Source organism: Gorilla gorilla, chromosome 1 (genome assembly GCF_029281585.2).
Source record: "Gorilla gorilla gorilla isolate KB3781 chromosome 1, NHGRI_mGorGor1-v2.1_pri, whole genome shotgun sequence".
Classification (NCBI taxonomy): domain Eukaryota; kingdom Metazoa; phylum Chordata; class Mammalia; order Primates; family Hominidae; genus Gorilla; species Gorilla gorilla.
In genome coordinates, this window is record NC_073224.2 from 138,616,841 (window position 1) to 138,688,929 (window position 72,089).

Consider the following 72,089-nt stretch of genomic DNA (forward strand, 5'->3'; position numbering starts at 1 on the left):
GCCCAGGCTGGTCTCAAACTTCTGGGTTCAGGCGATCCTCCTGCCTCAGTCTCTCAGCCCAGCCTAGATAGTATTTCTGACATTAGGATCATAAGACTTTAAGAATTGATTTGCATCTCCACTGCTCCTGTAGACAGGATCTCTGACATTAGAATCATAAGGCTTTTGTTTAGGAACTGTTTAAGATGTTTTTCAGATCCCAAATTCCAGCAAAATAGCTGATGCTAACCAGTTTGAAGACCCCCACTGAGGAGGAATGGAATTGGCATGAAAATACAGCTTCTTCATCTCTTTGCCCTGACTTCACCCTCCACTCTTTGACCAATCAATGATCTCCAAATTTCAGCCTACTCCCAAACCTCTACAACCCCTAGCCACAAATTCCTTTAGGAGGTGGATTTGAGGTTCCTTCCAATGTCCTCATTTGGTGGTCCTGTTATTAAACCTCGTTCTCTGCTGCAACCCCATGTCTCCATCTATTGACTTGCTGCACATGAGGGGCAACAGGTGGCAAGGCACAGACCTCCGATGGCTGCAATTTCTCTATCTATCTACAATGTTCTTCCCCATGGTTTTCCTTTTTTCTTTTTCTTTTTTTTCTTTTTTTTTTTTCTGGCAATCTTTCTCATTCCTGAAGGCTCAGGTCAAATGTCACCTCCCCCTTCCATCAGGAAGCTTATACCAGGCCTCTCTCCTCTAACGTCCCATGGCACACAGAGCCTCTACTACTTTGTTGGTGCTTATTTTCTGCTCTGTATTGTTAGTTGTCTTTTGTCTGTCTCAGCTCTTTGTAAGTTCCTGAGGAGAGCAGAGAAGTCGGCTACTTCTTTGTGTGTGCAATGGTTTCCAGTACAGTGTCCTACTCATGCTTGTATTTCTTCTGACTCAACAACTCTGCCAGCATCTCCTCCACGTGGGCTAAAGGGAGGCAGGATGATTTAGAAAAAGCTTTTTATAACATAGGACTAAAGGAATACAAGTCTATGAAAAATTAAAACTAAGCTAACAATTCCACTGTCTCCTAAAAGTACTAAGAGGATATATCATAGGGTACAGGATAAGCTCTAGAGTCAGACAGCCTGAGTACATAGCTTTGCTCCACCCTTAACAAGCTGTCTCACCCTGAGTAAGCCAACTTACTTGAGAAAATATTAATAGCACCTAGTTAAAAGGGATTTTTATTTGTTTGTTTTTTACTGTGGTAAGAGTACTTACCATGAGATCTGCCCTCTCGACAAATTTATAAGTGCACAATACATTAATGTTGCACAGCAGATCTCTAAAACTTATTCATCTTGCATAACGGAAACTGTACACTCACTAGAACAGGAAGGTTTTTTTAAGAAATTCTACTTTGAAATAACTTTAGACTTACAGTAAAGTTGCAAAAATTGTAGTTTCTATATACACTTCACCCAGTTTATTGAAATATTAGTATCTTACATGAATGTAATGCAATTATCAAAACCAGGAAATTGACATTGATACAACAATATTAACCAAATCTACAGACCTTGTTTGAATTTCACCAGTTTTCCCACAGATTTCTCTTTTTTGATCCAATCCAGGATCTCATATTGCATTTAGCTATTATATCTTCTTCATCTTCTTCAATCAGTGATAGTTTTGGAAAATCCAGGCCAGTTATTTTCAAAATGTCCCCCAGGTTTTCTCATGAATAGATTGAAGTTATGCATTTTCGGCAAGAATAGCACAAATAGGATATTGTGCCCTTCTCAGTGCATCATATCTGGAGGTACATGATCTTGGTATGTCCTATTATTGATGAGGTTATTCTTGACCACTTGGTTAAAGTGATGTATGTTGGGTTTCTCCACTGTTAAGCTTACTATTTTTTCCCTTTGTAATTAGTAAATATCTTTTAGGGAGATACTTTGAGACTATACAAATATTCTATTTCTCATACTTTCACTAACTAATTGTAGTATCCATCCATGGGGCTTGCCTACAGCAATTACTACTATGGCATTTGCCAAATATTAATCTTCTATTTTTCTGATTCCTTCTACATGTATCAGCTGAAATTCTACTGTAAGGAAGAGCTATTTCTTCTTCCCTATTTGTTTATTTGGAGGCATTTTATGAGGATTAAATGAAGTAGGACATTTACATGGTGTCTGGCACACAGTGAAGGCTCAGTAGGTGTGAGTCATCTTTAATATTATTATTACTGAGACAGTATGGAAGTTATGTAACTAATTGTTATGTGACTAATATTTTCTAGTTAGAAATGAGTATTTCTAACATGTTTAAAGGTGTTCCAAAATGGTCTACTATATTAGTTTGCTAGGGCTGCCATAACAAAAGATGACAGATTGAGTGGTTTAAACAACAGAAATTTATTTCTTGCAGCTCTGGAAGCTGGAAGTCCAAGATCAAGGTGTCAGCGGGTTTGGTTTCTCCTCTCTCCTTGGCTTGGAGACGGCCACCTCCTTGCTGTGTCTTCACGTGGCCTTTCCTCTGTTATGTTGGCACCCCTGCTGTCTATCTGTGTGTTCTCATTTCCTCGTCTTCTAAGGACTGGTCAGATTGAATTAGGGCCACGCTAAGGGCCTCATTTTAGCTTGTTCAAGTCTTTAAAGGCCCTGTGTCCCAATACAGTCACATTCTGAAGTACTGGGGCTTAGAGTTTCAACACATGAATTTGGGAAGGGGGAGACGTCATTCCACCCATATCTACCTATTTGCTTTGAAAAACTATTGTGAGCAAATCATTCAACATGTGAAAGCACTTTCAGAACTGGAAAGCACCGTACAAACATAAGGCAATAGTATAACAATACGACAAATCTTGGTAACCGTTCATGCACTTTACATTTCAGGTACTGAAACATTCCTTTACAATGTTGTTGCCATTATTCATTTAACTTTCCTTTCACGGCTGCCACGGAACTCTGGAAGGCCCACTTCAACCCGGGCACTGTCTGTGTTATCGCACATCCTCAGCGAGTATCAACCACATCAGTGTGTTTTGCTTGCTTTTTGTCTTTCTGAAGCGTGGGCTTTCAGCAGCTCATTTCAGGCTATCCCAGCTACCTCTTCAGAGGCCCGAGGCACCTCCTTCCTCACAGGGAAAGCTGCCTGCGAGGCGGCCGGCAACCGCCTGATTTCCCCGTCTACCAGCTGCGTAGCCTTGGGCAAGGCCCCTCCGTGCAGCACTTCGTCCCAATTCCACGGCTGAAAAAGAAGGATAACAATCCTCACAAGGAGGCTGAGGATTAATGAGTTAATCTTTATAGAGCATTTGGAGAGCACACAATGGACAAACCCCTGTTTATCTCTTTGTAGAACTAGCCTACAAACTAAACTCCCACTAGGAAACTAGGACCGTTTTATATAATGTTTACTTGAAGGAGGCAATTTGCAGATTCTAATAAATCTTAGCTTCCCAGAAGTGGGAAAAAGCACACATTTCACTATATCTGAGTAAGTAAAAAAGTAGAACAATTTCTCCCCACCGAAGGTTTTGCTTATCAGAGGCTAACAGAGGCCAGGGAGAAACTGTGACCTGTGGTCTGCCTTGCCTGTCATGGATAAGGAAGAACCAGAGGCTCTCCCCAGGGCTGTCAAATGTTTTTAGAGCTGACATCCTTGCGGTCCACAGCCTCCAAACTCAGAGTGTGTGGGAGGAGGGGATGGATACAATTTAATTGCCTCCTGCAACTTGCCAAGCCCACCACCATTTTCCCAGGCTAGCAGTAGCCATTCCTTGCTTAATAGTAGTGCTTTCAAGCCCTTCAGAGACAGGAGTACTTCAGCAGCCAAAGTGAGAAGTCCTTCTTCCAAGTCTTCCAAGGCCTTTGGCCACTGCCAAAGCACCCCAGAAAAGTTTGTCTGTAGGAACTGTCTCTGTTTACCATGTTGCATTACCTTTTTGCTCAGAATCAATCACTCCATCTGTGATTGATTGCCAGGGGCCACCAATACTGCTTTAGGGGGAAGCTTTTCTCCACACCACATCCTTATTTTCCTTGCCTCACTCCCAGGCAATTTTCACCACAGGTCTGGCAACAGCCTTCTAAATGATCTCCATAATTCTGCTCCCTAATCCCTACTGCATGGTCTTCCCTGCTCCTCTCCACCTATCCAACTTCTAAATTTGAAACAATAAAATCTTACAAATCCCACCTCTATTCTCATATCCCTTGGAAGTTCTTGTTTAAAGGATCAGTAGAGATTAGCCAGGCCAAGAGAATGCCGGTGTGTGAGACGGGGTGAGGAGGGAGAGAAGAGGGCCAGAGAGCAACAGGGACTGCAGAACAGCACATGCAAAGTCGTGATGTGAGAACGTGGCTCATGTATGCAACTACTTGGGACTCAGCAAAACTGGAACCTAGAAGGAAATAAAGCTGGTGAGGATCAGGAAAGCCAGGCCCCCTGTGAAGGAGTTTGGACTTTATCTAGGAGAAAGTGGGGGCCATTGAAGGGTTTTAAGTATGCAAGTGTCACAAGTTTGCATTTAAGAAAGATTTCTCTGGCAACGAAGCGGAGAATACATTAGAGGAGAAATACTGGAAGCAGAGAGACCATCTGAGAGGCTGGTACAATTATCCACAGTTGATGACAGCAAGGGGTAAGAAGGAGAGGGGATGTTAACTTCAGCAGCGTTACTCAAAAGTGTTGTCCTTGGGCAAATGCCAACTTCTGGACCAATGTCTGTCCTCCAACTGTTTTTCCTGATCTGTTATGAGATAAAGAACTTGTGCCAGAATGTAAAGTCAAGGCAGGCACTTATTGCTTCATCATAAAAAGTCTTGCTTTAGGGGGAAAAAAAGTCAGTCATACTACACAGTGTGCTTAGTGAAGTATTTGATTTACATTCTGGCCCAAGTCCCTTATCTTTGTGAACCTGTAACAGTCTGCAGACCAGCACTGTAAGTGGCACTGACTCCAAGGACTTTCTGGATTGTTGATGATTTGGATACAAATGAGAAGTTTATAATCATGATGGGTTCAGTAAATGAGGGAGACAATACATGCTTATAAGAAAAACAACCCAACTGTGGACAGGGTGATAACCTGAATGAGTGATGCATTATCTCACTCATTCTTTGAGGACTCCAACTGAGAAGCTGGATCCCTGAATGGAATGACCGTAGGTTTTTGCATAAGTCAGAACTGAGTTCAAATCCTAACTTCATGACTTACTGTGTAAACTTATGTTAGTTAGCTGACTTCTCTGAACCTTATTTCCCTGCATATAAAATGGGAGAAATAATACCTGCCTCACAGCGATGTGAGCTCATGACCTAGCACATGGGAGGTGTTTGTTCACTGTTCCCCAGATGTGGCACATGGTGTGAATTCTTTGAAAAAAAATGTGCTGAATATCATTTTTAAAATAAACAGAAAAGTAATGAGAAGACAGTTTTTAAAAAGTGATACAAAGAGTTGGGAGTGTATAATCAGCTCTTCTGGAATATCAAACTGTAAAAAGATAGTAAAACCGTGCAGCTAAGATCTGTCTGCAGCCGAGTTGTAAAATCTACTTTTCTTACCCCATCTTCCTCTCACAGACACTTCTTCCTACCTCCAGCCTCAGCCTCACATTCTGGGGCCCAGCTTTGAGTCATCTTGACTAAGGATCCATCCTCAGCCTTGGGTCTTGGTCTGGTAACAGGGCTCTGCCTTGGTGCCTGTTTTGGTCCTGTTCATGCTGTTACAGGTATTGTCCCAATACTCCAGGTCCCTCTGCTAGAACACCTGGGCTGCTCTTGCCAATCCTCTCCCAAAGAGATTCCTAAGTTGTCAGGCCTATGGCTGTTGCCCTGGTGCCTACTTGCAGACAACTGTGCTTTGAGAACATACCAGAAGCCCACTGCCAGCTTGTATGGATCTCTTTACAATTTGCCTGCTGGATTCTGATGCAATATGCTGTCCACTCAGGCCCCAAACTTTGCAGTCAGATGGAAACTTTCCCAGAGCTTGAGGAGTCCAGGGGTCCCCCATCCCTCAGTGCCTGCCTTAGCCCTAGTATCAAATTCAGTTCTATAGCCAAGCTTTTTGCTACATGTACCTGAGACAAGAAAACAAGACAAACGGAATGTATTTTATGTCTATATAGCAGTTTATAATTTACAAAATTCTTTCACATTATCTCATTTGACCCTCACACCAAACTCACGATACAAAAAATAAGAAATTTCCGTATTTTATAGATAAGTGCAAGTGACTAACTGGGGCGATCAACTGTCCCAGTTTGTCCAGGATTGAGGGAGTTCCCAGACTGCAGGACTTTCAGTGCTAAAACCAGGACAGTCCTGGGCAAACTGGGATGGTCAGTCACCCTAGGTCACATAGCTAGTAAATGACTGAGCTAGGATTTGAACCTAAGGCACCTAGCCTGTACTTATTATACTTTTTGAGTTACTGAACTCAATAGTTATTATTGCTAATATTATTTAACAGTTATTGAGTTATTGAGCTCAATAACTGTTAAATGAATGACAGACACCTGTTCTGTCTCCTTTCCACTGTGCCATGTGCTTCTCCTAAACAGCAGTCTCTTCAGGCTAATACATAAAGGTGTTGCTTGCCTTCTTTCTTCTTGAAATGCCAATCAGTGGAAAGGAGAAGGGAAACACTGCTTTGCAAGAGAAAAGCATCCTTGCATTAACTCCATGTCAGAATAATCACTGACAGTAATAATTTCAACAAAGGGATTAATTACAGAGTCTGTAATTATCTTAGCAAGAGCTTGAAATCAAAAATGATTGTGATGGGCCACTAATCCAATCAATATATGCACTCTGCCCTGGGATAATCTAAGACTGACTGCGTATATGAATATTCAGTACATGTAAATTTTAAATCCTACCATCAGATAAAAACAAAGAGTTGTAAGAGATTTAGTGGTCAGTATATATCCTTCCATTCAACCTTGCCTTCACTGAAACCATCTCAGAAAAGATAACAATTGGTGCTCCTTTTAAAGATGTCCCTCTGAGGCAAGCCCAAGAGCTTCTTCAGGTGCCACTTTCAGCCACCACTGAATGATGAGTACAGCTTAACCTAAGCTTAACCTTTACTTAGCTTAAGCTAGTAAAGGAGTGCTGGATATCAGAGCCTGTTTACTTTCCCTCTACCAGACTCTCTGTGCAGGACACAACCTCCAGTTTCCTATCCCCTCAAACCCCTGCCAACTCAAGCTCTCCTCTGTCACCCAGGATGCCACTATCCCCCAGGACTGTGTCTAGCCTTTCTTTTGACATATTTCCTTAGTTAACTTATATAATCTTCTGGGATAATTTTTTTAAGAGATAGAGTCTTCTCTGTTGCACAGGCTAGAGTGCAGTAGCACAATCATAGTTCATTGCAGCCTCAAACTCTTGGGCTCAAGTAATCCTTCCTCTTTCAGCCCCCCGAGTATCTGGGATTACAGGTGCATGCCACCAAGCCCAGCTAATTGTTTTATTGTTTGTAAAGACAAGGTCTAGCTGTTGCCCAAGCTGGTCTGGAAGTCCTGGCCTCAAGCAATCCTCCTACCACAGCTTCCTAAAGCACTGGGATTACAGGTGTGAGCCAACACACCCACATCTTTCGGGATAGTTAATTCCAGAGATTTGTATGCACCCAACATTTAACTTTTTTTTCTTTCTGGATATCCATCATTCATTCAGCAAACATTTAGGAAATGACTATAATGTGTCAGGCACTGTGCTAGGTACTGAGGTTAGTCGCAGAAAAGTTACAGGAGTTCCTAAGGCAGTTAAGGGAACACAGAATAGAAAAGTCATTCCTGGAAAAGAGGACAGCATCACATATACAAGACAATATGCTCAGACAACTACAAAATAAGTTCAAAAAAGCAGGAGGCAGGAAGTCTCTAGGAGTTGGCACCCATGGCCAACTGGATAATTCGGTACTTTTCCAGGAAGTCTTCTCTGGCTAATCTCCAGAGAACCAATAGCTTCTGCCCCTCACCTTGAATAAACATAAGGCATTCAAGACCTCCTGAGGCCATCCTCTCTTATTTTCCAGTTTCCAGTTGTTTTCCACTGTGAAAATATCTTAGCTCTTATTTGCATTTTCTTTTCCATCACTCTCTGTATATACCCTATATACTAATCGACATCAATGTTTTCTGCCAGCAACCACTGGGAAGGGTGGAGTAGCCGTCGCTTCCTGAGACCCAGGAAGAAGAGAAAACCATGAGGTTATCATCTCTGTGCTATGATTAAGCCACTGTGTGTTTCCTTCAAAGTCTGGTTAACCTATCTTAACACAACCTCAAATACCTGTCTCTGTGAAGCATGCTCTATCAACTGAAGGAACAGAATCCCTTACCCTCCCAAAGATGCTTTCCAGTGGCAGAAAGGGAGCTAAGCAGAGGACTGGCTTAATTCAGGCTGTATTAAAAGCAATACCAAGAAAGGGAAGGGAACTGAAAGAAGGCTAGGAAAAGCAAGGGAGGAGGAAAAAGTGGCTCTCTAGAAAATGTTCCTGGTTTTCAACACTATTACGGGCATGACAATCATGTGCCTGCTCCACACACAGGCTTAGCTAGAAGTTATTCCCCAAATCCTACCTGCCAAGCCTAAGCTGATTGGAAAAGTGGTAGGATCTGATCCAAGCTCTGTCACCCCACGGGCTGGACAATGGCCTGTGAAGCAGCCTCAGCATGATGATACTGATGGCTGTAATAATAGCAGCTATGATGCATTAGCTACGATGTGCATGGTAGATAATTTATCTCATTTAATCCTCGCAACAACTCTATGGGGTAGATACTATTATTATCTCCCTTTCACAGATGACAATACATGTTTCAAGAGGTTTCACAAGTCTGCCAATCTTAGAGGACTGAGTCAAACTCTGGTCTGTCTGATTTCAGAACCAAACCCTTCCTCACCTTTCAGTATTGCCTTTCATTCATGTATTTATTTATTTTAAAAAAATTTCTTCTGTACCCGCTATTAACCAAGCACTGTGGCAAGTGCTGGGGATACAATGGAGGCCAAGACTTAAAAAGACCCTGCCCCCTGGGGCTTATACTGCACAGAGGAGATAGATACACAGTAAGCAAATAACACAAATAAGTACAGGCTGCATTCAGTAGTATGAAGAAGACGAAGAGTTTGTTATGATAGGTATAGGGGAGGCCGGGTGTGGTGGCTCATGCCTGTAATCCCAACACTTTGGGAGGCTAAGGTGGGCAGGTCACTTGAGTTCAAGAGTTTGAGACCAGCCTAAGCAACATAGCAAAACCCCGTCTCTACAAAAAATAAAAAAATAGCTGGGCGTGGTGTTGCTTGCGTGTCATCCCTGCTACTCAGGCGGCTAAGGCTCAAGGATCACTTAAGCCCAGGAGGTGGAGGTTGCAGTGAGCCGAGATCGTGCCACTGCACTCCAGCCTGGGTGACAGAGCGAGACTCCGTCTCAAAAGAAAAAAAGAGAAAGAAAGGAGAGGTGTAAGGAGACTTACTTAGATAGGTGGTTAGGGAAGCCCCCTCAAGGAAGGGACATTACACTGAGATCTGAAGGATGTGACAGAGCCAGTTATAAGGTGACCTGAGAAAAAGGCAAGGGAAGAAGATGCAGAACAGGCAAGTCAAAGAAGAGACAGAGGTCAGTGAGGCTGGGTGTCTAGAGAGCTTGGCAGAGGCTGGATGTCACGGGGCCTTAAAGACCACCAGAGGAGTTAGAACTGGCTTCCAAGTGCAATGGCAAGCTACGGGATAGAGTAAAGCAGTGGAGAGTGGAGATGGCTGGTTTACTTTTTATTAAAAAGAGAAAGGGCATAATGCAGTAGTTAAGAAGATAGACTCTGGACCGATAATGCCTGCACTCAAATCCCTGACTTGCTGCTTACCAACTCTGTAACTGTGACAACCTCTTCTGTGCCTCAGTTTCCTTATCTTGGAAATACAGACACTAACCAAACCTGCCTCAGAGGGCTGTTGGAATGATTAAATTAATTACTATTTGAAGCCACGTAGAATACTGCTTGGTATCTAGTAATAAACATGCTTACAAAATACATTAATAAACATAATTAATAGATGTCTTTACAAATATAACCACATAAATTTGTTTTGCAGACGTACAGAAACGTAATATCAAAAGCATGCTTTTCTTTCAGTGAAGACTTTCTGCATGGTTCTTTCTCTTTCTTCCTCTTTCTCCCGCTCCACTACATCAGCAACTGCTCCCCCCTTAAGGTAATTTATGTCAGGAACGCCATATGCTTCCGACCACAGAATTCTAAACAGGCAGACATAAGATTTATGTGCATACACATATGTGGCATTCTTTTATCTTTGTTTTGCAAAAATTAAATTATTATGTACAATTGACCCTTGAACAACTCAGCATCTAGGGACGCCGACCCTCTGCACAGTCAAAAATCCGTGTATATCACCACCACCAGAAAAAAGAAAAAGATATTTTGTATGTTATATGGATTATATATGTATTCTTACAATAAAGAAATAAAGAAAAGAAAATGTTATTAAGAAAGTCATAATGAAGAAAAATATATTCTATTCTATTCATTAAGTAGAAGTCAACCATCATAAAGGTCTTCATCCCTCATTGTCTTCATAAGTAGGCTGAGGAGGAGAGGAAGATGAGGGGTTGGCCTTGCTGTCTCAGAGGTAGCAGAGGTGGAGAAGGTGGAGGAGGTGGAAGGGGAGGCAGGAGAGGAAGGCACTTCCTTGGTGTAACTTCTATTGAAAAAAAATAAAACATATAAGTGGACCCACACAGTTCAAACCTGTGTTGCTCTAGTGTCAACTGTATATCTTTTTCTCACTCAAACCAGTATAACTCCATTTCATCATTTAAATGAGTGTATTCCGGTCCATGGAGGCAGATGTACCATAATTTATTCAGCTGTTCCTCAACCGATGGACATTCACTTGTCCCCACTTCTTTTGCTGTTACTAACACTGTCTCAGTAAACATTATTGTTTAAATGACCTTGCAGTCTAGTGGTTTCACCTCTATGAAGTAGATTTCTAGGAGTGAGTAGATTTTTAGGAGATTGCTAGACTAGATGACATAATTATTATTTTCTAAATAGATATAGATGAAAGATCGCTTGTTTAAAAGACTAATACTGTTTTCATTTCCTGCAGGAAGATATGTGAATGCTCATTTGCCTACATCCTTGCCACAGCAGGTCATTTTTGGATGGGTGCAAACTTATGTTACTTTTTTTTTTTTTTTTTTTTTTTTTTTTTTTTGAGACGGAGTCTTGCTTTGTCGCCCAGGCTGGAGTGCAGTGGCGCGATCTCGGCTCACTGCAAGCTCCACCTCCCGGGTTCACGCCATTCTCCTGCCTCAGCCTCCCGAGTAGCTGGGACTACAGGCGCCCACTACCACGCCCGGCTAATTTTTTTTGTATTTTTAGTACAGACGGGGTTTCACCGTGTTAGCCAGGGTGGTCTCGATCTCCTGACCTCGTGATCCGCCCGCCTCGGCCTCCCAAAGTGCTGGGATTACAGGCGTGAGCCACCACGCCCGGCCTTATGTTACTTTTTTTATAAAAATGTTTGTATTCAGTGAAAATGTACATGTAGTAAAAATACACAGATTATAAGTATACAGTTTGAGGAGTTTTGACACGTGTTTATACCACGTTATACCATGTCACCAATACCACAATCAAGATATAGATATTTCCAGCACCCCAGATAATCTCCCTTGCAGCCAAACCCCACCCTCTGTAGGCAACTACTGTTTTGATTTCTATCAACGTAGATCAGTTTTGTGTGTAATTAAACCTCCTATAAATAAAGTCATGTAATGTTCTTTTTGGCGTCTGGCTTCTTTTGCTCAATGTAATATTTTTGAGATACATCTATGTTGTTGCACGTATCAATAAGTAAACAGTAGATAATCAGGGCTGGGCATGGTGGCTTGCACCTATAATCTCAGCTACTCGAGAGGATCACTTGAGCCCAGGAGTTCGAGGTCAAAATTTAAATAGAACAAAATGTACTATTCCATATGTTCCATTGAGTTTTGACAATTGTATACACCCATTTAACCACCATGCCAAACATTTCCATAATCTCAGGCTCTCCTGGCGCTTCGTGGTTAATTTCCATGCCGCCTTACTCCATCCAGAGTCTGTTCTAGAGCTTTATACAAATGGAATCATAGAGTATGTACTCTTTATATCTGGTTTCTGTCACTAAACATAATGCTCTTTTAAATTCATTTGTGTTGTTTCAGTTAATGGTAGTTCATTCCTTTTTATTACTGATTAGTATTTCATATAGCACAATTTGTTTCTCCATTTTCCTGTTGCTGGACATTGGTGTTGATTCTCATTTTTTAGATTTTCTGTATAAGACTGCCATAAACTTTCTTGTGCAAGTCTTTTTGTTGACATGTATTTTTTATTTCTTTTGTATAAATACCTGGGATTATAATTGTTAGATTACAGTCTGATGTATAAATTTGTAAGAAAATGACAAGCAGATTTCCAAATGTAACATTTTGCACTCCTACCACAAATGTATGAGTTTCAGTTGCTCTATATCTTCCTCAACATCTGGTGAGTTATAGGATCTTTTTATATATTCGAGAAATAAGTCCTCATATTCATATATATATATTCATATTCATATACATGTACATATAGAGAAAGAGAAAGAGAGAGAATTATGAGTATTTTCTCCTGGTCAGGGCTTGCTCTTCCATTTTCTTATTCATGTCTTTTAACGAAGAGAGGTTTTTCCTTTTATGTAGTGCTTTTTTCCTAAATATTTGTCTGCCCCAAGTTCACAAAGATATGCTTATTTCTATGCTTGCTATGTTTACTTGTAGAAGTGTTCTACTTTTAGTTCTACATTTAGGTTTTTTATTCATCCTGAATTAATGTTTGTGTATGGTATAAGGTAGGAATCAAAGGTAATTTTCTCCACATTTATAGAGTTTTTGCAAAATGATTTGGTGGAAACTTTTCTTTCCCAGTTAAAACTGCTGCAATGTCTTTTATTAAAATTGAATTGAACATATATGCATGCGAATATTTCTGGATTCTCTAGTGTATTGATCCTGTTTGCCTATCCTTATGCCAGCACAATGCCACATTTATTACTGTAGCTGTGTAGTCAGTCTTAAAATCAGATAGTGTATTTGTTTTTTTTATTCTAATGAAGATTTGTTTTGGTTATCCAATATGCATCATGCATTTCCATGTAAATTTTAAAGTAAACATGTCAATTTCTACAAATAAAATCTGTTTTCATTTTGACTGGAATGACATTGAATCTATTAATTCAATCTAGGTAGACTTGACATCTTGACAATATTTAGTATTCTGACCCAGTTATTTAAGTCACCTTTAATAGCTCTCAGAAATATGTAGTTTTACTGCAGAGGTTTGGCATATCTTTTGTTAAATTTATTCTCTAGTATTTTATGCTTTTTGGTACTATTGAAAATCTTTCATTTAGCAGGGTAGAAAATTAAAAAAGAAATAAAAATGAATTTGAGTTGTTCTCTTCTGTATGCTTTCCAATTGTTTGCCACAAGTATATAGAAATAAAGACAACATTCAAATTGTCCCTGTTTGCAGATGACATGATTGTATATCTAGAAAACCCCATCGTCTCAGCCCAAAATCTCCTTAAGCTGATAAGCAACTTCAGCAAAGTCTCAGGATACAAAATCAATGTGCAAAAATCACAAGCATTCTTATACATCAATAATAGACAAACAGAGAGCCAAATCACGAGTGAACTCTCATTCACAATTGCTTCAAAGAGAATAAAATACCTAGGAATCCAACTTACAAGGGATGTGAAGGACCTCTTCAAGGAGAACTACAAACCACTGCTCAATGAAATAAAAGAGGACACAAACAAATGGAAGAACATTCCATGCTTATGGGTAGGAAGAATCAATTTTGTGAAAATGGCCATACTGCCCAAGGTAATTTATAGATTCAATGCCATCCCCACCAAGCTACCAATGACTTTCTTCACAGAATTGGAAAAAACCACTTTAAAATTCATATGGAACCAAAAAAGAGCCCGCATCGCCAAGTCAATCCTAAGCCAAAAGAACAAAGCTGGAGGCATCATGCTACCTGACTTCAAACTATACTACAAGGCTACAGTAACCAAAACAGCATGGTACTGGTACCAAAACAGAGATATAGACCAATGGAACAGAACAGAGCCCTCAGAAATAATACCACACATCTACAACCATCTGATCTTTGACAAACCTGACAAAAACCAGAAATGGGGAAAGGGTTCCCTATTTAATAAATGGTGCTGGGAAAACTGGCTAGCTATATGTAGAAAGCTGAAACTGGATCCTTTCCTTACACCTTATATAAAAATTAATTCAAGATGGATTAAAGACTTAAATGTTAGACCTAAAACCATAAACCCCTTAGAAGAAAACCTAGGCAATACCATTCAGGACATAGGCATGAGCAAGGACTTCATGTCTAAAACACCAAAAGCAATGGCAACAAAAGCCAAAATTGACAAATGGGATCTAATTAAACTAAAGAGCTTCTGCAAAGCAAAAGAAACTACCATCAGAGTGAACAGGCAACCTACAGAATGGGACAAAATTTTTGCAATCTATTCATCTGACAAAGGGCTAATATGTAGAATCTACAAAGAACTCCAACAAATTTACAAGAAAAAAACAAACAACCCCATCAACAAGTGGGTGAAGGATATGAACAGACACTTCTCAAAAGAAGACATTTATGCAGCCAACAGACACATGAAAAAATGCTCATCATCACTGGCCATCAGAGAAATGCAAATCAAAACCACAATGAGACACCATCTCACACCAGTTAGAATGGTGATCATTAAAAAGTCAGGAAACAACAGGTGCTGGAGAGGATGTGGAGAAATAGGAACACTTTACACTGTTGGTGGGACTGTAAACTAGTTCAACCATTGTGGAAGACAGTGTGGCAATTCCTCAGCGATCTAGAACTAGAAATACCATTTGACCCAGCAATCCCATTACTGGGTATATACCCAAAGGATTATAAATCATGCTGCTGTAAAGACACATGCACACATATGTTTATTGCAGCACTATTCACAATAGCAAAGGCTTGGAACCAACCTAAATGTTCAGCAATGATAGACTGGATTAAGAAAATGTGGCACATATACACCATGGAATACTACGCAGCCATAAAAAATGATGAGTTCATGTCCTTTGTAGGGACATGGATGAAGCTGGAAACCATCATTCTCAGCAAACTATCGCAAGGACAAAAAACCAAACACCGCATGTTCTCACTCACAGGTGGGAATTGAACAATGAGAACACTTGGACACATGAAGGGAAACATCACACACCGGGGCCTTTTGTGGGGTAGGGGGAGGGGGGAGGGATAGCATTAGGAGATATACCTAATGTAAATGATGAATTAATGGGTGCAGGACACCAACATGGCACATGTATACATATGTAACAAACCTGCACGTTGTGCACATGTACCCTAGAACTTAAAGTACAATATATATATATATATATATATATATATATATATATATATATATATATATATCTAAAATTTCAAAAAAAGAAATAGGGTTAATTTGTGTATTTTGACCTTGTATCCTACAATCTAACTATTCACGTAGACTTTGTAGGTTTTTATAAACAAGTTTTTTTTAATGTAACAAATCATGTTGTCTCCAAGTAAATACAGTTTCATTTCTCCCTTTGCAATCACATGTATTTTATTTCTTTTTCTTGCCACATGGTATTGGCTAGTGTCTCCAGTGCAGTGTAAAATAATAAGTAATAAACGCAAACTTTCTTGCATTGTTTCAAGACTTACAGTGAAAGAATTTAATATTTCTTTATTATTATTATTTCTTGAGACAGGATCTTGCTCTGTTGCCCAGGCTGGAGTGTAGTGGCACAGTCATATCTCATTGTAACATCAAACTCCTAGGCTCAAGTGATCCTCCTGCCTCAGCCTCCTGAGTAGCTTGGACTACAGGCATATGTCACCACAGTTGGCTAATTTTTGCCTTTTTTTGTAGAGATAGGAGTCTCCGCATGTTGCCCAGGCTGGTCTTGAATCCCTGGCCTTAAGGGATCCTCCTGTGTTGGCCTCCCAAAGTGTTGAGTTTACAAGTATTAGCCACTGTGCCCAGTTTACATTCAATATTTCATCAATAAGTATAATGTTAGCTTTGCAGACACCACCACCACCGGGAGCCCAGTACTACCCACCATGGTCAATTCCACTGTGTTCTTTGACATCGCCATCAACAGCCAGTCCTTGGGCCTCATCTTTTTCAAGCTGTTTGCAGACAAATTTCCAAAAACAACGAAAACTTTCATGCTCTGAGCACTGTAGAGAAAGGATTTGGTTATAAGGGTTCCTGCTTTCACAGAATTATTTCAGAGTTTATGTGTCAGGGTGGTGACTTCCCATGCCATAATGGCACTGATGGCAAGTTCATCTATGGGGAGAAATTTGATGATGAGAACTTCATTCTGAAGCATACAGGTCCTGGCATCTTGTCCATAGCAAACGCTGGACCCAACTCAAACGGTTCTCTGTTTTTCATCTGCACTGCCAAGACAGAGTGGTTGGATGGCAAGCATGTGGTCTTTGGCAAGGTGAAAGAAGGCATGAATATTGTGGAGGCCATGGACCGCTCTGGGTCCAGGAATGGCAAGACCAACAAGAAGATTATCATTGCTGACTGTGGACAACTCTAATAAGCTTGACTTGTGTTTTAACTTAACCACCAGACCAATCCTTCTGTAGCTCGGGAGAGCACCCTTCCACCCCATATGCTTCAGTATCCTATAATCTTTGTACTTTGTACTCTCACTGCAGTTCCCTTTGTGTTCTCTCTTTTCCTTATTCCCTTTCTATGCCTAGCTGGATTGCAGAGTTAAGTTTATAACTATGAAATAAAACCTACATAACGATAAAGAGCATAACGTTATCTGTAAGTTTCTCATAGATGCCCTTTATGAAATTAAAGCATTTTCTTTCTATTCTATTCTTCCTTTAGTGAAGGTTTCTAATCATGAATTGATGTTTTATTTTGTCAAATGCTTTTTCTGCATATATTGAATATAACTATCATAGTTTTCTCTTTTTCTCTTTGATGTGTGAGTTACATTGATTGGTTTGAAGAAGACCTTGAACTAAGCTTGCATTCCTAAGATAAGCTCTACTTGGTAATAATATATTATCCGTTTTAGGCATTGCTCAATTTGATGTACTAATATTTTGTACAGAATTTTTGCATCTGTGTTCATGAGGAATACTCATCTGTAATTTTTTATTTCTTTGTTTTATTATCTGTTTTTAAAATTTATTTGACAGGCTTTCATGTCAATATAATTCTGGCCTTGTGAAGGAAATTTGGGGCAGTTCCCTTCTCATATATTTTTTAAGAAGTTTGCAGGCTGGGCATGGTGGCTCATGCCTGTAATCCCAGTCTGAGGGAGTCTGAGGCAGGAGGATTACTTGAGTCCAGGAGCTTGAGACCAGCCTGGTCAACACAGGCAGACTGTCCCTATAAAAAAATTTGAAAATTAGCCAGACATGGTGGCATGCACCTGTAGTCCCAGCTACTCAAGAGGCTGAGGTGGAAGGATTCCTTGAGCCCAGGAGTTTGAGGGTGCAGTGAGCTATGATTGTGCCACTGCACTCCAGCCTGGGCAACAAAGCAATAACCTGTCTCAAAAGAAAGAAAAAAAGTTTGTGTTAGATTTGTATTATTTCAGCTGGGCATGGTGGCTCACACCTATAATACCAGCACTTTGGGAGGCTGAGGTGGGAGGATCACTTGAGGTCATGAGTTTGAGACCAGCCTGAGGAACATAGTGAGACCCTGTCTATACAAAATATTTTTTAAGGCTGGGTGTGGTGGCTTACACCTGTAATCCCAGCACTTTGGGAGGCCAAGGCAGGTGATCACTTGAGGCCAGGAGTTCAAGACCAGCCTGGCCAACATGGCAAAACCCCATATCTACAAATACAAAAATACACACAAAAAAATTAGTGAGGCACGGTGGTGCACATGTGTAATCTCAACTACTTGGGAGGCTGAGGCATGAGAATTGCTTGAACCCGGTAGGCGGGGTTGAAGTGAACCGAGATCTCACCACTGCATCCCAACCTGGGCGACAGAGCAAGACTCTGTCTCCAAAATAATAATAATAATAATTTTTAAAAAGTTAGCATGGTGTGGTAGCATACGTCCATAGTACCAGGTACTTAGGAGGCTGAGACGGGGGATCCCTTAAGCTCAGCAGTTTGAGGCTGCAGTGAGCTATGATCAGTGCCACTGCACTCCAGCCTGGGCAACAGAGTGAGAACTCATCTCCATTAAAAAAAAAAAAAAGATTTATATTATTTCTACCTTAAATATTTGATAGAATTCATCATTGAAACTATCTGGGTCTATGAGATCAGCTACTTCTGGATGATGCGGTATGAGAGAAAAAAACATATTCATGGGCTCACTCCTGTGCCTCCTTCTTTGAAGTGGGTTCCCTGCTCAAATGCTGTGTTTGTGAGAGTCCAGGCCTAGATGTCATTAATTCTGTAAGCCCCCTAGAGAGTGGTACTAGCTGAGATTTTGCATTCCTGGAACCAGTATTTATCTCTGTGAGAATGAAACTCTGACTGTTCCAGAATTTAATAGTTGATTTGGTGGCAAATCAACTACTTGGATGGAAGGGGCCCAAAGTAGCTGACTTGCCACCAAGTTACGGGTTGTCTTCCTGGAGGATCAGTGCCATATATTGCCATATTAGTGGTAAGCACATTGGTCTAAGCCACTGAAAGTTTGAATATTCAAAAGAGGCAATAGCTATATTGAACCTGGTAAAAAGTCCATGCTGTTGACCTATACGTAGCTTCCATATCTGCCACTATAGCATTTCTTGTGCTGGTTGCAGGGTGGCCAATGACAAAGACTAGCTAACATCAACTGGCCAAATAATGTTAAATAATTGGTTGCTCAGTGCCTCTTTGCTGGTGGATGTGTGCAAGTGAGGGTTAATGTGTGATACAAAAATGTTTACACTTTATGCCCACTTTCATATTTCCTCTGCCTCCATATATCTACCTGAGACTTCCTTGTCTTCAGTCTTCTAGTCCTTTTCCTTCCAGCCCCCTTAACAGACAGTTAGGCCATTTTCCACTATCTAGGATTTTTCATATATTTTTGTTTCAGGCGACTTCTTTCACAAAAAGTGGATGACTCAGTATACTTACAACAGGTCTGCCCATTGGAAATTTCTCTCTCCACTTTCAAGGCCAACTCGGATTGTACCTATAATACAGTCACTGTTTATAGTCAGCTTGCACACACATACTGAGACCAATCATTGACAAACCAAGATCATGCTTTTTCCTCCTCCATCAGCTGGTCGTATGAGACCCCTTATGTGGCCATAGGTGTAAGCTGGGAAATAAACACTTGTGCAGCTATGGAGAGTGATGTACTGTATACTCATGCCCTCTGGTCATACTTGGGCTTGACCTCGGAAAAACTATTGTGATGAACAGCAGCTGGGCCTGCTCTAATTTGTGATTTGGTAAGTCCCACCTCTGACATTTCCAGCAAATTTGAGGTCAGTCATGGGCCCGAATGACAGAACTGCTTGCACCACAGCCTTGCTTTAGTGGACAGCTTTTTCCTGCTCTGGGCCTCACTCAAAGCTAGTGGTATTTCTAGGTGTATAGTGTGTTATCTTATATACCCACAAATGAAAGATGCCTGTCACACACTGAGCTTCCTTCTTTGTGATAAGGGATGCAAGATGTGCCTCTTAATTTGAAGGGGATAGTCCAATGTTCCCCAGACTACTAGATCCATACAAACTACATCAAAGTGAGAGGTCAATAAATCTTCATAGTGTTTATCTTGCATGTGTCTTATGAAGTCTTCTAGAGTATTATTCAGTCGGCATAATGTCATTGATGGAATGAATCAATATGACTTGTAGCGAAATTTCAAGAAGATCCAAATATCTTCAGATTATATTGTGGTAAAAGGAAGAGGGTCAGCATAGCCCTGGATCAAAGCTGCAGTTGAATATTACTCACGTCACATGAATGCAAATTATCTCTAATCTTCTTTCTAATTGGAATAGAAAAGAATCCATTTCCCAAATCAATGACCACACACCACGTACCTGAAATCTCATTAACCTATTTTATCTTATTTATCTAGCAATAAAACCACATCCAGCACAGTAGCTACAACTGGGGCTATCACTTGTTTGAGCTGTGGTTTTCTGCTGTTATTCTCCAGAATCACTCAGTTTCTGCAGGATCCAGACTGGTGCTGCTAAATGAGGATATGAGAGTGAGTAGTGACCACCATCCCTGCGTTTTTAGATCTTTAATAGTAGCATTAATCTCTGCTATTCCTCTACTCCAGGATGCAATTTTTCTCTATTTGCTGCCTTGGCTGGGGGAAGGGGTGTATGGACGGTTTCCAGAGGTTTCCACTTGGCCTTCTCCACTATGATATGGCCTTCCCCACAGGTCAATGATACAAAGTGGGGTTCCTCTGACTGCCAGTATGTCAATCCTAGTTATGCACTTGGAGATTTGAGAAAGGATCACTGGGGGTGTCTATGGACTCACCGTAGCTAGAATTTACACAGGCATTTATTTGTTACCTGGCCTCATCAAACTCCAATCTCACGGGGGCAGAAGGAGGACCATGATGACACTGCGTCTCTGGAGATGAATCAAATTAGACAATGTGTCCTTTCTTTGGGGCAGGGACTTCTGAATTAAGATGATCCTTCAGTGCTATCCCAAGTTGAGGTGAGAGAGTGGTGCCTTTGTACCCCTACTGGATCAGTCATTAGGTGTTAGCTGCCCTGAAGAGGCCTTATCTCTGAATACGTTTGCCCAAGATTCCCAGCACCATAGCAATTAATTCCTTGTTCCTGAAGGGACATTTGGGCAATGGATCACAGTATCTACTACAGGAATGTCCTTAGAAACAATGTCTGTAAGAGAGTAAAAAAGCATGATTGGGCGGAGGGAGAAGTTGAAGTGTGATGCAGTTGTAACAGAGTCCTCAGCAAATTCAGGGAGCTCTGGAACTGGCATGACCCTTCAGAGTTGTCCTGAACTCTTGTACTCTTTGTACCAGAGTTTGTACTCTTGCTTCAACCAGCATTGAATGCAAGCTGCCCATCAAAAAGGGATATAAAGCCGGTTGCCGTGGCTCATGCCTGTAATCCCAGAACATCGGGAGGCTGAAGAGAGCAGAGATCATTTAAGGCCAGGAGTTCGAGACCAGCCTGGCCAACATGGTGAAACCCCATCTCTACTAAAAATACAAAAATAATCTGGGCATGGTGACACACGCCTGTAGTCCCAGCTACTCAAAAGGCTGAGGCACCAGAATCAGTCGAACCCTGGAGGCAGAGTTTGCACAGAGCTGAGATGGCACCACTGCACTCCAGCCTGGGTGAACCTGTCTAAAAAACAGTGAGACCCTGTCTAAAAAAAAAAAAAAAAAGGAAAGAAAGAGAGAAGTAGAAAAAGAAAAAGGGATATATAATCTTAAACCAAGGACAATGCTCAAGGAGGGAATCCTTGTGAGCTGCCAACAGTCAATACTCTCAACAGTTGGGAAAATGAATGCCTTAGTCTTAGAGGGAGTCTCTGGGTGGTGTACCATAATCTCCATAACAGGAATCAGCAGCATATAGACACTAACTCATGCCATGAATATGGATGAGATCACTAGGGAGAAAATATGGAGAGTAAAGAGAAGAGCATCCAGAACCTAGCCCTACATCAAACCAAACCAGTAGAAGTCAGTTAGAGGACAGCTGGCAAAAAGAGATGGAGAAAGAGCAATCAGCATGCTAGGAGAAAACCCAGGAGAACAAAGTGTAACTGAAGTCAGAAAAGATAGAATTATCTACCAAGTGGAATAATACTAAGGGGCTAACAAATAAAAGACAAAAAACATGTCCATTGTTTTGTCAACATGAAGTCCACTGGTAATTTTGAGCAAAAATTATTTTAGCAAATGCAATACACAGAAGCCAGATTACAGTGTGTTGAAGGATGAAATGGAGTTCAGGCAGTGAAGACAGCATACATATTTATACAACATTTTTAGTTTTACTGTACAAGGGAACATAAAAATGGGGGGAGGTGGTAGCTGAAGGGAAATAAGGGTTTACAGAGGATTCTAGGTCTTTTTGTTTATTTATGCTTGCTTCTTAATTTGGTATCTATTAGAGTATGTTTGTAGTTGGGGAAAGAGACGAATGATGATGGAGAAAAGATAAGAGAAGAAATAGGGACGATATTTGGTTGATGGAACAACTCAGTCCCAGGACAGAATTGGAGAGGATAGCCTTTGGTAAGCACAAAACTATGAGAAAAGAAGATGGGGAGAGATGCAGGCAAGATTGTTGATTTGATGGTGGAGAATGAAGAAGTTCCCAACTGATGCCTTTTATTTTCTCAAAGAAATATAATAGTCTTGGGTAGGTCTCTGTTTTATGCATTGCAGATCTGTCTCCATCCTAAACTATGATGGCTCAAGGCTCTGGTTCTCATCATTACACAGGAAGAGAGAAACAAGGTGTGGCTCTGAAGAGCTGACAGCCACTTGGCACATGTCACTTCAGTTTTTTGCCTTCTTTCTTTTTACTTCCATTTAGAGTCATGTGTGCCAGCTTTCAGACTGGTAAACAAAGGGTGGGGCTGAAGGTCAAAAGGTGATGAGATCTCAATCTGAACTTACTGGCGTGATCAGCTGTGCTTCCTCATTATAATCAGGAAATCCTGGAATGACCCATCCAGCAAGAGCACATCTGGAGAGAGGGGGCAGGGTGTATGGTAAGGAAGGGAGGGGCTCATCTCCCTTTTCTAGGCTCAAAATGGATGGTCATTTCTTTCATTCATATCTGTGCATATATTCCTATAAATACATGCACATTCAATCTCTGCAATATTTTGTTTGCCCTTTAAGGCTCTGTTGTTTTTATGATCTCCTTCCCCACTAGAGGAGATTTCAATGAATTTGTAGATAAGGTCTGTTGATTTACAGATAGAGCAAAGATAGTCAATATTCCGTCTTATGTCATAAAAGCATACAGATATTAGTGGTAAAACAAAGAAAATGAAGCAAAATATATTTCTTTTTTGTTTTCTGTTTGTTTCTTGAGAAAGGGTCTTGCTCTGTCAGCCAGGCTGGAGTACAATGGTGTGAACATGGCTTACTGCAGCCTAGGCTTCCTACGCTCAAGAGAGCCTCCTGCCTCAGCCTCCTATGTACCTGGGACTACCATGCAGTCTAATTTTTTTTCTTTTTTTTTTTTTTTTTTTTAATTAGAGACACGATCTTACTGTGTTGCCCAGGCTGGTCTTGAACCCCTGGCCTCAAGTGATTCTCTTGCATTGGCCTCCTAAAGTGCTGGGATTATAGGTGTGAACCACCATACCCAGACACAAGACACATTTCTTGACATGAAAAAATATTCCCAATATATTGCTCAGCAACAAAAGTAGATTTTTTAAGTGGATATAGGCTGGGTGTGGTGGTTTACACCTGTAATCCCAACGCTTTAGGAGGTTGAGTGGGGAGGATAGCTTGAGGCTAGGAGTTTGTGACCAGCCTGGGTAACATAGCAAGATCCCTTCTCTACAAAAAATTTAAAAAGTATTCAGGCTTGGTGGCATGCACCTGTAGCCCCAGCTACTCAGGAGACTGAGGCAGGAAGATCATTTGAGCCCAGGAGTTCAAGATTGCTATGAGCTATGATTGTGCCACCACACTCCAGCCTGGGCAACAGAGAGAGACCCTGCCTCTCAAAAAAAAAAAAAACAAAAGAGGGCCTGGCACGGTGGCCCACACCTGTAATCCCAGCACTTTGGGAGGCCAAGGTGAGTGGATCACTTGAGGTCAGGAGATCAAGAACATCCTGGCCAACATGGTGAAACCTCTCTCTACTAAAAATACAAAAATTAGCTGGGTGTGGTGGTGCACACCTGTAGTCCCAGCTACTTGGGAGGCTGAGGCAGGAGAATCGCTTGAACCTGGGAGGTGGAGGTTTCAGTGAGCCGAGATCACGTCACTGCACTCCAGCCTGGCAACAGATCGAGAGACTCTGTCTCAAAACAAACAAACAAACAAACAAACAAAAACAGATATACATATATATACAAATATACACTTTTAAATGGCTAACATCTCTTAAGTGATTATTATGTGTCAGTTATAATGTTAACTCTGGATATTGAAAATGAAGGTTACATTTTTTAGATTTTAGCAGTAGTTATTAATTTTTCTATATGCATTGCTTATGTAAATAAAAGTTAATTTTAGAGCCAATATCAGGTTGCCGGTAGACTTTGCCATTTTCGTGCAGATTCCATGGTTCCTCCTCCCCATTTGCAGCCTATAATTGTATCAGACATGAGGTTTGGGAGTTCTTTGCTCTTCTAGCCTGACTGAAGCTTTTCTCTGCTCTTTAACACTTGCCGTGGTTTTGGGGCTAAGTTTGGAATGCCCTGTAGAAGCTGATAATTTCCTGAGCTCCGTAATTTGCTAACAACAAATTTCATGTGTTCAGCAACATTAGCTTAATCTAATTCCTGTTCTCTTCTAAAAGAAGCTCCCGGGCTTCAGAGAGCATATGCATGGCTTCCCATTACTTCAGGGTTTGTGGCTTTGACCTCAGAAGTCTCTTAACTGCTTGAATGCCAGAAGCAGTTCCATCCTGTGACTGCTTGCTGTCAGAAAGAAGGCAATAAATGCCTCCTCCACACTCTTAATGGTCTCGTTTTCCACTCTACAACGTCTCTGTGTACAAGAAATAAAACTTCACCTTTTCTCTCTTATCAAGTCTGAGCCCAAGAGAGATTGTAAAAGTGTGCTCAGAGGAACCAAGTATGTTTTCGCAACTTGTCTATCTTATTCCAATCAGGAAGTTACCCTGACAACCGAATAACTGCTTTTTTTTTTTAACCCTACCCTTTGTCTTCTATAAACTGAGTTTCTTCTTAGGGAGTTAGCCTGCCTCCTAAACTCTGAAAAACATATGATTTGTTTTTAAGCCTGCTGACAATGACAGGCATATTGTTAAAATTGTTGGAAATCTTTGTCCTGATTTCCCTCTCTTGAAGTTGAAAATGATCTGAATGTTGGCATCCCACAGTTCCTATTAAACCTCCCTGTTTCCTTTGGAGATCACAGCTGAAGGAAGGGGGCTGGCAACACATCCCTAAAGGTGATGTTTTAAAAAGAGTAATCCAGGCGAACAAAAAAGGGACAGAAACCCACTATCATCATGTTTCCTGATTCGTCAAGGAGGCTTTCTGACCACCCTATTGGCTGATCTTTTGGATATTGTGCTATTTCGCCATAGTTTCCTAGGGAGTATTTTCCTAACAACTAATTACGCTTGTTTTACGTAACAGGAAAGGAATACTCTTTTTAATTCTAAACTTTTTTTTAATAATTCTAAACTTTTCTTTCTGAAAGCTACTTAAACTCTTAAAATAAGACCCTAATTTGAATTAAAAAGAAAAAAAAGTAAAAGTACAAGAAGACTCAATCAGAAACTAAATTGTTGTCTTTTATTTCCTAGCTTTTTTATCTGCTCCGCATCCCTGTTCCCGATTACTGATTTTCCCTGCAGTTATTTGGATCCAATTACCTCCACCAGTTAGTTGATTTTCCTGTATTTCAATCCAAAGGGCCACTATTGACCAAGGGCAGGGCTGGACCTCAGGAATGGGAGGCACAATGGTTAAAGCTAGGCCTTGATCACAACTAGAAAAATGACTCAGAATGCACATCCTTTTCCAAGTGGGTTGGTGACCGCTTCTTTGTCTACAAAGGTCGGCATATTCACTGCATTCTTTTTCCTTTTCTCTTTTTTTTTCTTTTTCTAGGCAACTGTGGCAGGGGGAAATGGCATTTCTTCCAAAGAGTATAAAGCAGAATACTTGGGGAAAGGACCAGAAGCAGATCTGCCTGGACATCTCACTTTTCTGCTTGGTGGATCTTGAGAGTGAATAGTCTCAGCCGCCATCTGAGATCTGTGCACCACTGCCTGTCACCTCAGGCTGATATCGTGATTGCTTTAAACGCTTAAGGATCACCTGCACAGGTTGTTCTTCATGGGACCCATGAGTCAAATGACATGTACAGAGATACAGAGGCTATGTGAGTCAAGGATATCCCTATGTTTATACAAACAATTTCTTAAAATTTAACAGTTAATAAATATGACATATAGAAATTGATTATTATTAATACCTTACGCCCATCAATAGCTGCAGTATTGCACATTAATCAAATGGATTAGCAAGGATCATTTCTTCAAAGTGCCTCTGATATCACCAGTGAAAAGTTTCCTGAAAGTCACAGCAGCACGAGGGCAAAAACAAAAACAAAAAAAAACTCTATTTCAAAATGACAGAAACTCTAGGAACTAACATTGTTCTCTTTTAAGATAAAAGGATGTATCCCCATCCTCTGAAACAGGAACCTGTGAAATCTTTCTTTATTATGAGATAGGAAGCTCTAAAAGAATCCTCTTCATTTTCCCTTAAAGACAAACCAATCAAGGAAATCAGAAGGAAGAAGGATATGTCAGTGTGAGAGGAAAGAGATTAAATATGCTTTAGTTTAGTTTCTACAATTCTTTGAAGACACTCCTTCTTTTATTCCTTTCTCCTCTCTAATTCTTAAAATGCCAGCCCCATAACCACTCTGAATCATCATTTTAATCTGAGAGAAAGTTCACTTTGATTCCAGTGGATGCTGAGGAGTACTTCATATCAAATACCTACACATTCTTTAGGGAGAATTCATCTCTCTACATTCTCGAAGATACCCCCCACCATACACACACAGGAAAACACACGTACATGTTCATGCCCACACACTCAGTCACTCACATTTTTTTTTTCTTTAGTGAGTGCTTAATCAGGTTTTTCCTTGACCCACCCATTATCATTTAGCAAAACCTCAGAGAATAAAAAAAAACAGCAGGGCTCTGTACACCACCTCCAAATGCCACAATGGTACAACTGTGACTGATGAATGATTTGTCCATCCTTGCACAGAAGTTGAAAGCAAACTCCAAAGAATCCTAGTTGTGATGGCCAGGATTTTAGAGATTAGGATTCCAGTACATTTTATTTTCAGTAACCTAATGGGGCAGAGCACTATGAGCAAGAATGCACAAAACAAAGCCAGAGACAGGGAAAAAATATGAACAAGAAAAGGGAGAAAATAAGGATAGATGGTAGCAGATGCTTTAAAATGGAAAATTAAATATGATATTTTAAATTAAGAATAATCTAAAAAGAACAGGGGAAAATAACTTAGCCTGCAAGAACAAAACAGAGGCCAGGCATAGCTCATGCCTGTAATCCCAGTGCTTTGGGAGGCTGATGCAGGAGGATCACTGGAGCCAGGAGTTTGAGACCAGCCTAGCCAACACAGCAAGACTCTGTCTCTCAAAAGACATTTTTAAAACTCAAGAATGGAGGAGGAAGTGGTGAAATTAGCCTAGGGAAAAAAAAAAAGAAGCTGGAACCAAAATAATATGGAGACCTTCACTGTTAGCAATTTTAAGTGGCTAAAATCTGTATTTTTTTTTTCCATTTCCTGGCACGTAAAGTTCTCTTTACCAACACCAAGATCAAAATAAGTAGTCATCAGACCATTAGTCAGCACTTCTAATAGAATTGCATCAAGCATTAATCATCTCTGAAAAGGAGTTCCCCATTCTTCCCTTCAAAGTGATAGCTTTTAGACCAGTCATCATAAACTAAGTTCTGAATTTCATGTTCAAGGTTATTATAGGATAATTCAATTTACATAAAATCTTTACGCAAAAACCTACATTTCTGTTCATAATGATTTTCTTTTGTGGAATGGTCTTTAGGGCCAATGAAACCTAGATTCAAGTCCCTGTTCTGCCAATTACTAGTTCTGTATCCTTGAACACAGTTTTTAAAAACTTCCTTGAGCCTCGGTTTCTTGCTACACACAATGGTGATTCTAAGGATTAAGTGAAAGAGGCAATATAAAAGGACCTTTCTCATCACTAGTATATAACAGGTGTTCAATAAATTACAGCAATGATTATCATCGTAGTAAAGAATCAATATTCACATATATAAATGGATGAAAGAGAAAATCCTGGAAAAAGAGCTAAAGCCACAGGGGTCTGTAAATGTACATATACGAACAAAGAGGAGGTGATGATGTATGTTTTTGTGTGTATGCGTATGCCTGTATGTGTGTCCAGTGTGGGAGCAAACTGCAAGTGCAGGATAAAGAAAGAGAGAGAGAGATCTGACAGCAAAGATGGAGAAGAGGATAAGGAAAAATAAGAGGAAGGGAAAACCTTTTAGAGAAAGCGAAGGGCACATTGGGATCAAGAGGAAAGGTTTTACTTAAAGGTCTGCAACCACTGTCAATTCCGAATCAACAGACAGACAGACAAGTTCCAGGGCTGCCAACACCTGGGTGCAGTCCAGTCACCTGGATAGTCAGAGAACCATAAAGCTAATAAACAATGAGTTCCTTAAGGCACCAGCCATGCTTCTGTAACAAGTAAAATTTTGAATATTAAAATGTATTTTTTTTGCCTCCTTGAGTAGAAACCTTCACATTAGTCTGCCCTAGCCAATGACTTGCCCAGATGGAGAGTCTGAATTTATTATAGAAGAAGAACAAGAGAAAGAGTAACATTCTGCTTCTGTCTTTCAGAAAGTAGGTTTATACAAGCCTCTTGAAAAGGGATTTGCTGAACTCCCTTGTGAGGCATTAGTATTTTAACAACCAAGCATGGAGATTTCAGATCAGTGTGGTTTAAAACAAAAATAAAAAGAAGGTAACCTGCTTGTCATTAAGATTAAGCTAGGAAGAGTCAGGAAGAAGATAGAATAGAAAGAGAGAAAGACTAGTCCTTTGTTAGTGTGGAGAACTGTGGAAAGCAGAGAGAGAGGGAAATGAACTGGTGAAGGTTGTCCTAATCTCCCCTCCCCCAACTCTTCTGAGTTTGGCCCAGGTAGGGAAAGGGGCACAAGGGAAGCAAAGTTAACTCCAAAGGCAGAGTGGGGGCCACTATTAAAAAGACTCCTCACGAACTCGAAAGAGGGGGCTCTGTGTGTGGCATGCTCCCATACAAACCTAGGGACCAAGCCGACCCCTAGGTAGGTCAGACATGGTCAGTCAGAGCGAGGTAGAGAGGACTCAGAAAGAGCAAGCCTCTCTGCTTATCAGAGGCAGGTAAAGCCAGGGCTGGATGAAAGGCCAACCAAACTTCAAAGGGATCTCTAGCAACAGGGGAAACTGAAATGAGGGCAGGTCAGCCAGAGCACACAACAGGACTTTAACCAGACCCAGTGAGACCAACCACAGGTCACACCCACTCAAGCAATCACCCCAGGGCAAGCAGTACCAAATGAGAAGGAGATAATTGGCTGGAGGAGAGCCAAGGCAAGCAGGGAACTGTGGCTGAGGACACCACCTCCTCCCCACCAACATGAGGTTGCATAGACCTCAGCCCTTCCCCAGGACTCTAGGCAAGCAGAAGAGGAAGAGCCTGAGAGCCTCAGTAATTTTTTTTTTTTTTTTTTTTTTTTTTTTCAGACAGAGTTTCACTTTGCCACCCAGGTTGGAGTGCAGTGGTGCAATCTAGGTTCACTGCAACCTCGACCTCCCGGATTCAAGCTATCCTCCTGCCTCAGTCCCCACAAGTAGCTGGGACTACAAGTTCACACCACCACTCCCAGCTAATTTTTGTGTTTTTTGTAGTGATGGAGTTTTGCCATGCTGCCCAGGCTGGTCTCCAATTCCTGAGCTCAAGCCATCTGCCCATCTTGGCCTCCCAGAGTGCTGGGATTTCAGGCATGAGCCACCATGCCTGGCCTAGCCTCAGCTTTTTTTTGTTTTTGTATTGTTTGGTTTTAGCCTCACCATTTTTATCCAAAGGAGGCAGAACAAGCATTCAAATGGATTAAATTACTGACTGGGACTACATTTTAAACCAGTCATTTAGTTAACGTTATTCCCCCTTCTAACTAGAACGTAAATGTCTGTGAGGGAAGACGGAATAGGATAGACTAAATAAATTCATTTTTCTGCACATCCAAGTTGCAATGTAGGTCAAATTTTGCAATTTCATCATACATTCTCTTTTTGATCTCATGCAAAAAGAGAATCTGAGCACAAAACATAGTTGTTGACTAGCAGAACTTCCAACGGAATGAATTCTTTGAAAAAGCAGGAATATTCATCTAATGAGGCCTGGCTTTAGTGGGGAGGGTCAGTGTAAAGTAGGAAAAAGAAGAGAGGGAACTGACCGTGGCAAGGGTTTTGTCTATTTTGTTCACTGCTCTAATGGCAGTACATGGAGCATAGTAGATGCTCCATAAATATGCATTAAATGAATGAGTAAATGAACATTTGTTGACTATCATCTATCTTGGGCCAGACATTAAAAAATATAATTCTATTTTTTTATTTATTGAGAGAGTCTCACTCTGTCACCCAGGCTGGAGTGCAGTGGCGCGATCTCAGCAAACTGCAACCTCCACCTCCCAGGTTCAAGCAATTCTCCTGCCTCAGCCTCCCAAGTAGCTGGGACTACAGGCGCATGCCACCATACCTGGCTAAATTTTTGTATTTTTTTTAGTAGAGATGGGGTTTCACCGTGTTAGCCAGGATGGTCTCGATCTCCTGACCTCATAAGTCGCCTGCCTAGGCCTCCCAAAGTGCTGGGATTACAGGCATGAGCCACTGCACCTGGCCAAATATAATCCTATTTAAATCACACAACAGTCTTTGAAGTTAGTATTATTATCATTATTTTATTTTTTTAACAACTTGTAATCAATTTATTAAAATGGCTTACTTAAGCATCTGCAATGGTGCCTTCCACCTCAACTCCTGGCTCAATACTGATGGAAGTAACCTGCTTAACAATCTCAGAAGGACTGTGCCAGTCAATGAGTCGCTTGTGGATTCTCATCCCGAAACAATCCCATGTCTTAGAACATTCACAAGGAGTTTTTCTTGTAGTGATTCTCAAAATCTTGGTAGGCATTCGAACTGGTCCTTTCACTTTGAGATTCTTTTCCTTTGCTCCTCTGATCAAGTCAGCACACACCTTCTCCAGGGATTTTACTTTGCGGCTTGTTACAGTGATTCGAATTCGGTGAATTGCCACCTCTGGCTCCACGGGTGTGTTTCCGGAATTCTTTTTTTTTTTTCTTTTTTTTTGAGATGGAGTCTCGCTCTGTCCCCCAGGCTGGAATGCAGTGGCGTGATCTCGGCTCACTGCGAGCTCCGCCCGTCGGGTTCACGCCATTCTCCTGCCTCAGCCTCCTGCGTAGCTGGGACTACAGGCACCTGCCACCACGCCCGGCTAATTTTTTTTTTTTTTTTTTTTTAGTAGAGACGGGGTTTCACCGTGTTAGCCAGGATGGTCTCGATCTCCTGACCTTGTGATCCGTCCACCTCGGCCTCCCAAAGTGCCCGGTATTCTTAAAAGCCATGGCTGCTGCACGGCTTCCTGACCGACTGTTCCTCACAAGAGCGAACAGCGGTGAGTCAGGAGCAGGAGCTGGCAGATCAGCGATTTTTTTTTTTTTTTTTTTTGAGACTGAGTCTCACTCTGTCACCCAGGCTGGAGTGCAGTGGCGTGATCACGGCTCACTGCAACCTCTGCCTCCCAGGTTCAAGCTATTCTCCTGCCTCAGCCTCCCAAATAGCTGGGATTACAGGCATATGCCACCGCACCCGACTAATTTTTTGTATTTTTAGTAGAGACAGAGTTTCACCATGTTGGCCAGGCTGGTCTCGAACTCCTGACCTTAAGGGATCTGCCCGCCTCGGCCTCCCAAAGTGCTAGGATTACAGGTGTGAGCCACCACGCCAGCCTATCACTATTTTACAAAGAAATGAACTGCATTTCAGCTAGGTTGAATAACTTCTCCAGGGCCACATACCTAGTGTGCGGTAGAGACAGAATTCAAACACAGGCCAAACTGACTACTCTGACTTAAGATATTTCCTCGTATGCGGGGAAAAATCTTCATATACTAGAAATTCCATTGATATTTCTCCATTCTGCTTTATATTACAAGAAAGATCCTGATGTTCGTTGGGTGACCAGAGTCCCACTGCAAAAACGATTCTTCCTGGCTGGGTGCTGTGGCTCACACTTGTAATCCTAGCACTTTGGGAGACAGGCAGATCATTTGAGCTCAAAATTTCAAGACCAGCATGGACAACATGGCAAGACCACATCGCTACAAAAAAAAAAAAAAAAAAATTAGCCGGGCATGGTGGTGCCCACTAAGCCCCAGCTACCTGGGAGACTGAGATGGGAAGATCGCTTCAGCCCAGGAGGCAGAGTTGCAGTGAGCCAAGATCACACTACTGCACTCCAACCTGGGTGACAGAGCCAGACCCTGTCTCAAAAACAACAACAACAACAACAGTAAAAAACTCCGTGATTCTTCCTGTGCATCACACCACGAAGGTAGCACTGATATTACAGCATTTGTTATATATCTATGTTGAAATGCTAATAATTTTCTGGCTAGAAAGAAATCACAGGAAAGTAGAAAGAAGTGTGTAGGAGACCACAGTGCAATCCCAGAAAAAGGAAAAGAAATTTTTAAAAGGGAAATCATAACCCTAATCTGGACTTTAGCTGAAATAAGCATTTTTAATGTCAAAAGAGCCCTTGAGCTTGATGTAATCAAAATAAACAACAACATGGGCCAAATTGCACAAAATAAGTTCTTTCTTGGGTTTCCAGTGACGTTACCGACCGCACAAAACTCCACCGTCCACTGAAATTATAGCCTGTGATTTTATCCTCTGGTGGGTTGTGTTTGGTCAAACACCACCATTTTCATTAACATTTGCTACGCCCTTCTGCTTGGATCTGCCACTCCCCCTAAATTCAACAGATATTCACACTGCTGCAGAAGCAAAATCATTGTAATTTCAAAGACTTGCATTCCATTTATCTCAGTTTATAAAAGTTAGCAAGGGCCAGTAGCCTAAGGGTCTAAAGACAATCTGGCTGGATCTAGGAGAAATAAATCTGGAGACGTAAGAATACAATAAAACCAGCGACACAAACCTTTCACTTTTCAACATTGCCTTACTAGCACAACTATGATTTCAAACTAGACAAGGACAAGAGAAACGAGTAGGAGTCAAGAGCGAGTCACTTATCTCTGAAATGAGACAGTCGGGCAGGTTAATCTCTAAGGTTCCTTCCAACTCAGTGAGTCTATGATCATAAATCTGGGCAAGCCTGAGGAAGTTTTCCAGGCTTTACTGTGTAATGGAAAGGCAAAGCCAACTTCACTGGTGACTCGTTATGTGGGGAATTTGTTAACCTCCCATTTGCCTCAGATGCGCTGCATCCTCTGGGCACTGATTGTAATACACACTTCACAGTATTGTTGTGTATAGCTAATTGAAAAGGACGAAAGTCAGACTTGCCAATACATTTATAAGCTTTTATATATATATATAATCTTTTATATATATAAGCTTTTTATATATATATTTTATATATATTTATATATATTTATATGATTATATATAATATAAATATATAAATATATATTTATATATTATATATAATATAAATATATATTTATATATTTATTTATATATATTTTTATATATAAATATATATATTTTTATATAAATATATATTTATATATAATATAATATTATATAATATAAATAAATATTTATATATTTATTTATATATTTATTTATTATTTTATTACATAATATATTAATAAATTTATATAAATAATACAATAAATATATTATATATTTATTATTTATTATATATTTATTTATATAATAAATAAATATATAAATATAAATAAATATATTTTTATATATAAATATAAATAAATATATTTTTATATATAAATATAAATAAATATATTTTTATATATAAATATAAATAAATATATTTTTATATATAAATATAAATAAATATATTTTTATATATAAATATAAATAAATATATTTTATATATAAATATAAATAAATATATTTTATATAAATATATATGAATATATTTTTATGTATAAATATAAATAAATATATTTATATATATTTATATATAAGCTTTTATATATATAAGCTTTTTATATATATAAGCTTTATATATATATACATATATATGTGTATATATATGTATATATATATACATTAAATAGATACCCCGCTGGGTGGAGGGTCTCACTATGTCATCTAAGCTTTTTTTTTTTTTCAAGACAGGATCTTGCTCTGTTGCTCAGGCTAGAGTGCAGTGGCTCAATCATAGCTCACTGAAGCCTCAAACTTCTGGGCTCAAATGAATCTTCCCGCTTTGGCCTCCTGAGTAGCTGGAACTACCACGCCTGGCTAATTTTTTTTTTTTTTTTTTTTTTGGTAGAGACAAGGTCTCTACCAAACTCTCAAACTCCTGGCCTCAAGTGATCCTCTAGAGTAACCAGGATTACAAGCACATGCCACTGCACCCACCTGAAGCTTTTAATTTTTGAAGAAATTTTAGAATGGGAAGATGAAGATGGAACCAGCATTTGGAAAGGGTCTGGTATGTAGCATATGATGTGCCTGTCTGAATTTCCCATTATGCTACTACAGTGTACAAGATGTCGCCTTTTAGAAAGGTTGAAATGTTGGGAGGCCGAGGCGGGTGGATCACGAGGTCAGGAGATGGAGACCGTTCTGGCTAACACGGTGAAACCCCGTCTCTACTAAAAATACGAAAAAATTAGCCAGGCATGGTGGCGGGCGCCTGTAGTCCCAGCTACTCGGGAGGCTGAGGCAGGAGAACGGCGTGAACCCGGGAGGCGGAGCTTGCAGTGAGCCGAGATAGCGCCACTGCACTCCAGCCTGGGCGACAGAGCCAGACTCCGTCTCAAAAACAAAAAAAGGAAGGTTGAGATGCCACTGTTTCTGTGCCCATCACCATACATTCCATTCACCATACAATGGAAATCAAGAGCTGAAGATGTTTCAGCCAGATATGAAGTAGCCGCAGATGATCAGATATGCCAACTAAGACATCTCCCCATAGTCCTAAAACCTGAGCTAGCCTGTTCCCCAACTCCACCCATGCTTGTCACACTCCAGGCCACCAGACAGAAACTGCTCCAGTGGGGAATTGACTTAGCACCCATAGTGGACCTTCAGGTGAATAGCTCAGCTCTGAGAGCTCAGTTGTTTTAATTTATATTAGATGCCAAAGAGGAGCCCTGGGGTCAGGTGCGGATACCATTGTGTCATATTTTGCCTGTATAGGAATTGCTTTTAATCAAATTAGCATCATTTAAAAATTGGGAGATTATACATCAAAGCCCATATGTTCCGCACGCTTTGGAACACTGACAACACTGGGCCAACATCTCAGCTAGCAACAAAGAGCTGGAATGGGATAAAGACTTCTCCACTGAGATGGACATTCACTCTCAAGCTCATCAGTTTCTCCCCAGGCCACTTCACTCCAGTAAGTCCTCTGCCTGGTTCCTGCAGGTATTTGAGAGCAATCACTGATTCAGAATATCTGAATATCTAAGCAGACAAGAAAAACTACATCTGAGTATACCAGGAAAGCTTCTCAAGCAAGTCTCCTCAACTGCCTAGATGATGCAATGGCCTCAGGATTTAAGTGGCTACCCTCACCTTGTCTTGAAGCTGAGATCTATCCTAGGGGCTCCTGAAAACCAAATGATAGAGGTACACTGGCTAGCTCAGTGCTGTGGCAAACAGGCTGAAGATCATTACAACACTCTAACAAAGAGATCAGGGCCAGGCCAGAAGTTCTGTTTTAATATTACAATTGCTTGTCAACTGCTTTGCCATGCATGGTATATAAAACGCTATTTTATGAGATATGTTAATTAACGAACAATTATATGGAGACATTTCAATCATATAAAGAGCTATTTCAGTCTACTTAAAGCTGAATTCAAATAGTGCTTCACTTAAAGTCAATGCTTTCTAGATCCTATGATTCTCTTCAATAAAAATATACCATTTCATGGAAAGCACTGTAAATCAAAGATCCTGATCTTAGCAAAGCTAACAGATAGATCCTTATTTTCCCAAGGCCCATAACTTGGCTCATTTCAGGGAAATTACTTTCGTTTCTATTACAGTTTCTTGTATATGGTGGTTGTCAGCCTGAATGCCAGTCCCTGAGTCAGGTCCTACTTGTGGGAAAGAGCTCCAGATACTTAGACTTTTATGTTAGTTCATCCCATTAAGGGGCTTACGCTTTGTTATCCTTTTCTGAACCTTGGCAGGGCCTCTTCATTCTCTTACAAGTTAAGTGAAAAGCAAAACTCTGCACTGAGCTGTTAATGATTCCTAGTGAGAGCCATGAAATGTGAATGGTGTTTGTCCTAAGGGATTGTTCAAGTAGGCAGCCACAAATCCCAGGGACACCCTGCCAGTTCAAAACTACGGGAAACAAAGTTGCACCCTCAATTTGTGCTCCTCCTTAAACTTAACCAAAAAAGGAATTCGGGAAGAGGAAATGATGCTGCCAACTTCAATAGCTTTAGCCAGGATGTCACAGCCTCTGATATAGAGTGAATACTATGGATTTCCTCCAAATTAAATAAAAGTTCATGGAGTGACATAAAGAATGGAGATCGTTTATAACACAGAGAAACTATAGTAAGCCCCAATGTCTAAAACTTCTTTTGTATGGAAGACAAAATCCTCTTTTTTCCTTTAGATAGATTTAAATGAAAGTAGGGAAGAAGTAAAAGTACTTTAACAATAAGAAAATGTTCCGATTACTATGCTTCAAATAGAAGTTTCCTGCCAGTTACCAGTGCATTCTTGATAATGAAATGCAAAGACTAATGTGAACTTACTATGGTAACACAGACATTTAATTCCATATAAGTCAAAATTCAGTAAACCACCGGTAACATCAGCTGGCAGTGCCAGAACTCAACCGTGACATGACCAGAGGCAGGTGTGGTAGACTGAAAACTGCCCTCACCAGGGAAGAAATTACACCGTTTGATGACAGCATGACTTTACAATAAAAGTCATCCCTTGTGTGCTTTTATATCTTCAATGTTTATTTAATTCCTCCAAATACCCCACAAGTTTTTCTATCCATTAGCAAAAATTATATAGAAAGAACTGTGTTTTACAAGAGACTCTGAGCCCTAGAGAATTAGAAAATCATAGATTGCTTTCCAAAAGCCACCTATCTGTAGAGCGTGTTGTATTTTATTTATTTATTTTTACTTCCATCTCCCTTTCCTGGTACATGTTGTATTTTAAAACACAAAGAAAAATAACTGTCCATTCTTCAAGTAAAAATGTTTAGATTCAAGTGTGTGAAAGGTAAAAAAGGAAAAGAAAAAAATAAAATTATAAAAATACTTTAGATTTTTCAAACAATGTTGAACATTGCATTGAGTTAATACATTTATTCTAAACTGTTACTTTGGGGGCAGAACTAGTTCATTAATTGATTCCTTTTTGGAGAAGACAAACAAAAGATTGATTTTTTTTCCCTAGGGAAAAATCCGATGTATATTTAGGTATCCTAAGTGTTCAGAGCAGCTAACTACTGGCAGCTAACTAGTGACACTAGTAGTTTGTTGCCCCGAACACACAGGTGTTAACACACAAACTTCAAATATATACTCTAGTGCCTTGATTAGCGTTTAACCTAGACTTTGTCAGAATGCCCAACACTGGCCTTTTTATAAATCTAAGAGAAAACCCAGATGAGTGTAGAAAGATGCCAAATAATTCTAGGAATCAAATGCTTCTCCATCTCTGAAGACCACATAAATCTCGGCATAACTGTTGTGCCTACAGTACCCCTTTAAGGAAAGAACACTGCAATCCAGATATTCTTCACGCTGGTATGAAGTTCAGCAACAATACTGGCTTGCATCAAATTTCTTAGAAAATGAACTGAGAGTAGAGGCTGGGCATGGTGGCTCATGCCTGTAATCCTAGCACTTGGGATGCCTAGGCAGGAGTATTGCTTGAGCTCAGGAGTTCGAGACCAGCCTGAAAAACATAGTGAGACCCTGTCTGTATTAAAAATAAAATAATAAAAGTTAAAAATAAAAGAACTGAGAGCAGACTTCATTTGATACAAATCCCTTACAGATGTTTAAATTACTTTAACACATTTCAATTTTCGCTAATTAGGCCCACAATTCAAAATCACTATTTTTGGAAAAAACAACATAAAACACTAAATGAGCATAGTTTTTTTAACAGAAAAATTAATACAGTGGATATATAAAGTGAGATGATGTATATTATGTATATATTATGGTGTATATTATGTATATTATATGGGCCTTTTTGCTTCTTTACAATTAGAAGGTCCAAGGCTGGGCACAGTGGCTCATACCTGTAATCCTAGCATTTTAGGCGGCAAGGCAGGAGGATCGCTTGAAGCCAGCAGTTCAAGACCAGCCTGGACAACAAGGTGAGACCCCTGTTCCCAAAACCAACTCTACTGAAAAAAAAAAAAAAAGCAGCCAACATGGCATGCACCTTGTAGTCCCAGCTACACAGGAGACTGAGGCCAGAGGATCACTTAGTTTGAGGCTGCAGTGAGCTAGGATCATGACACTGTACTCCAGACTGGGTGACAGAGCAAGACCCTGCCTCCTTAATAAATACATGAAAGAAAGCTCTTGTGGTTGTGTCTTCTAAATTTCTTTCTTTTTTTTTTTTTTTTTTGAGATGGAGTCTTGCTCTGTCACCCAGGCTGGCGTGCAGTGGCACAATCTCGGCTCACTGCAACCTCCATCTCCCGGGTTCAAGTGATTCTCTTGCCTCAGCCTCCCAAGTAGCTGGGATTTCAGGCACATACCACCACCCCTGGCTAATTTTTGTATTTTTAGTAAAGATGAGTTTTCACCAAGTTGGTCAGGCTAGTCTCGAACTGCCGACCTCGTGATCTGCTCACCTTGGCCTCCCAAAGTGCTGGGATTACAAGTGTGAGCCACTGCACCCGGCCCTAAATTTCTTATGATTCTGCAACTCCTACTATTATAGTATAAATAGTATATATAGTAAAAATATGTTCCTATTATAGTATAAATATGTAGCTGGAAAAAGTGTTGATATAAAATATTCAGTCAATTGAGGCAAAGCATTTTACAGATTGAATAATCTAGGTAATTCTTTGGTACCCTAATTCACTTTGCACGTGTGAATGGGAATATGAAAATCTGTGTTTTTCTAAACGCTGCCTTGACCAGCATCTAGACAAGGAAGAGAAACCAAGAACTATTTCTGCAGGTGGCCACATGAAGCTCGCTGAAGCAGAACAGCATGTGAGAACTAACCACTATTTCTGGTACCTCAAAAGATCTGCAGAAGCTTGGTGAGAGAAGACTTTTCAGGCAGATGATAGTTAATGTCTTTACAAGTGATTTAGCACGAGTCTTCTCTTATTATAGAACATAACTTTACTGGTGACCTGAATTTGTTTTTCTCTGAAGTGTCTAGACAGGAGCAAGAGAAACTCTGAAATTAGAAATAAATATACTCTCCTTTGTACAAAACATTGAAGCTACTCATCCTCCCACCAGCAGACATTATGCTTTGAGGGGTAGATCTGGTAATGGCGAGCAGGTATCTGAGCTATTGGCATTCTCAAGAGACTTCCTGAGAGAAATGGCACACAAATGTGAGCAGGTCAGCTTGGATTCAGTAGAGCTGGTGTATAAGATGAGTGCAGAGTTCTTGGGCTGCACAAGGAGTTATCACCAGCTCCCTGACCTCAAGCAATCACTGAACATACAGCATACAAACGACCTACCTAGGCTGCTCTCTCAAGTCCTCTACATGACTTGCAATGGCTCACTAGTAGATAAGTCTGCTTATCCTCTTGGGTTGTGAATTTTTCTCTCCTTTCCTTTTCATCCAAGTTGAATAAGGACACCACCTATGACTTATTCAAATGTACACTTCATTTGCACATTATAAACCAAGCAGCTCCACCTAGCACAGTTCACAGTAGGGATCTAGGAAGAAAAACACAAACTAAGGAGAGATAGAAGCTAAAGAAAATGTTGAATGCTTTTGTTTTACAGAGTTGCTTCTTGATCACATGGGGACTAGATGCTGAAAAATAGAATACAAATACTGATATTTACAACACCACCCAATAACGTAAGGAACTTCTCTCCGTTCCAAATATGAGTTTATTCTTCATTATTTAATTTTAAGTAATTTAGAGATATAAATTAAATAAAAGCCAATGATGAAAAGCTGCCAATATTAATTGTATTTGTTAAATGAAATTATTTTAGACTGCTAAAGAACTCAATATATTAGAGGAAGTGTACAACAAAGAACAAACTCATGGGAAAAAAAGAACTTTTTCTTGGCTGGGTGCCGTGATGCACGTCTATAATCCCAGCACTTTGAGAGGCCGAGGCAGGTGGGTCGCTTGAGCCCAGGAGTTCGAGACCAGCCTGGCCAATGTGGTGAAACCCCGTCTCTACTAAAAACAGAAAAATTAGCCGGCGTAGTGGCACACGCCTGTAATCTCAGCTACTCATGAGGCTGAGGCAGGAAAATCGCTTGAACCTGAGAGGCAGAAGTTGCAGTGAGCCGAGATCGCATCACTGCACTCCAGCCTGAGCGACAGAGTGAAACTCCGTCTCAAAAGAGGAAAAAAAAGAAAGAATTTTGTCTTGCCATATCAAGGTCCCTGGACCCCAAAGGGAGGGAGCCACAGGAGTGTCAGAGCTGAAGGAATGAATCCTGTGAGCTCTAGGAAGGCAGAACCTCTGTTTATATTTGCCCCTAGATCCACAGCACAGAGCACAGGGCAAGCATTCTTGTTGAGTGGATGAGTGGGTAAGTTTGCCGACCTATCAAGAGGAATGGGAGTAGGAAGCATGACCCACACCAGTAACTTTTTCCAAGGTTTTTCTTTCTGCCCTGGTATCAACAAAGCAGCAGAAAAGTGGAGTGATAATAGTAGTTCTGGGGAAATGCATAAACAATTTCCTACGTCTCCCTGCTCCTTGTTAGCTGAGGTAACCATGCCCCCTCTTTCCTGTTTCTATTTCTGCTTTGTATCTAATCAGTCTGTCCAAGGAGCAGTGCAGCACCTGAGGCATTTCTTCTCTGTCCAGTTACTCCCAGAGCTGGCTGAAAGAAAGACCCCTCAGACAGGGGAATGCAGGTAACAATGTGTCTGGCTGCAAGCTTATAAAACTCACAGGATGGGTACATGTGGACATAGAGATGGAAACAGGCTGGTCATGATGGCTCACGCCTGTAATTCTAGCACTTTGGATAACCAAGGTGGAAGGATTGCTTGAGGTAAGGAGTGTGGGAACAGCCTAGGCAATAAAGTGAGACCCTGTCTCTACAAAAATAAATAATTAGCCAGGTGTGGTGGCACACACCTATAGTCCCAGCTACTCTGGAAGCTGAGACGGGAGGATTGCTTGAGCCTAGAAGTTCCAGGTTGCAGTGAGCTATGGTCACACCACTCCCCTCCAGCATGGGCAACAGAGTGAGACCCTCCAAAATAAATAAATAAGGGAACAATAGACACCGGTGTCTACTAGAAGGGAGAGAGAGGGAGGGGGACAATGGCTAATAAACTAGTTGTTGGGTACTATGCTCACTACCACAGTGATGGGATCATTCACACCCCAAACCTCAACATCACAGCAATATGCCAATGTAACAAACCTGCACATGTTCCCCTTGAATCTAATATAAAAGCTGAAATTATTAAAAAATAAGATCCACAGGAACATAAGCTTGTCTTCCATATCCTTTGTGCTCTGCCTATTTCTTCTAACAATGCAGTGCTTACACCCAGGGCGAGTGTTATTATCTGACTGCATGCCTTTTATAGGTTTGGTCAGGTGGCCATGATAAGAAATTGGCACACTCCAATTTGTATGTCTCCAATACTAATATGTTTACATATCCTTGCAATGTATACAAGGTCCATTCTTCATAAGGCTATTTACAACCCATCATATATTCCTAAAACTGAAATCCAAACGTCAATAAACTTTTATTGTGACAGTTTCATTACATCTCTAGACTCTTTCAAGACACAGAAATTCTTCAGGGATTACAAATACCAATACTAAGCCAAATTCTCATCCTATGGAAGTAAAGAGTATCATCATGTCACAATTATTTAGCATTCTAAAGTTTTATTTCTGGGTCATGGGATAATACTTAAAAAGCATATTTCCCTTTTATGAAACACTTTGGAACCTTTTCCACATTCTTTTTTTTTTTTTTTTTTTTTTTTTTTGACAGGATCTCACTCTGTCACCCAGGCTGGAGTTGGAATGCAGTGGCCGGATCTCGGCTCACTGCAACCTCCACTTCCTGGACTCAAGTGATTCTCCAGACTCAGCCATCCAAACAGCTGGGACTACAGGTGTGAGCCATCATACTCAGCTAATTTTTTTTTTGTATTTTTTGTAGAAACGGGTGTTGCCATGTTGCCCAGGCTGATCTTGAACTCCTGAGCTCAAAGCTATCCTCCTGCTTCGGCCTCCCAAAGTGCTGGGACTACAGGCGTGAGCCACTGTGCACGGCTGCCACTTTCTACTGAACTTCATGGAACCTTCCCACAATTTCACAGAGAAAGTCTCATATAGTCCTTATACTCAGAAGTGAACGTCTAGCATATTGATATTTTTAAATTTCACTGGTCTTAAGAATATGATTACATAAGTTTAGACAAATATACACATCTGAGTGAACAAGGTCCTAAAAATTAAGATAAAGAGCTTTGCTAACAACCTAGAAAGTTCCCTCATGTTCCTTTCCAGTTTATCCTCTTACCCCAGGCAACCACTGTGCAGATTTATACCTCCATATATTAGTTTTGCCTATTCTGGAACTTTTACATAAAGGAAATCATGATGTATGTTCTCTTTTGTGGTTGCGTAAGAGGTTTAAAATTCATGAAAACGGTTGCAAGATTAGTAGTAGGTCCTTTTTTGTTGCTGAATAATATTCCATTGTATTAATTTACCATGGTGTATTTATCCATTACTGATATGGAAGCTTCTGGTTGGATATATGAAGATACTTCATCTATCAAGGTTGGATTACATAAAATGTAGCAATTCCTGTTCACTCAAGTCCACAGTCCACACTTGGCTCTTGCTAATGACTATAACCAGAGATAAGTCTAATTTTTTAATCCTTTAGTCCTCAAAGGGATAAAAAAGAGAGCACGGGAAAAACAGAAATTACTTGAGAGTCTGAATCCAAGAAGAAAGTGTAGGGAACAAGAGATCGGATGTATTAGGAGAGATATCTTCAACATGAACCCAAACTACTCTGGGTCCTGGTTCTTGTCGAAGATTGTGAAAGACTGAAATAAATGCAGGTCTAACCCCTCACTATGCTCTTCCTCCTATCTCTCCTAGCTTTTTAAATCACTGGTTTAAAATCCTCTTTCTTTATAGATAATCCATATAAGGCCTTTAGTTATTCAAGTAAACCTTGCTTGCTTGAATGTTCTGAGAGACAACTCTAGTTCCACTTAGTATTGCAGTGAAGGCAATGGTGTATGTTAAAAAGTATTTTGAGTCCCTTTTCTTGGACCATGTGAAGTACACATCAAAAGAGCAGGAAGGAAGGTTGGAGAAAATGTTGTAGTTTGTTATGATTTCTCATCATCATACATTTACTGTGTCCACAGGGAAATAATACTCCGATAGTCTCTACAAAAGTTTCTTTTAGTTATTTGTGATTCCTCCCTCAAGGTATTTATAACCTATTTAGAGAAAACACAGACAAATCTGTGGGAGGATCACTTGAGCCCAGGAATTAAAGACCAGCCTGGGCAACATACTGAGGTCCAGTCTCTAAAAAAACATTAAAAAAAAAAATCAGCCAGGCATGGTGGCACGTGCCTGTGGTCCCAGCTACTTGGGAGGTTTGGGGCAGGAAGATCACTTGAGCCCAAGAATTCAAGGCCGCAGTGAGCTATGATTGTGCCACTGCATACTAGCCTGGGCAAGAAGGCAACACCTCATTTCTAAAAAATAAATAGAACATTTTTAAAACAATTAAATGTTTCTCCTTCTAAGGAGATGTAAAAGCAAGAATAATAATTTGTCTTATATAACATTTTGATTTGAATATTCTGTAAAATTGTAATCACATTTAATATTGTTGGGGATAAAGTATTATATGATGTTACTTCATAACTTTCCTGACTATTTTGAGTCAATTGAACTTTTTACAAGAATATGTCAAGTATTGTCCAGGATCTGTTTCACTCCTCTTGAAAAACACTACAATTTTAAAATCAAAGCCTTATATGTGTATTTTTTAGTACAAACATATAATTACTAAGATTTTTTTCTCATTCTTACTTCTGAGAATACACTGAATTAAAACCAGATATTCATGTTGGGAGACAACCAAGGATTCCTTCTTCTTAAGTCTTTGCTTGTTGGTCTGATCTGGGGCTCTACCACACATGTGCCCAGGAAAACCACAGTCCATGACTACCCAGCTTTCTTGGAATGAAATGCACAGTCTGGAGTTTCCAGGAAGAAAGTACATCTAATCACTGGATAATGTGGTCACAGGGGGAAAAGTGTCACCAAAGAGCTCCCCATCTCCCAAAGCCAGCCACCTTATCCCACCTTTCCCCATATCATGAATCACTACTGTGCTTATGAAGATAAGTCTGAGAATATGAACATTTTATCTTCTACAGAAACACAAAATGGACATACTTTTCCATTATGCTTGACTCTGTAATGAAAGTCTAGGAAGTGAATGTAACATGAAATCATTCCTTCCGCCTTAGCAGACAGATGGAGAGAGACATTCCAGTTTGTTTCCAGCCTTTTGTCTTTGGAGCATTTTTGGCATTTCCTTCAGGAAACTGGAGGTTGTGACCTAAGGTTTCCTTAGTGAACACATTTCTGTTTCCCACAGTTAACCTTACCCAGAAATGACATCTACTCTATTAGGTGAGGTTTATCTTCATGTCCCAACTGTGTCCTGTGCATATACAATGACACTTGAAAGCACAAATTCTGAAAGTAGCAAAAAGATTAGAGAGCCCAACATGCCAAAACACTTTAATCCCCCAAAAGATGACAATAATCAAAAACAAGAATTAACTATTACAATAAGTCTGTGATGCTTGCAAAGTGCCTTCATTTTGTACTTGGAAAAATTAATGACTGAGAATATTAATGCTTTCAGATACCATGAATTGAAGGTTTTCAGATGAAAGTGTTATGCTACTCAGCCCACATTTTACAGCTAGCTGCTTCACTGATACTGTATACTTCTATGTGGTTCAGAAGATAGGCTGGGAAAAGCCAAGACAGTGTCCTGAAAAAAAAAAAAACACATGATTTAATACCCATATCCATATCCCCACTTCCCCAACATGTTGGTGAAAGGCCAAGAATGTATGCTTTTTTGATGGGTTTTGAATGATGATTGAGTCTCATCATTTAAACTAGATTTACAACCACATTTTTGTGTATAATTTCTTTAAAAGCCCATATTTGATGACAGAATTATTGCATTTAATTTATTTGGCTTAAGTGCAATTTAAAACTCAAACAATTCTACTTACTAGCCAATGTGGTATTCAGAAGGTTGGTGGTTTTTATCTCATTCTTTACTACTCTTCAGTGTTAACTTATTGAAGTTTCTCTTCCTGAAAAAGATAGAGTGGTTTCTAAACAAACCACATTTTTTTCACACCCTAGTTAAGGTAAAAATCCTTTAAAGAATAATAGAAATTTGTCCTTAACTTTGATTCCAAAGAGCTACACAATCCAATAGATGAGGCAATAATTATTTTTAAGAATGCTCTTCACAAAGGGATCTTTAAAAAAATCAGTTTATTAATGTTTAAAAGTTGATAAAGCTATGTGCAAAATGATCCACAAAAGTCAGAAACCTATTAAATACTATTCTTTTTAAAAAAACATCTCTTGGTTTAATTGCACTGAAAACCATACTAAAGAGACAGTAATATATTTTTATTCTTTGTGATATTTATACATATCTTCAATTACTATCTAATGAACAGCTGGACTGAAAAGTTTCTGGCGTTCCCTACCAGTTAAAGTAATGCTTTTAAGGGCACAAGAGGGTGGTATTTTCTTAAGAAATACACATTCAGTGGTGTTAACACAGGTTAGAAAAATCCAATAAAATGACCTCTGCTGAAACAAATACATTCAAAAATCATGAAAAGTACTTTTAACACAACAAAATACAACCATGTTGTTGCTTCAAATGAATCACACAACATTCTGAAATAAACATCAACAAAAGTGCCAAAGACAGATGTCATATTTGTTAGACTCATTTGCTAAGAAATCTCCCTTGGTTTGCAAAAGTTAATCCATTCAGTTTTCACTTTGTTTTGCTTGTCTGTTTCTCCTAGGACACCAAGGATCCTGGCTAACATCATTTAGATAAAGTGGGCTTCCTTATGCAGATTTCAGCTTCAATGGATATGAAATGGTAACACATTTCATTGAAAAGATGTGTTTTAAAGAAATCAAAGTGACTTCAACCAAATTCCAAAAAACGGATCCCGCTTACATGGAAACTTTGGCCTCAGCGAAGGACATTGTTTTACACCTCCAAACCATCTTCATCTTCCCACAGCCTACGTACTCAACATAGCCTATTTGCTATAGATGATCGATCATTCCACAACCCCAGCTCTGATAACTCTCAGGTAGTTAAAGTATAAAGTAAAAGAACTTTGAGGAGGGGTATGAAGGGAAGGGAGGGTGGGGTGTGGGATGTACAGGGCATCCCTAAAGAAGCAGAAGTGCACACACTCACTTGGGTTTGAAACTAAAGTGAAGGAAAACATCTCCTCAAAGCTCCAGACAAAGAGACGCTTTCACATGGGGACATTAGTCTTTGAGGAGGGGCCAAATGAACCCTTTAGGAGCTTGACAATGCTAGACCTTTGGCTCAGTGCAAAATCAAAGCTCCAGGGGGGTAGAAAATATATTCCAGGCCGGGACCTGATCTCCACCCTTCCCAGTGCATTGTTCACAGGAACTAACTCTACCCACCAACACCCGACACCACCAGGCTGTTCTTATTCTCCCCCTTCCTCCCTCTGGCTTGCAGCAGCTCCTCCCTGGCAGCAGTCGAAGCCCAGAGATTTTTTTCCAAACACTGGGGTGGCCAGCGACCAAGTAAAGAGCGCTTCCGGTGGGTGGACAGCTTCCAGTTCTAGGAAGAAGAGTTGACGTTTCCAGAAGACATAATGGTCTCTGGGTTGTCCCCATCGTCCTTCTGGGGGTGGGAGGAATTGTCCGATTTGCTGCGGCTGAATTCCATGCCGGCGATGATGGGTCGCTTGAATTTGCCAGCAGAGTCTCCGCTCGGGCACTTGCAGCAGGACATGATCCGGATGAAGGCCCGACGCATCTCCTTGTTGGTCAGAGTGTAAATGATGGGGTTGGTGCCGGAGTTGAGCACAGCTAACACCAGGAAGTACTCCGCTCTGAAGAGGATGTCACAGGTCTTCACCTTGCAGCCCACATCCAGCAGGAGCAGGATGAAGAGCGGTGCCCAGCAGGCGATGAAGACGCTCAGTACGATAATTACGGTCTTGAGCAGCGCCAGCGACTTCTCAGAGCTGCGGCTGGCCTTGGAAATGTTCTTGCGGAACGTCAGGCGGCGGCTCCGAGTCCTGACCAAGGAGTAGATTCTGCAGTACAGAATGACGATGGAGAGCAGAAGCAGAGTGAAGACCGTGGTGCAGAAGAGGATATAGTGCTTGTGGTAGAGCGGCAGCACGGTGGAGCAGCTGGACAGCGCACTGATGCAGTTCCAGCCCATGATAGGCAGGCCACCCAGGATGAGGGAGATGACCCAGCAGGCGCTGATCAGCAGGAAGAGGCGGAAGTTATTGCTCCCGTTGTGCAGTTTCATTTTCAGCATTGTGATATAGCGCTCAATGGCGATGGCGAGGAGACTGAACACGGAGGCTGACAGGGCCACAAACATACTCCCTTCCCGCAGAAACCACTGGGCGGGAGTGAGCTTGTAGGTGGTGGCCCCAGACAAGAGCAGGTTAGCTGTGTAGGCTACTCCTGCCAACAGGTCTGAGAGGGCCAGATTGCCAATAAAATAGTACATGGGTCGGTGGAATTTCTTGGTTTTCCAAATGGTCAGCAAGACAAAGATGTTCTCCAGGATGATAAAGCAGCAGATGAGAATGAACACCACCGAGGTCAGTTTAATGCTGTTCTCCTTGTCCGCGCTGATATTCAGCTTTCCCGTGTAGTTGTAATGCCGGACGATGATATCATAGTTGACGTAGTCAGAGACCGAGCTGCGGTGGGCCTTGACCAGCGGGACGCTGGTGGACCCCATGGTGCCAACCCTGTGTCCCCAGGAAGCTGGGGTGGCGCTACTCCAGACGAACGCTAGAGGGCGAGGCGAGAGAGCCTTCACTGGCTTCAGGGGTGGTTCGATGAGTGATCCAGGCTTTTTGTGTAGCTTTTCCTTGGCTGGAGAGGGCCTCGGAAACCGCAGCCTTAAACAAGTCAGAGGAGAGAGTCAGGGAAAGAGCCACAGCATACTGGCATAATTCATTCTAGCTAAGGCACTGCTCCAATTGTGTTGTTGTTGATTTGTTTTAAAGAAACTTGGGGAGAGCTCAGGGAGAGAGATTTTTTTAAAAAAATCAAATTCTTTTTTCTTCCTTTTTTTTCTTTTTTCAAAAAAGGAAGAGGGGGAAGAAAAAGAGAGGGAGAAACTCTATGGCCACATTCACTCAAAGGGAAATGGGAATTACGATGTTGGCTGTGGGCTGACAAAAAAAAAAGATGATGAAAAGGAAAACAAGGAGTGGGAGGAATGGGAAACCTAGAGAACTACACCCCATTTTAATTCCACTCCTGCCCTCTCACCACCCCACACCCCCTCACCCCCGGATTTCCAGCCATGAGATTCTCTGAAGCAGTCACCAGCTTAGCTGCACGCTCAATACCAGCCAACGTCTCTCCTCGGAAAAGACTCAACTGCCAGTCTGAGGGCGAAGACACACACCTCTGTCCCCCATGCCCACCCCCAGCCCCCCAGTTCAAAGATACTAGCACCACCTCCTAATTGCCATGCAAGAAATCAGATTTGCAGGAAAATCATTTGAAAGCATAAGCCATTTGGGGGCTCTATTAATAACTCTCTAGGAGCAGGTGTGCTTAGGGTCCGAGGGCGCAGTGAGGTGTGGGCAGCCAGGCCCGCCCCGCCTTGCAGTAAACAGGAAAGCTTAGCGCCTCCGTGAAGCGACTGCCTTTTCTTTCTTCTTCTTCTTCTCCCCGCCTCCCCCCGCGCCCCCCCCCACCCCCCCACCCCAAGCCAGGGCAAGTAAATTTAAAGGTATTCAGTCAAAACCATTCATAACAGATTGCAGCAAATCCCAGAAGGTTCGTACATTAGTTGATTGCATAAATATTTTTTGCTTTGTTTAGTTTAGCCAAAACATACACAAAAGAGAGAAATCAAACTACTTATGACAGCAATAATACATGCTACCACATTTCTAATTTCGATTGCAAAACTGCTCTTCAGAAACTCACATTAAACTGCTCCCTGGTGCATTGCTAAATGTGCGTGGGCAGTTTTATTTACTGCAGTCCCCCAACACGTTGACTCCTCTCCTAGGACTAGAAAGTTACAAAGAAACTTTCTAAGACCGCACTGGTCAGCAGAAGTCTACTTCTAAGTTGCTTAAATATTTCAAGGTAATGCAGCAATGCAATAAAATGAGGTAATAGAGATGAGAACAATCCCAGCAACTCCGCGAACAGCAGAGGCTGCTCAAGCCAAGAAGCTCCGCATTTTCCCCCAACTAATGTTATACCCTGCTCCTGGGCAGTACTAATTTAAGCCATTACCCACGCTCCACACCACCCACCATATTCTTTGTCTACAGGATTTCCAAAATTTAACGCCTTCCCTCCTATTCCTCCGACCAACTGCAATTTTCACTGCCCCTACACCCGTAGGTTCCACAGTTGGGAATTAACCTTTTTTCTGAACTCCATAAATCACAAGTGCCCAAGAACAATCTGATCGAGATGGGCTCCTTAGTAGCCCAGAGATGCAAATTTTCAGCGCCCGGAGATGCATGTTTTCAGAGTTTTTGTTTGCCTCGTTCGACTTAAAAATTCGTTTCTGACACCTAAGCCCTACCACAACCGGGCTCCCCGCGCCCGCGACCCCCGCCATTCGCCGCCCCCTACCTCGCTCAAGCAGGGCGAAGTTGCGTTCGGAGAGCCCGGGATCTGTACGGCTCGCTTCGCATCTTGCTGCTGCCCCCGACTGACTGCGTAGTGCTCTCGCAAACTTACTCGAGTCGGGGTCCCCTCCCTCCGCAGCGGAGCACTCCAATGGCCAGTCCCGCTCGCCGCGGCCAGTTCCCTGCCTGCTACGCGAAGTCACCCAGCGCCGCGCCAAGGCTGGGTGGTTTCTTCAGGAAGAGGCTGGGAGGGGTTAATGCCTTAACCCCCCACGCCCTCTGCCAGCTGGGGGCCCCCGGATCTGAACTGCAGAGACGCACTGTCCAGGAAAGATCTGGGGCAGAAGCAAAAAAAAAAAAAAAGAACCCCTCCTCCCCAAGCAACAAATGAAAGAAAAAAGAGAGAGAGAGAAGGGGCGGAGCCCGGTAACCCCTGGATTCTACTGTATAAATCACTGCCCTCGCCCAGATAGACGCTGATCCCTGGCTGTGGAGAGGATTCTCCCGAGCCCCTGAAAAAAAAAAAAAAAAGGTGGAGAGACTTTGGAAACTTTTCTCTCGAAAAGTCTGAGGCAGAGGACGGCCCGGAGTCTCGTAGCGCACCGCCCTGGTCCCACACCCCCCGCAGCCCTAGGAGGATCGGTGTGCTGAGCTTGTGGCCAGGAGCTCCCCGAGCCACTTTCGCGCGAGCAGCAGAAAACCTGAGCCGCGGCCCGGCGAGTGTCAGCGGCGCTCTTGGGGAGGAGAGGCTGGGAAGGGGCTGCGAGAGGTACGGAGGAGACAAGCAGCCCGGGAGGGAGAATGAACCGGGAGGTTCCTGTACTCCCCCCGCCACCCCAGATCCTGGTGCTACTCGAAACTGCGGTCTGTGGGGCAGTGGCTTTCCCAGAGTGCACAGAGAAATGAACCAGCGCCGGTTTTGGTGTTGGGCAAGGGGTTTCCCTCAGCTGAGCACAAAGTCAGGCTGTGTGTCCCAGATTCTGGCCAATGGAGAGGTCGTTGAGGGGGTGGGCTGCTGCTGAGTCCTGAGAGATTCAAAACGCCTGGGCAGCTCAGGAATTTCCAAAGAGGAAGATTCTCGGCCAGGAGCTGCGGAGCAACTGTAGCTGCCCAGCAGGAGCCGGCACCCTTCTCTCACATTCTGCTTGGGAGTCAACTCAGAGGCCTCAAATCTCATTACTAGCACTTTGCCCATCCTTTTCTTTTGCTTAGATGCTACTTAAGAACGTGAGGCTGAGAGGCGGCCTTGGTCAGATCTGCCTGCGTGACAAGCTCAGGACAGGACGCTTCTGCCCTTGCATTACTGTTGTAAAAGTTTCCACCCAGTCCCTGGTCGCACTGCGTTCCCATCCCGGCAGATGTGAACTCAAAAACTTCCTCCGCTGTGCAGTTTCAATTGGCAGACACACCCTGTACCTGAATGACTCAGAAGGAGGCAGAATGAACAAACAACAGACCCCTGACTTCTGGGATTTTGTGAGTTTGCCAAAAAAAAAAAAAAAAAAAAAAAAAAAGAAGTGACAGTTAATTCACAGCTGTTTTAAAGCATTCATCGACAGCGATGCACCCAATACATACCCACAGCTTCAACAACAGTACAGTGCATATAATGTGGAAACCAAGATAACGGTCCTCTAAGACTCCAGAGTAGATCCTAATTGGATTTGAAGACTTATTTCACTTAAAGGGGAAGAGGTATATTGTGTCTACCCAGCACAACAAAACGGGGGACTTGGCATTCCCCCCCTTCTCCCGCCTCCACCCACACTAATTTATGCATTCTTTAAAGCCAAAGGAATCAAAGTGAAATTTCACACCTAGTCTGTATCAAGCATGTGCTAGGTTAATTTAACCTTACTGCTCTGTGAAGTAAGCATTGCTGGCCATTTTATTGTTGAGAGAAGTGTCATTCAGACAACTAAGGTGACTTGTAGATTTCCCAGCTAGTGAGTGGCAGAGCTGGGTTCCAAAACCTAAATATTGCAAATGCCTTGCCTTGTGGCTCAAACGCTATCAGTCAATAAACAGTTAAGGAATTGAAATATATGTTCCTAGAGGGAAACAGACTTCTAGATTTAAAGTTTTACATTTGCTGCATTTCTGACTGTACAAGTCTACAAAATGCATATAAAAGTATGCTAATGAATGTCCTTTTAAAACCACTGATTTTCTACGTAAGCACACAAAGTGTATACATATGCATATTAATGAATGTTTTCTAAAACTTCTCATTGTCTGCCTATGATATCTCATGTAACATTGTACTTTTAGTATTTGCACATAGTGTTACACATATTAATCCATTTAATCTGACAAGTTAGGCACTATAATTATTCTAATTTTACAAACAAGGAAATTGACTCCCAGACGTATTAAGCAGCTTGGTTAATGTGGGATAGGCTGCAGACTCTTAACCACTACTCCAGACCACCATGATAAATCTCAAACAGGTTCAAGAATTTCCTTGGGGATATCAGTTGTTTTCTTGTGAATACTACTGGTTTTTAACATTCAATATTGATAAAGTGTTTTACAGAGTCCAAAAACCTTTCAGATTGTTATTTAATAATATTCATCTTTAGTACACACCTATGAGATATAATTGTAGATGATCAACTTAGGTAAAATTAGATAGTAGGCAAATGTTTCCAGCAATGGCGTCCTGGCCAATTCCAAGTCTCTAGTTCCCATATAAGTCTCTTCCCATTGCTCTCCAAGGAGGCCCTAAAAATTGCATTCTCAAGCTATCTCCTGACTGCCAGTACAACTCCCTGTCTGCTGCTGCCTAGAAGTCAAGCCCAATATTCCTACCTTAAGTTTGCTCCATTTCCAATTTTTGATTTCAAAGTGGCTTTGTTGTTCTTTACACATGCTTTAGTGCTTCTCTTTAAGAGTTTCCAGATAAAATACCACACAATCTTTGGAGCATACACTAAACAAAAAGTTGTCATAAATGTGCCATTCAAATGTAACTGTGTGAGCTATCTTTTTTTTTTTTTTTTTTTTTTTTTTTGAGACAGAATCTCACTCTATTGCCCAGGCTGGAGTCCAGTGGCGTGATCTCAGCTCACCACAACCTCCGCCTCCCAGGTTCAAGCAATTCTCCTACCTCAGCCTCCTGAATAGCTGGGATTACAGGCATGCACCACCACACCCAGCTAGTTTTGTATTTTTAGTAGAGATGGGGTTTCACCATGTTGTCCAGGCTGGTCTCGAACTCCTGACTTCAGGCGATCCACCTGCCTTGGCCTCCCAAGGTGCTGGGATTACAAGCATGAGCCACCGTGCCCAGCCATGAGCTATATTTTTTATCTGCTAAATATTGCAACTCTACTCTTTTCCTTTTCCTTTTTTTTTTTTTTCCTTTTTTTCAACTGAGACAGGGTCTGGCTCTGCTCTGTCATCCAGGCTGGAGTGCAGTGGCGAAATCATAGCTCACTGCAGCCTTGATCTCCTGCCCTCAAAGGATCCGCCTACTTCAGCCTCCCAAGCAGCTGGGACAACAGGCACCAGTCACCATGTCCTGATAATTATTATTTTTATTTTTTGTATAGACAGGAGTCTCACTTTGTTGCCCAGGGTGATCTTGAACTCCTGCGCTCAAGCAGTCCTCCCACCTTGGACTCTCAAAGTGCTGGGATTACAAGCCTGAGCCTTACTCTCTTTCCTAATTGCTCCAGTCACTTTCCAACTCCCTTTTCTCCCCTCTTCCCTCCCCTGACCCAGTCACTGGTAAAAATCCAGGCTTTCCCTTACTTGTCTATTCACAGGAGAATAACTAGCCTCTTATTTCAAGGAGGAAATAGTATGACCATCTCAATTTCCCTCCTCTCCAAGCTCCAGCTTAATAGCAATTTTACCCACCCTTACCTCCTTCCCACCTGTTTCAGAAATAAAAGCAACTTTACTCCTTTCCAAGGCAAACTCTTGCCCAGGTCAGCATGCTGCTTCCTCCAAACTTTCTGAGACTTGGCTCAATTATTCTTATTCTCCCTTGTACTTTCAGTTCTTAGCTTCTGAGGACTCTTTACTTTCAACTTACATAAATGTTTATGTGTTTTCTCTACCAAAAACTCTTTCTTCCCTTCATCCTAGGTCCCAATATCTCTCTCTCCTCTTGTTTGCCAACATTCAAAATTAGTGGAACATGACTGAGCCTTGGAACAGACACTTAGGTTCAGCCTTGATATTGCCAGTTCTAAGCTATGTGACTTTAGGCAAGTTCTTTTAACTTCCTTGAACTTCAGTGTCCTCATCTGTAAAATGAAATAATGATATTTGCCTCTTTCATTGTGAGGATTAAGGAGCTACATACCTGTGAGAATTCCCTACACTACAGAGAAAATGCTTCACCCATCCACCACCTCCATCTTTTATTATTATTATTATTATTATTATTATTATTATTATTTTACTTTAAGTTCTGGGGTACATGTGCAGAATGTGCAGGTTTGTTACATAGGTATACACGTGCCATGGTGGTTTGCTGCACCCGTCAATCCGTCACCTACATTAGGTATTTCTCCTAATGCTATCTCTCCCCTAGCCCCCCATCCCCAACAGGCCCCAGTGTGTGATGTTCCCCTCCCTGTGTCCATGTGTTCTCATTGTTCAATACCCACTTATGAGTGAGAACATGCAGTGTTTGGTTTTCTGTTCTTGTGTTAGTTTGCTGAGAATGATGATTTCAAGCTTCATCCACGTCCCTGCAAAGGACATGAACTCATCCTTTATTATGCCTGCATAGTATTCCATGGTGTGTATGTGCCACATTTTCCTTTTCCAGTCCATCATTGGTGGACATTTGGGTTGGTTCCAAGTCTTTGCTATTGTGAATAGTGCCACAGTAAACATATGTGTGCATGTGTCTTTATAGTAGAACGATTTATAATCCTTTGGGTATATACCCAGTAAGGGAATTGCTGGGTCAAATGGTATTTCTAGTTCTAGATCCTTGAGGAATCGCCACACTGTCTTCCACAATGTTGAACTAATTTATACTCCCACCAACAGTGTAAAAGCATTCCTATTTCTCCACATCCTCTTCAGCATCTGTTGTTTCCTGACTTTTTAATGACCACCATTCTAACTGGCATGAGATGGTATCTCATTGCAGTTTTGATTTGCATTTCTCTAATGACCAGTGATTATGAGGTTTTTTCATATGTTTGTTGCTGCATGAATGTTGTCTTTTGAGAAGTGTCTGTTCATATACTTTGCCCACTTTTTGATAGGGTTGTTTGGTTTTTTCTTGTAAATTTGTTTAAGTTCTTTATAGATTCCGGATATTAGCCCTTTGTCAGACGCATAGATTGCAAAATTTTTCTCCCCTTATATAGGTTGCCTGTTCACTCTGATGATAGTTTCTTTTGCTATGCAGAAGCTCTTTAGTTTAATTAGATCCCATTTGTCAATTTTGGCTTTTGTTGCCATTGCTTTTGGTGTTTTAGACATGAAGTATTTGCCCATGACTATGTCCTGAATGGTATTGCCTAGGTTTTCTTCTAGGATTTTTCTTGTTTTAGGTCTTACGTTTAGGTCTTTAATCCATCTTGAGTTAATTTTTGTATAAGGTGTAAGGAAGGGGTCCAGTTTCAGTGTTCTGCATATGGCTAGCCAGTTTTCCCAGCACCATTTATTAAATAGGGAATCCTTTCTCCCTTTCTTGTTTTTATCAGGTTTGTCAAAGATCAGATGGCTGTAGATGTGTGGTGTTATCTGAGGCCTCTGTTCTGTTGCATTGGTCTATATATCTGTTTTGGTACCAGTACTATACTGTTTTGGTTACTGTAGCCTTGTAGTATAGTTTGAAGTCAGGTAGCATGATGCCTCCAGCTTTGTTCTTTTTGCTTAGGATTGTCTTGGCTATGTGGGCTCTTTTTTGATTCCATATGAAATTTAAAGTAGTTTTTTGCAATTCTGTGAAGAAAGTCAATGATAGCTTGATGGGGGTAGCATTGAATCTATAAATTACTTTGGGCAGTATGGCTATTTTCATGATATTGATTCTTCCTATCCATGAGCATGGAATGCTTTTCCATTTGTTTGTGTCTTCTTTTATTTCCTTGAGCAGTGGTTTGTAGTTCTCCTTGAAGAGGTCCTTCACATCCCTTGTAAGTTGGATTCCTATGTATTTTATTCTCTTTGTAGCAGTTGTGAATGGGAGTTCACTCATGATTTGTCTCTCTGTCTGTTATTGGTGTATAGGAATGCTTGTGATTTTTGCACATTGATTTTGTATCCTGAGACTTGGCTGAAGTTGCTTATCAGCTTAAGGAGATTTCGGGCTGAGATGGTGGGATTTTCTAAATATACAATCATGTTATCTGCAAACAGAGACAATTTGACTTCCTCTTTTCCTGTTTGAATACCCTTTATTTCTTTCTCTTGCCTGACTGCCCTGGCCAGAACTTCTAATACTATGTTGAATAGGAGTGGTGAGAGAGGGCATCCTTGTCTTGTGCTGGTTTTCAAAGGGAATGCTTCCAGCTTTTGCCCATTTAGTATGATATTGGCTGTGGGTTTGTCACAAATATCTCTTATTAGTTTGAGATACATTCCATCAAAACCTAGTTTATTGAGAGTTTTTAGCATGAAGAGGTGTTGAATTTTGTTGAAGGCCTTCTCTGCATCTATTGAGATAATCATGTGGTTTTTGTCATTGGTTCTGTCTATGTGATGGATTACGTTTATCTATTTGCATATGCTGAACCAGCCTTGCATCCCAGGTATGAAGCTGATTTGACCGCACCACATTCGTCTTTAACTGTCTTTAAGTGCAATCATTGCTTTCACCATCCCACTTTCCATTTTTTTATTCACTTTGCTTTTTAATTTTCCAATAAAAATTTAAAGTCAAAATAATATGTGCACATCATTTTAAAGAGATCAAATGGTACAAAACTTGAAAAGAAGAGCATTAGTCCTCCGAGGTTCCCTGGTTCACCAATTTTTCCAATCACTGTGAAGTCTTGTTGATTTTCTTCTGGTAGCCACTTGCAAATCTTGAAATCCCATGTTTTATACCTCCATTTCTTCATTATCAGTCTTATAACAATATCTATAGGTTTTCTGCCATGTTGAAGGAGTATTAATTAACTTGAAGAAGGATGCTTATATTATAAACTTTCTGAATTCTTGCATGTCTGACATTTTAAATATTCTATTCTTTACTTGAATAATATTTTGACTAGGTATCAAAAGTTGTAAGTCATTTCCCCTGAGAATTTTGAAAGCATTACTCTTTTGTCTTTTAATTTCTAGGGCTACTGATAAAGAGTATAAAGCTATTCTGATTTCAAAACTTCACAGCCGACTATTTTTTGTCTCTGGATGTTTTTAGAAACTTCTCTGTCTCTTCAGTATTCCAGAGTGACATGATGATATACCTTGATTTTCTAAGTCCTTTGCAGTTCTGAAAATTATCTGAAATTATTTCTTTAATGACTTCATCTTCTCCAGTTTTTCTATTTTCCCTTTTTGCAAATCCCACTATTCAGATTGTGGACCATCTATCTAGCCTGATTTTTAAATTTCCTCCTATTTTATTTTCCTTTTTGTACTTTCAATCCTTCAGTTAATAGCTCTCTTTTCACTATCATACTTTAATTTCCAAGGGCTCTCTTTTTCTTTTCTGAATGTTACATTTTTACAGAACTCTGTTCTTATGTTAGGGATGCCACATCTTTACTTATCTCTGAGGATATCAGAGTGTTGTTGTTGTTTTTGTTGTTGACATTTTCTCCTATTTTCTTTGTTGTCACACTTTCCTATTTGTTTTGCTCTCAGTTCTTTGTGCCATTGGCTTTCCCAATTGTCAGATGATCTCTGGCCGTCCATTTATATTTCAAACAGAGGCTAAAATAGAGGCAAATCAGAAAGCTAATTTAAAACTTTGTGTGGGGGCTTGTCAATGGAGGGGTGGTAAATGATCAGGATAAACACTTTCGTTGAGTATGCCAAATGTCAATATCTGGAGTTCTCAAGTTTTGGGCAGGTCAGTTTCGCCAGACAGAAATTCTAAAATCTCTTGTCTGACTTCTAGCATTTCCCGGAGTGAACCAAGAAAGAAAAGTGGGAGAGTGAAGGAGGGAACACCTCACCATTTGATATTCAGATTTGAACTGAATCACCATGATGGGAACCCCCTCTACACACTCAGCTCCATCAGGTGTCTCTGACTCCAGTGACCCTCTGATTTAACCCATTCAGAGAAGAAACCTCCAGTCTTCTCCTGGAATGAGCGTACCGACACTTATCCTATTGTACAGGTTGGAGATGAAGGGCTTGATATTTGGCAGCTTATTTTAATTAAAACAATTTTATTTAAAAATCAAAAAGGAATCCTTTTGTAGTTCATGAGCGTGATCACTGGGTGTTTACGCACGTGTGAGATATGCCATCCTTGAACCTTGTTATGATGTCAGCACATTACCCATCTGACATAAAGAAAAAAAATCAAACAGGAAAATAAACAGAAAGTAAAATAATGAAGGCAATGACTACAATAGGGCTAGAGAGAAGTGGTTGGGTGAGTGTGAAATATTTTCTCACTGCTATGGTGGATACCCTATAATCAGGCTTCTTATTTTCAGATAAGCATTTATTGCCATTTTCATAAATACCTGGAGCTTCTAAGTCCTCTTATTTGAGGATCTGTAGTGGGAATTTGGTTTGCTTCTACAATCCTCCTGCTATGGGCTTAGGTCTCAACTTTCTCTGGTTTGTTAAGCCACTTACACACAGTTTGTTTTCTAAAACTTTATTGCTATTGTTAGAGGCAAAATTAACTTTGAAACCAATGTAGCTTAAACTTGAGTCCTACACTTCCAAGTCCTGGAAGGAACCCAGCAATATGTCCCCAAGATTATATGTTTTTGTAAAATATTAAAAGCATGGTATTTTAACCAAAATTGGCTATGACTGACACAGATCACTGTCTTCTTCCATTAGGACGTTCCCTCTGTCTCATTTTCTCTTGTGTAGGAGTGATTTTGGAGTTGTTGAAGGTATTTTTGGTTTATAGGACTATTTCAACTACCCTCTATGGCTGCCATGATACAAAAGTACAGGGCTGGTGTCACGTGACTGAGCCAGGAGCTAGTCTGGGGGAAATTCATCCAAAATACCATATGCAAATTATAATTTGAGGATTTGATTCTCATTGACACCTAATTAAAACAAAAGTTCTATTCTTCTCAGAATATATTTACTAACTCAGTATATATAATTATAAACACATCACACTTGTTTTTCCTTCTTCTTTTTTTTTTTTTTTTTGACACAGAGTCTCACTCTGTTGCCCAGGCTGGAGTGCAGTGGCATGATCTCGGCTCACTGCAACCTCCGCCTCCCAGGTTTAAGCAATTCTCCTGCCTCAGCCTCCCAAGTAGCTGGGACTACAGGTGCACAACATCACACCTGGTTAATTTTTATATTTTTAGTAGAGACAGGGTTTCATCATGTTGCCCAGGCTGGTCTCAAAATCCTGACCTCAAGTGATTCACCCGCCTCAGCCTCCCAAAGCGCTGGGATTACAGGCGCTCACCACCAGCTGGAATTTTTGTATTTTTAGTAGAGACAAGGTTTTACTATGTTGGTCAGGCTGGTCTCAAACTCCTGACCTCAAGTGATTTGCCCACCTCAGCCTCCCAAAGTGTTGGAATTACAGGCGTGAGCCACCACACGTGGCCTTTTCTTCCATTTTTAATAAGACTCACATAAAAAAAGATTAATCAAAATTTTCATATATTTGTATGCTATAGCTATTATAATTTGGTTATAAATTTAGGATTATTTCAATGAGATACGTGAGAAATTACAGACTGGCCTTATATAAAGAATATTTTGTTATCTATAAATTTATTAAAGGATTGAGAGAAAATTTATATTAAAAATGCATAAAATATGAAACAAAAACAATAAAAATGAGCAATTGAATAAATAAAAATCGTTCTGACTTTAGATCATATTGAGAGCATGATACATTATTAAAAGGAAGATGCATGTTTTGAACAGAAACAGCGAACATATGTTATTTGATTGTTGATAACCTATATAATGAAGAACAATTAATCATAAGAACTAGAAAAAGGTAAATTTCCTGCTGATTTGACACACAAAAAAACCCTGACATGAACAAAAACACTGTAAAGCTCAAAATGTCAGTATGACATAAAGACATCAATAACAGATAGGTTAATAATTATCTCAATCTAAGTGTATTTATGATTAGAGCACAAGAAAACTTGAAATGCTTTGAAATTTCACTATTTATCCATGAAAAACAAGTGATAGCAATTTTTCCAAAATTTAGCTACAGTCCTAAAAACTTACCATGATGCTATCAATAATGAATTTTGAAGCTGAAAGAAACTTTTCTAAGCCATCAATTTAAAAAAAATTTTTAATCAAACCTGACAGAAAGAAGACTAAATTACCTTTCATTTCTCTCTAAAGAAAATTATATTTTAACATTTTATTTTCTGAAGGGAAGACTGAAGGATATGTAGCCAAGGATGTAAGGAAAAAAAGTCATAAAATGTTTAAGGCAGTTAGTTAATTAAAATATTGTTATTTGTATGATTCATGATGTTTGTTCACTTTTTTTTTTTTTTTGAGATGGAGTCTCACTCTGTCACCCAGGCTGGAATGCAGTGGCACAATCTCAGCTCACTGCAACCTCCGCCTACCCTGGTTCAAGCGATTCGTCTGCCTCAGCCTCCCGAGTAGCTGGAACTACAGGCGCACGCCACCATGCCCAGCTAATCTTTGTATTTTTAGTGGAGACGGGGTTTCACCATATTGGCCAGGCTGGTCTTGAACTCCTGACCTCGTGATTCGCCCGCCTCAGCCTCCCAAAGTGTTGGGATTACAGGCATGAGCCACCGCACCCGGCCACTTTTTTAAATTAGTAATTTGTTGTGATATCTTTTCTTATTCTAACTATATTTACTTTCATACCTAATTTTGTAGTCTTTTTCTAAACAAAGGTTCTCTATCACTAATAGTATAAACTTCTCCCTAGCTCTTGTTTCTTCTTTCATTCTCTTTGTCCTTTTAAGTTTATTTGCTGTAATCAGTAGGACCAAGAAGGGGAAAAGACATGGGTGCAAACCTCCATATTTTAGCAGAAATATCCATTCATAATTTCCTAAAATAGTAATAATTTTTATTTTAATCAAATGTATACACGATTTTAAATGAAATATTTTTGTAAAACTTATTAAAGAATGATTCCTGCCCCACGGTTTTTGCTCCCCAATGGTAACTACTTTTACCTCTTTCACTTTTCCTTTGTGTATTTTCCTCTTGTTTCCTAATTATGTTGACACTTTTTTTTTTTTTTGAGATGGAGTCTCGCTCTGTCGCCCAGGCTAGAGTGCATTGGCAAGATCTCAGCTCACTGCAAGCTCCACCTCCAGGGTTCACGCCATTCTCCTGCCTCAGATTCCCGAGTAGCTGGGACTGCAGGTGCCCGCCACCACACTCGGCTAATTTTTTGTCTTTTTAGTAGAGATGGGGTTTCACCGTGTTAGCCAGGATGGTCTCCATCTCCTGACCTCGTGATCTGCCCACCTCGGCCTCCCAAAGTGTTGGGATTACGGGCGTGAGCCACTGCGCCCAGCTGACACTTTTTTTATTTTTTCAGTTTTAGATATTATGTGTTGACTTTGTCCTGTGAATATTAGGATTTAGCTCTCTTAAACACACTGCTTCTTTCCTGTAGGAGATAAAGAAAAAACCAACCAAACAAACAAAAAACAAAAAAAAACACACTTCTGCCCCTTCCCCCCACATACATAATTTTCTACTCTTTATAGGTTAAATATTAACATATATTCTTATGACTATGCAGATTTTACTTACAGCTTGGCCATGCATGTACTATGATATATTTGTGTATATATAATGTATGTACATGTATATCACATGTATATATTACATGTATGTACATGTATATCACATGTATATATTACATGTATGTGCATGTATGACACATGTATACATTACATGTATGTACATGTATATCACATATATTACATGTATGTACATGTATATCACATATATTACATGTATGTACATGTATGTCACATATATTACATGTATGTACATGTATGTCACATATATTACATGTATGTACATTTATGTCACATATAATATACATGTATATTACATATAATATACATGTATATACATGTATGTCACATATAATATGCATGTATATACATGTATATTACATATAATATACATGTATATACATGTATATTGCATATATTACAAATATTCGTGTATACTTTTTGGTATTTTTTTCTTTACTCAGTTTTCTATGTACTTACTGCAATTTATCCACACATTCTTGGAGCATTAAAACACATGAGAAAATATATCAAATTCATGGACACATCACTCCTGAGTTTTCTGTCTTCCTCTCCAGTCCTAGGTGCTGCATAATTTTCATCCTGGGGGTTGCTTTCACCAGTCTCCTGGTTGGAGTTTCACTTCCTGAATCCCCTTCATTCTTTGGTTAAGCCTTTCTATTGATGGAGCTCAGCTTCCAGAAATTTCCTGGTTGATATAATATGGAAAATAAATTCCCTGAGAAGTTGAATGTATAAAAATGTATTTATTCTGCCTTCATTCTTTACTCATAGTTTGACTGAATACAGAATTTTAGGTTAGAAGTTATTTCCCTTGAGGATTTAAAAGGCATTTTTCCATTGTCTTCTGGTATCCAGTGTTGCTATTAAGAAGTTTGATGCCGTTCTGATTCCCTATTCTTTCGTGTAGGCTGTTTTAATTGCTTTTTTCCCTTTCTACATGCTCTTCTTACAATATAACATTTATACTCCTCCATCAAAGCTGGAATGTACGTTGCCTCTACTTGAACCTGGTGGACCTTTGTAACCAGAATGAGATATTAATGATGCTACCTGACTTCCAAGGCTAGATAATAATAATAATAATAATAATAATAATAATAATAATAATAAATGGCTAATGTGGTCTCTCTCTCTCTCTCTCTCTCTCATGCCTGTGCATGTGTGAGCACCTTGTGAGCTCACATCATGATTGTCTTAGTCCATTCCTGCTGCTACAATAAAATATCTCAGACTGGTTATTTATAAACAACAGAAATGTATTACTTACAGTTCTGGAGACTGAGAAATCCAAGATCAAGGTGTTGGCAGATTTAGTGTCTGGTGAAGGCTGCTCTCTGCTTCCAAGATGGGTATCTCAATCTAAGTGTATTTACAAGATGGTATCTTTTTGCTATGTCTTCACATGGTGGAAGGGAAGAACACTGTGTCCTCACATGGCAGGAGAGATGGAAAGGCCAGGCAGTTCTCTGGGGTCTCTTTTATAAGGATGCTAATCCCTTCTTGAGGACTCCATCCTCAATCACTTCCCAAAGACCTCACCTCTTAATACCATCAGCTTGGGGTTTAAATTCCAATATACAACATATGAACTTTAAATGAACACATACATTCAAATCATAACAATGATATAGATACCACATGAGAGGAGGAGGAGGAGAAGGAGGAGGAGAGGAGAGAGAGAGAGGGGGAGAGAGAGAGAGAGAGAGAGAGAGAGAGAGAGAGAGAGAGAGAAATGTGAATGGTACCTCAGCTATCTCAGCCCTGGCTGGTCAAGTCTTCCCAGATATATGAGGGAAGGCTTTGAAATGTTCAAGCCCAAGCCACAGACTAAAACCTCTTGAGACACTGAGCCAGAACAACCCAGCTGAGCCACTCTGGATTCTTGTCTCTCAGGAATCATGAGAGATAGTAAGTATGTTATAGTTTTAAGCCACTAAATTTTAGAGCAATTTGTTGTTACACGGCCACAGTAAGTAGGACAATTTATCACTCCACTTCCCACTTCCATCTACGCTTTTAAGATTCTCTCTTTGTCTTGAGTTTTCTGAAAGTTCACAGTGATCTGTCCGAGCATGGCTCTTTGACTCTTTTTCCATACATTTTCTTAGGCACCCATTGAAAAATTCAACTTAGAAACTGCCTTCAGTTAAGATGAGTTATTTAAATTAATTAAATCTTCAAATTATTTTTTTGTTAATTTCACTTTCCCTATTTTCTTTATTCTTTTACTAAAAAATTTACATTATTTTGATGATAAAACTCCTGAATCAATCACATAGGTCACTTTTCTAACTTCATGTGGGAGTTTCTTGACTGCACTTCGCAAGCCTTTATCTCTCACTCAACAAATATTTACTAAGACCCTACTCTGTGCTAAGATGCAGCAATACAAAATAAGTTAGCTGAGATTTTAATTTCTACTATCAAATGTTTAATTTTAAGAACTCATTTTTGTTTTCTGAGTGTTACATGTTGTTTTCTCCTTTTTTGTTTTAGGTTTTCTTCATCCTCATTATCGCATTTTTTGTTTTTTTTTTGGTCTCTAACTTTCATGTTAGCAGCTTAGCTAACATCACTGATGATCCTTGGATGTCATTTGTTAATATTTTAGACGCACACACAACTATGGGAGCACTATATGTTGTTAACAGGTAGACATTGCTGCAAGATTATCTGGCTGAGCCATTTTACTGGGAGACTCCTGATTCTGGGATATTCATTTATTTAAAGAAAAATCTTTCACTCTTCTTTCTAGAAGATATAAACCTGATTCCAGCATTCTGGAAGAGTGGGTGAATGTAGCTGGGCTATCTCATCACTCAGCATATAAACTTCAGCTTAACCCTCCCGTTTCTACTGTGGCCTTCCACAAAGTCATTCCGTTCACTCTCTCTACCCCGTCTTCTGCCCCAATATGGAAAAAACAGTCCTGGCTCTGCTGGGTTGGGGATGAATCTTGGTGGGACAGGATGAAGGAGAGAGGACGGTCTAACTACTTCTTAAGCAGACTTTCAGTTTTCATCTTAAGTTTCACCCCTACTTTCAGAGGTACCTACAACCCCTAATTTGGAGGCCTTCCTTGGGTTCTATTGAGCAACTCAGCTTCCTTCTGTGCTTCCTTCATTACAGCTCTAGTTTTCTATTTTCTCAGTTGCACTCAGCAAATTAACACTCATCTATCTGCTTTTCAGTTTCCAAAATTTGGTTGTTGTTATCTGTCTTTTCCTTTTCTTTGTTTATGAAAAAAAAATCCCTTTACTATTGTATCAGTGAAGTTTTAAGACTGGAGGGAAGTGAAAGTGTTCAATTCACCATCTCTGAACAGAGGTCATTTTCATTTTCTCTTCAACCCATCCATACAGCTCTCTTGACCTTACTCTTTCTGAGGACAGAAATGACTCCCTAATCATCACAGCCAAGGACCCCTACTGACTTCTCATTCTAAAGGATCCCCCTGTGCCGTTTGACACTGTTGACCACCTCCTTGTTCAAACTCTTCCCTCTGTTTTCTGTGACACTGCTCTGTCTCATTCTCTTCTGACTCAGATCACTCTTTCCCAGTATTCTTACTTGGCTTCTTTTTCTATATTACCTTAAATATCCTTACTCCTGGGAAAATAATGATATAATCGGATTATGTGCCAGGCACTGTACTAAATAGGCACTTTGTGTGTAATACATTTATCTTCTCAACAACTCAGGTAGGTATTATTAAATAACCCATTTCACAGGTGAAGAGATCAAGGGCACAAGAAACTTAAGTAATTTGTCCAAAGTCTCGCAGCTTTTTACCAATGTACCTATTACCTCTACAAATGCTACATTTTTTAGTTTTCCCTCTTATTTGTTTGCAGTTTGCTGGACTTTCTCATCTACTTCCAGAACTTAATCTCTCACATATACCTATATTCAGACAACTCTGAACTGTCTGTTTTCAGTCCTACCTTTCTTCTAAGCTCCAAAACTCAATGTCCAAATATTTATTGGAAACTTCCATCTGCATGTCCCACAAACGCCTCAAAATCAAAATATCTGAGGTCCAAGCATGTCATTTTCACAACTCTTTCTTCTCAAAAGAACTCAACTTGTTTGGTTTTTATATATATCAGTTTATGGCATCAGCATTCACCTCCACGGGAAAGTTAGAACACTCAGCGTTTGTTCCGACTGCTCACTCTCTCACCTTCTATGTGAAATTTGCTGCTAAGACTGTTGTTCTCTGAAAGGCCTTCTGATTTCATTGCATTTCCTCATCATCCTCCCACTATCCTTGTTAGGCCCTTATGTGCTCTTGATAACAGCTTCCTCCTAACTAGTCTCAGCTCTAATCTGCCACATCACCATCAGAGCTGTCTTTCTAAATACTTTTTTAAGATCTGTTCATTCTACTTATTTAGGGTTGACAGGTGATTGACTCTAAACAACCAAGTCTTGGGAAAGAAGGGGCTCCTCGCATACAAAAAAATAGCAAGGTACCTTAAAAAACATCTCATGTATACGTTTACAGATTAATACACATATACCAGGAAAAAATAAAAGCTGTAATGTTCCAAAGCATCGGTGATTAAGGACCAATGAGAAACTAAGATAAAGCAATTCTGAACTTATACTGATGAGCTGGACATTCATTTATTTATTAACAATTATTTATTGAGCACCTACTATGAACCAGCAGGCATTCTTCTAGGAACTGGGACTGCTGCCATGAAAAAGACAGATAAGGTTCCTGATACCATGCAGTTTATATTCCTGTAAAGAAGACAAATGAATAAGCAAATAAATATGTAAGAAAATATTGGATGACAAGGAGCACAATGCTGAGAGCTAGGACAGGATGATTGCCTTAAGTCATTCCTCTGGGTGGCCAGGGTTGGCCTCTCTAAGTGGGTGGCATTGAATACTGATGTGCCATGACAGGCTCAGGCCTCCTGAGCATCAGGGAGGCCTGAGAAAAACTCTGCCCTGTCCTGAGAGGCAGCAGGCCTAGTGAGGGAAATTTTGAGGCAAGTACCCTGAGGCCTATCTGGGGACTCATTTAGTGGCCTAGGGCAAGTCTCCCCCTCTCTGGGCCACTGAAATCCTTTCCGCCCCTAGCACACTGTTACCTGCCTTCCTGGGCCCTGCTTCCCTCAATTCTCCCCAATTTATGATTCTTTCAACTGCGGAGCCTGAAATAAAAAGGCCTGGCTGGGCCTCTATTCTGTCTATCATGGAGCGTTGCTTGGCCAGTGGGGCGGGAGCTCCAGGCAGCCAGAGCACGGGGTGGCAGATGCCAGGAGCTGCTCCAACCAAACACGTGGCTGTGGCTCCCTCACCTGCCAGCCACACCTGCCAGGCAGTGGAACCCCAGGGGTCAGCCCTAACATTCAATTTCACCTTCTCGTCAGGCAAATTTTGGAAGTAATCTCTGCCCAATTGTGGAATTACGTTTACATGTCTGTAAACTAACATGTTGGCGAAAACTAAGTATTCATGATCGAACTTTTAAAAATAGAGGATGAGGGAAAACAACAAAATTTACTCTGTCTACACACACACACACACACACACACACACAAATTCAGTGAATACAAATACCAGAAGAAACTTTGGTATATATACAAAGTAAATCAAATTTGTCAGCTTTGAAAATCTGCTCAATAGATGACTTTTCTAAGGAATCACTTCTCTAGCTATTTTGGAAACAGATTGGAGACAGATTCTCCAACAGGCTTTATGTTCTATAGACTCCCTCTTTCTAAAGTTTCCAAACTAGTCTTAGGGGCCTGAAATTTTGTGTCTTTTACATTTGTATTCTCTCTCGTTATGTCATTCTCACAAGTCTCTAAAACGATCCAATTCTTCATGCTAATTGCTAACATAATTAAGGGCCCTTTGGGACTATCAGCATAAAGAGAGCCTCTCATTCTGCATCATCCAGCAATCCAGGCCATGTGGAAGAAAGAACAGTGATTGCTCTCACATATACATGTTTAAAGAGATTGACTGAGGCCCGGTGTCATGGCTTATGCCTGTAATCCCAGCATTTTGGGAGGCTGAGGCAGGCGGATCACTTGAGGTCAGGAGTTCGAGACCAGTCTGGCTAACATGGTGAAACCTTGTCTCTACTAAAGATACAAAAATTAGCTGGGCGTAGTGGCACATGCCTGTAATCCCAGCTACTTGGGAGACTGAGCCAGGAGAATTGCTTGAATCCAGGTGGCAAAGGCTGCAGTGAGTCGAGATTGTGCCACTGCACTCCAGCCTGGGCGACAGGGCGACACTTTGTCTCACAAATAAATAAATAAATAAACTGAATTGTGCCTACATAAAAAAGAAGTACTTTTAATTGGTAAGAAATATAAAGGCATTTTAATATCACAACTCTGGTTGGCAAATAGAAGGGATTACTCTGCTTTTAAGCAAGTTCACAGCTTTGAATTTATTTGTTCCCTGTGTTTTACCAGAAATACCCCTAAGATGGTAAGTAAGTTGCTAGAGGTCACTTAGTGAATCTATAGCTGGGCAAGATAACGAATTGTAGGCTCCTGGCTTCTCACCAGCACTCAAAAAGCAGTTCAAATTAACAATTTGGAAGGAAGGGAAGGAGGAAGGGAAGAAGGGAGGAAGAGAGAGAGGGAGGGAGGGAGGAAGGAGTGGAGGAAAATAAGAAAGGCATGAAGGAAGTAAAAGAGGGAGGGAGGAATACCCAACAGTATTCATTCTTCTGTAATCATTATCTATTTGTTTATTGTCTGACCCTCCCACTAGAATGTAAGTTCCATAAAGGCTGACATTTTGTCTATCTCTTACTACTGTATGCTATACACATATTAGCACTTAGTACATAGATACATAGATATTAGTACATAGATATTAATAAATAAATAAATAAATGTCTTTCATACTCATCCTGAAGTATGTCAAATGGAGTGGACCATTTGAAAGCAGCTAGAATAAATCACAGTGTCCTTCTGCTTTTTTATTGAATTTCAAATAACAGAGGCACCATTTGTTGCCTCAAGTCTATAGTTTTTTCTCTTGTAGCCAGAAGTTTTATCTCTCCTTGTCCCATTGTTTCAGTTGTACTGAAAGATGCTTATTCAGTCTTTCTGGGGTCCTTCAGGTCCTTCTATTTATTTTAAGTCAGACCATCTTAATTTTATCCTCCCAGTTTGCAAAAAATTGGCCAGCAAATTCTGCATGATGAAGTAATAAAAAATTTTATTTACATAAATTATAAATATTATGGTCCCTGAAAATTTAATTGTTAAAATCAACATCGCAAAATCACATTAAACCTTATTACCTGGAAAAGACCAAATTAAAAAAGTGAGACATCTCAATTAGAAAGAATTTAAAAAGTAAAATTGACCTAATTTCTTTACAATCCCCCGGATTACAAGAATGAGTGTAATCAAGGATTGTTGAGGAGATAGCCTTTACCGAATGAAAGAAATGGGTCAAAACCAGCTCTCATAAACGTGAAATAAACAAATGCTTCTCAAGTGCTTAAGGGATCTTAACATGTTTACTCAGAGCCCTTTAAGTCTTTTAAGTATCATTTAAGTATTGTTTAGACACAATTGGCTTACTAAATTTTGTCTTCACATGTTATTCTGCCCCCATGTTCATCCTAACTCTTATATATTCCATTGTCTGCAATTTTTAAATCTGTTCTCTGTGGCAGGAGGGGCACTGACAATTGAAGAGAAAAACCAAGAGATAAACAGATGAAGTACTTTGTGTACGTTCCCACAATTCAGACAAGGATTTGCAATTGCTGGAGTTTTATCTCTATCACTAAATATGAAGTGCTAAACACTGAGGAATTTCAGAAGGTTGTATGGTAATTACTCTCTTGATGTCCTGCTTATTCAAAATGCAAGTGTCTGCCTTAAGTAATAAAAGGGAAAATAATTGAAGCTCGTGGATTTAAATACACTAAAAAATAATTGTGTGCCAGTCTTGGATGAGGCCTTTGCACTTGCTATTCTCTCTGCCTGGAATGTTCTTATTCTCAAATAGCTCACACCCTCACTTCACGCAGGTCTCAGACCAAATGTCATCTGAGAGAGGCCAGCCCTGACTCCTAGCTAAAAATGCACACATCCCCTCTACACTCCATCTCCTCAGGCATACTTTATTTTTCTTTAGCACACTTAAATTATCACCCAACAAATGATTTGTTCGAAATTTATTTGTCGACAATTTCCCACCAGAGTGCAAATTCTAGCAGATAATTGCTTTGTTGGTGACCAGAGGAGTCCAGTAACTCAAATATTTGTTGACTGAATGATTTAAAATCACAAAAATCAGTGATATTTCTTTCTCCTTAATTGGCATTCTTTTTAATTTAGAAAGTGAAAATTCTCTGCTTTGAAAAAAAACCTCTCAGTAAAAGCCAGAAAGAAAGCATCAAAACCTCTAAATCACCAATGTAAAATCTAGAGCTTTCATAAAAGTATTTATGGATGTACTTAATGTACACCTAATACTGATACTGTATGAGCCTTAGTTAAATTACTACCAGGTTCTTAAATTCAGTTAATTCAGTGCAAGAAAGCAGTCAAACTGGTTGTTTGCCATTGCATAGAGAAATCAACTCGTTGCTTGGTTACGTTTTTTCAACAATGACTTGGCTTCAGGTAAGACAGCATTGGACCTCTAACTGAAAACCCAGTGGCTCAAAGTTGGCTTTCTTCTTGGACTTCCCAGTTCCCTGTCACATTTAAATTTTTGTGCTTCACTAATGAGTTTTATGACATCAAAAAACATATACCTTTATAATAATCCAATTCACAAATATGTAGCACTGCATATATGCTACTACTAAAGATATAAAATTCCCATCCCTAACATGTTTACAGTGTAGTAGAGATGCTTGAGAAAGAAATATATATGCACCATCCAGCATAAAGTTCCACACTCCCAGTTGAGCTTGCAGTCTTAGGCACGCAGGCTCTGAGGGTGTTCTTACAGAGGCTACTAGAGGGAGACTTTCTTACCTGAGGCTGAGCTGTCCGAAAGTTGACTTCAAAGTTATTGAAACCTCAGTGGGAATAGCAATGGAGCTGGAAAAATTCATTTCAAAACTGCAAGCAGTTTTCTGGAGAATTTGACACTTGGATACTCTTAGAGTCAGATTATTCTTTTATTTTTGAAAAACTATCTAAATGGGCCCTTCAGTTATACAAATGAAAAATTTTAAATCCAAATCAAGAAAGGTCACTTTTGAGAAGTTGGTAGCTTTAGGGAGTTAAATTGCTATTGCTACAAACTTAAAACAGACAAACAAAAATAATCTACTTGATATCTCCCCTTGACATCTCAGACAACTCAAACTCAACAGCAGAACTTATGATTTCCCCTTCCAAAAAACCCTGTACTTCACAGTCACCCACCACTCACTCCCATCTTCTGGTTCTCAATCAAAGGTACTTCTAGTCATTATTGATTGTCTTTTGCCTATTCTGGCAGATCTGATCCTTCTGCAAGTTTCGTCAATTCTGTCACAAAAACACATCTCACATCTGTCCACTTGTCTCTTTTCCTACTGCCACCCTGGGTCCAGGCCATCATCACCTCTCACTGAATTACTACAGTGGCCTCCTCACCTTCCACTCCTGCTCATCTCCACTGAGTGGTTCATTCTCCACTTTAGTCAGAAAAGAGCTTTAAAAAAATTCTTTAACTTAGTAATGCCATTTTTAAAAAAATTAATAAACCTCATTTTTTTAGAGGAGTTTTACAGTCATAGCAAGATTGAGTGAAAAGTACACAGAATCCCTATATACCCCATTACCCCCAACCATGCATAGCCTTTCTCATTATTGACATCCCACACCAGAGCGGCACACTTGCTACAAATGACGGACCTTTGCTGACACGTCACCCAAAGTCCATAGCTTGCTTTAGGGTTCACTCTTGGTGTTGTGC

At 40.4% G+C, this 72,089-nt stretch overlaps 2 protein-coding genes, 1 non-coding gene and 1 pseudogene across 4 annotated transcripts; 2 read left to right on the forward strand and 2 right to left on the reverse strand.

Annotated features, from left to right (window-relative positions):
• Window positions 1–16,207: 16,207 nt before the first annotated feature.
• On the forward strand, window positions 16,208–16,701 carry LOC101129474 (peptidyl-prolyl cis-trans isomerase A-like; annotated as a pseudogene).
• Window positions 16,702–30,879: 14,178 nt separating this feature from the next.
• Window positions 30,880–44,540, reverse strand: LOC101129832 (small ribosomal subunit protein uS10-like). The gene is made up of 3 exons (XM_063708184.1): window positions 44,408–44,540; window positions 33,325–33,461; window positions 30,880–31,224 (listed from the first exon to the last, which is right to left on the reverse strand). Exons 1-3 carry the CDS (start codon window positions 44,538–44,540, stop codon window positions 30,880–30,882), a joined length of 615 nt encoding a protein of 204 aa, XP_063564254.1.
• A 1,350-nt stretch (window positions 44,541–45,890) lies between these two features.
• On the reverse strand, window positions 45,891–51,551 carry S1PR1 (sphingosine-1-phosphate receptor 1). Of its 2 annotated transcripts, none has more exons than XM_004026215.4 (2): window positions 50,294–51,551; window positions 45,891–48,582 (listed from the first exon to the last, which is right to left on the reverse strand). In XM_004026215.4, the coding sequence occupies exon 2, from the start codon at window positions 48,417–48,419 to the stop codon at window positions 47,271–47,273; it is 1,149 nt and encodes a 382-aa protein (XP_004026264.1). In that variant the 5' UTR covers window positions 48,420–48,582; window positions 50,294–51,551; the 3' UTR covers window positions 45,891–47,270. The 2 variants fall into 2 exon arrangements, with proteins under 2 accessions (XP_004026264.1, XP_004026265.1); XM_004026216.4 differs by having other exon boundaries at window positions 50,402–50,646.
• Window positions 51,552–58,631: 7,080 nt separating this feature from the next.
• Window positions 58,632–58,733, forward strand: LOC115932415 (small nucleolar RNA U13). Its single transcript, XR_004068699.2, has one exon. It is a non-coding gene; the product is annotated as a small nucleolar RNA U13 (small nucleolar RNA).
• Window positions 58,734–72,089: the final 13,356 nt, after the last annotated feature.

What these genes read in the sequence shown, in the direction of transcription:
- LOC101129832 (XM_063708184.1), bottom strand. Translation starts at nt 44,540, where the DNA reads ATGGACTGTGGTTTTCCTGGGCACATGTGTGGTAGAGCCCCAGATCAG. An exon ending in AATTCAGTGTATTCTCAGAA is followed by an intron (nt 33,462 to 44,407) that starts GTAAGAATGAGA and finishes CTTTTCAATTAG; the next exon opens with CTATACACAACAATACTGTG. An exon ending in CTTTGCCTTTCCATTACACA is followed by an intron (nt 31,225 to 33,324) that starts GTAAAGCCTGGA and finishes AAAAAAAAAAAG; the next exon opens with AATTCCGGAAACACACCCGT.
- S1PR1 (XM_004026215.4), bottom strand. Translation starts at nt 48,419, where the DNA reads ATGGGGTCCACCAGCGTCCCGCTGGTCAAGGCCCACCGCAGCTCGGTC.